This window comes from Gorilla gorilla, chromosome 21 (genome assembly GCF_029281585.2).
Source record: "Gorilla gorilla gorilla isolate KB3781 chromosome 21, NHGRI_mGorGor1-v2.1_pri, whole genome shotgun sequence".
NCBI lineage: Eukaryota > Metazoa > Chordata > Mammalia > Primates > Hominidae > Gorilla > Gorilla gorilla.
Genome location: NC_073245.2, coordinates 6769686 through 6841774, shown reverse-complemented (window position 1 = coordinate 6841774; position 72089 = coordinate 6769686).

Here is a 72089-nt window from a genome sequence, read left to right as displayed (position 1 = left end):
CTGTGTAGACATATCCATGTTCATACAGATGGCGGTGCAGATATTTCCATGTTCACACAGATGGCGGTGAAGATAATTCCATGTTCATACATCAAGCGGTGTAGATATTTCCACGTTCAAACACATAGCGGTGTAGATATTTCCATGTTCATACAGAGAGTGGTGTAGATATTTCCATGTTCATACAGATAGCGGTGTAGTTATTTCCATGTGTAAAGAGATAGCTGTGTAGATATTTCCATGTATATGCAGATAGCTGTGTAGATATTTCTATTTTCATGCAGATAGCGGTTTAGATATTTAGATGTTCAAACAGATAGCGGTGTAGATATTTCTATGTTCATACAGATAGCGGTGTAGATATTTCCATGTTTATACAGATAGCGGTGAAGATGTATGCATGTTTTCACAGATAGCGGTGTAGATATTTCCATGTTCATACAGATCGCGGTGTAGATATTTCCATGTTCATCCAGATGGCTGTGTAGACATATCCATGTTCAAACAGATGGCGGTGAAGATATTTCCATGTTAACACAGATAGCGGTGTAGATATTTCCATGTTCATACAGATAGCGGTGTAGATATTTCCATGTTCATACCGATAGCGGTGCTGATATTTCCATGTTTATACTGGTAGCGGTGTAGATATTTCCATGTTTATACAGATAGCGGTGTAGATGTTTCCATGTTTATACAGATAGCGGTGTAGATATTTCCATGTTTATACAGATAGCGTTGTAGATATCTCCTTCTTAATACAGATGGCGGTGTAGATGTTTATATGTTCATACAGATGGCGGTGCAGATATTTCCATGTTCACACAGATGGCGGTGTAGATATTTCCTTGTTTATATAGGGGTGTAGTTATTTCCATGTGTAAAGAGATAGCTGTGTAGATATTTCCATGTATATGCAGATAGCTGTGTAGATATTTCCATTTTCATGCAGACAGCGGTGTAGATATTTCCATGTTCAAACAGATATCTGTGTAGATATTTCCATGATCATACAGATGGCTGTGTAGATATATCCATGTTCATACTGATGGCGGTGAAGTTATTTCCATGTTCGTACAGATAGCGGTGTAGATATTTCCCTGTCCATACAGATAGCGGTGTAGATATTTCCAAGTTCATACAGATAGCGGTGTTGCTATTTCCATGTTCATACAGATAGCGGTGTATATATTTCCATGTTCATACAGATAGCGGTGTAGACGTTTCCATGTTCATGCAGATAGCGGTGTAGATATTTCCATGTTCATACAGATAGCGGAGTATATATTGCCATTGGTAAAGAGATAGCTGTGTAGATATTTCCATGTATATGCAGATAGCTCTGTAGATATTTCCATTTTCATGCAGATAGCGGTTTAGATATTTCCAAGTTCAAACAGAGGTGTAGATATTTCCATGTTCATACAGATAGCGTTGTAGGTATTTCCATGTTTATACAGATAGCGGTGAAGATGTATGCATGTTTATACAGATAGCGGTGAAGATATTTCCTTGTTCATGCAGATAGCGGTGTAGATATTTCCATGTCCATCCAGATGGCTGTGTAGATATATCCATGTTCACACAGATAGCGGTGTAGTTATTTCCATGTTCATACAGATAGTGGTGTAGATATTTCCATGTTCAGATAGCGGTGTAGCTATTTCCATGTTCATACAGACAGCAGTGTATATATTTCCATGTTCGTACAGATAGCGGTGTAGTTATTTCCATGTTCATACAGATAGCTGTGCTATTTCCATGTTTATACAGGTAGCGGTGTAGATATTTCCATGTTTATACAGATAGCGGGGTAGATATTTCCATGTTTATACAGATAGCGGTGTAGATATTTCCAGGTTTATACAGATAGCGGTGCAGATATCTCCTTCTTAATACAGATGGCGGTGTAGATATTTATATGTTCATAGAGATGGCGTTGCAGATATTTCCATGTTCATACAGATGGCGGTGTAGATATTTCCATGTTTTTAGAGATAGCGGTGTAGTTATTTCCATGTGTAAAGAGATAGCTGTGTAGATATTTCCATGTGTATACAGATTTCTGTGTAGATATTTACATTTTCATGCAGACAGCGGTGTAGATATTTCCATGTTCAAACAGATAGCGGTGTAGATATTTCCATGTTCATACATATAGCGGTGTAGATATTTCCATGTTCATACAGATAGCGGTGTAGATATTTCAATGTTCATACAGATAGCGGTGTAGATATTTCCATGTTCATACAGATAGCGGTGCTGTTATTTCCATGTTTATACAGGTAGCGGTGTAGATATTTCCATGTTTATACAGATAGCGGTGTAGACATTTCCATGTTTATACAGATAGAGGTGTAGATATTTCCATGTTTATACAGATAGCGGTGTAGATATCTCCATCTTAATACAGATGGCGGTGTAGATATTTATATGTTCATACAGATGGCGGTGCAGATATTTCCATGTTCATACAGATAGCGGAGTAGCTATTTCCATGTTCATACAGATAGCGGTGTAGATATTTCCATGTTCCTCCAGATGGCTGTGTAGACATATCCATGTTCACACAGATGGCGGTGAAGATAATTCCATGTTCATACATCTAGCGGTGTAGATATTTCCATGTTCATACAGATCGCGGTGTAGATATTTCCATGTTCATCCAGATGGCTGTGTAGACATATCCATGTTCAAACAGATGGCGGTGAAGATATTTCCATGTTTACACAGATAGCGGTGTAGATATTTCCATGTTCATACAGATAGCGGTGTAGATATTTCCATGTTCATACAGATAGCGGTGCTGATATTTCCATGTTTATACAGGTAGCGGTGTAGATATTTCCATGTTTATACAGATAGCGGTGTAGATGTTTCCATGTTTATACAGATAGCGGTGTAGATATTTCCATGTTTATACAGATAGCGTTGTAGATATCTCCTTCTTAATACAGATGGCGGTGTAGATGTTTATATGTTCATACAGATGGCGGTGCAGATATTTCCATGTTTATATAGGGGTGTAGTTATTTCCATGTGTAAACAGATAGCTGTGTAGATATTTCCATGTATATGCAGATAGCTGTGTAGATATTTCCATTTTCATGCAGACAGCGGCGTAGATATTTCCATGTTCAAACAGATAGCGGTGTAGATATTTCCATGATCATACAGATGGCTGTGTAGATATATCCATGTTCATACTGATGGCGGTGAAGTTATTTCCATGTTTGTACAGATAGCGGTGTAGATATTTCCATGTCCATACAGATAGCGGTGTAGATATTTCCATGTTCATACAGATAGCGGTGTAGATACTTCCATGTTCATACAGATAGCGGTGTAGATATTTCCATGTTCATCCAGATGGCTGTGTAGATATATCCATGTTCATACAGATGGCGGTGAAGAAATTTCCATGTGCATACAGATAGCGGTGTAGCTATTTCCATGTTCATACAGATAGCGGTGTATGTATTTCCATGTTCATACAGATAGCGGTGTAGATATTTCCATGTTCATACAGATGGCTGTGTAGATATATCCATGTTCACACAGATAGCGGTGTAGATATTTCCATGTTCATACAGATAGAAGTGTAGATATTTCCATGTTCGTACAGATAGCGGTGTAGCTATTTCCATGTTCATGCAGATAGCGGTGTAGATACTTCCATGTTCATAGAGATAGCGGTGTAGATATTTCCATGTTCATACAGATAGCGGTGCTGATATTTCCATATTTATACAGGTAGCGGTGTAGATATTTCCATGTTTATACAGATAGCGGTGTAGATATTTCCAGGTTTATAAAGATAGCGGTGTAGATATTTCCAAGTTTATACAGATAACGGTGAAGATATCTCCATCTTAATACAGATGGCGGTGTAGATAATTATATGTTCATACAGATGGCAGTGCAGATATTTCCATGTTCATACAGATGGCGGTGTAGATATTTCCATGTTCATACAGATGGCGGTGTAGATATTTCCATGTTTATATAGGGGTGTAGTTATTTCCATGTGTAAAGAGATAGCTGTGTAGATATTTCCATGTATATGCAGATAGCTGTGTAGATATTTCCATTTTCATGCAGACAGCGGTGTAGATATTTCCATGTTCAAACAGATATCGGTGTAGATATTTCCATGATCATACAGATGGCTGTGTAGATATATCCATGTTCATACTGATGGCGGTGAAGTTATTTCCATGTTCATACAGATAACGGTGTAGATATTTCCATGTCCATACAGATAGCGGTGTAGATATTTCCATGTTCATACAGATGGCTGTGTAGATATATCCATGTTCACACAGATGGCGGTAAAGAAATTTCCATGTGCATACAGATAGCGGTGTAGATATCTCCTTCTTAATACAGACGGCGGTGTAGATGTTTATATGTTCATACAGATGGCGGTGCAGATATTTCCATGTGCATACAAATGGCAGTGTAGATATTTCCAAGTTTATAGAGATAGCGGTGTAGTTATTTGCATGTGTAAATAGGTTGCTGTGTAGATATTTCCATGTATATGCAGATAGCTGTGTAGATATTTCCATTTTCATGCAGACAGCAGTGTAGATATTTCCATGTTCAAAGAGATAGCGGTGTAGATATTTCCACGTTCATACAGATAGCGATGTAGATATTTCCATGTTCATACAGATAGCGGTGTAGATATTTCCATATTCATACAGATAGCGGTGTAGATATTTCCATGTTCATACAGATAGCGGTGCTGATATTTCCATGTTTATACAGGTAGCGGTGTAGATATTTCCATGTTTATACAGATAGCGGTGTAGATATTTCCATGTTTATACAGATAGCGGTGTAGATATTTAAATGTTTATACAGATAGCGGTGTAGATATCTCCATGTTAATAAAGATGGCGGTGTAGATATTTATATGTCCATAAAGTTGGCGGTGCAGATATTTCCATGTTCATACAGATGGCGGTGTAGATATTTCCATGTTCATACAGATAGCGGTGTAGTTATTTCCATGTGTAAAGAGATAGATGAGTAGATATTTCCATGTATATGCAGATAGCAGTATAGATATTTCCATTTTCAAGCAGATAGCGGTGTAGATATTTCCATGTTCAAACAGATAGCAGTGTAGATATTTCCATGTTCATACAGATAGCGGTGTAGATATTTCCATGTTCAGATAGCGGTGGAGATATTTCCATGTTCAGATAGCGGTGGAGATACTTCCATGTTTATACAGATAGCGGTGAAGATGTATTCATGTTTACACAGATAGCGGTGTAGATATTTCCATGTTCATCGAGATGGCTGTGTAGATATATCCATGTTCCTACAGATAACGGTGTAGATATTTCCATGTTCATACAGATAGCGGTGTAGATATTTCCATGTTCATCCAGATGGTTGTGTAGATATATCCATGTTCATATAGATAGCGGTGTAGATATTTCCATGTTCATACAGATAGCAGTGTAGATATTTCCATGTTCATACAGATAGCGGTGTAGATATTTCCATGTTCATACAGATAGCTGTGTAGCTATTTCCATGTTCATACAGATAGCGGTGTAGATATTTCCATGTTCATCCACATGGCTGTGTAGATATATCCATGTTCATACAGATGGCGGTGAAGATAATTCCATGTTCATACAGATAGCGCTGTAGATATTTCCATGTTTATACAGATAGTGGTGTAGATATTTCCATGTTCATACAGATAGCGGTGCTGATATTTCCGTGTTTATATAGGTAGCGGGGTAGATATTTCCACGTTTATACAGATAGCGGTGTAGATATTTCCATGTTTATACAAATAGCGGTGAAGATATCTCCATCTTAATACAGATAGCCGTGTAGATATTTATATGTTCATACAGATGGCGGTGCAGATATTTCCATGTTCATTCAGATAGCGGTGTAGATATTTCCATGTTCATACAGATAGCGGTGTAGTTATTACCATGTGTAAAGAGATAGCTGTGTAGATATTTCTATGTATATGCAGATAGCTCTGTAGATATTTCCATTTTCATGCAGATACCGGTGTAGATAATTCCATGTTCAAACAGATAGCGGTGTAGATATTTCCATGTTCACACAGATAGCGGTGTAGATATTTCCATGTTTATAGAGATAGCGGTGAAGATGTATGCATATTTACACAGATAGCGGTGTAGATATTTCCATGTTCATACAGATAGCGGTGTAGATATTTCCATGTTCATCCAGATGGCTGTGTAGATATATCCATGTTCATACAGATAGCGGTGTAGATATTTCCATGTTCATACAGGTAGTGGTGTAGATATTTCCATGTTCATACAGATAGCGGTGTAGCTATTTCCATGTTCATACAGATAGTGGTGTAGATATTTCCATTTTCATAGAGATAGCGGTGTAGATATTTCCATGTTCATATAGATAGCGGTGCTGATATTTGGATGTTAATACAGGTAGCGGTGTAGATATTTCCATGTTTATACAGATAGCGGTGTAGATATTTCCATGTTTATACATATAGCTGTGTAGATATTTCCAAGTTTATACAGATAGCGGTGTAGATATCTCCATCTTAATATAGATGGGGGTGTAGATATTTATATCTTCATACAGATGGCGGTGCAGATATTTCCATGTTCATACAGATGGCGGTGTAGATATTTCCATGTTTATATAGGGGTGTAGATATTTCCATGTGTAAAGAGATAGCTGTGTAGATATTTCCATGTATATGCAGATAGCTGTGTAGATATTTCCATTTTCATGCAGACAGCGGTGTAGATATTTCCATGTTCAAACAGATAGCGGTGTAGATATTTCCATGTTCATACAGATAGCGGTGTAGATACTTCCATGTTCATACAGAAAGCGGTGTAGATATATCCATGTTCATACAGATAGCGGTGTAGATATATCCATGTTCATACATATAGCGGTGTTGATATTTCCATGTTTATACTGGTAGCGGTGTAGATATTTCCATGTTTATACAGATAGCGGTGTAGATATTTCCATATTTATACAGATAGCGGTGTAGATATTTCCATGTTTATACAGATAGAGGTGTAGATATCTCCATCTTAATACAGATGGCGGTGTAGATATTTATATGTTCATACAGTTGGCGGTGCAGATATTTCCATGTTCATACAGATAGCGGTGTAGTTATTTCCATGTGTAAAGGGATAGCTGTGTAGATATTTCCATGAATATGCAGATAGCAGTGTAGATATTTCCATTTTCATGCAGATAGCGGTGTAGATATTTCCACGTTCAGATAGCGGTGTAGATATTTCCATGTTCATACAGATAGCGTTGTAGATATTTCCATGTTCATACAGATAGCAGTGTAGATATTTCCATGTTTATACAGATAGCGGTGAAGATGTATGCATGTTTACACAGATAGCGGAGTAGATATTTCCATGTTCATACAGATAGCGGTGTAGATACTTCCATGTTCTTCCAGATGGCTGTGTAGATATATCCATGTTCATACAGATGGCGGTGAAGATATTTCCATGTTCATACAGATAGCGGTGTAGTTATTTCCATGTTTAAAGGGATAGCTGTGTAGATATTTCCATATATATGCAGATTGCTGTGTACATATTTCCATTTTCATGCAGATAGCGGTTTAGATATTTCCATATTCAAACAGATAGCGGTGTAGATATTTCCATGTTCATAGAGATAGCGGTGTAGATATTTCCATGTTCATACAGATAGCGGTGCTGATATTTCCATGTTTATACAGGTAGCGGTGTAGATATTTCCATGTTTATACAGGTAGCGGTGTAGATATTTCCATGTTTATACAGATAGCGGTGTAGATATTTCCAAGTTTATACAGAGAGCGGTGAAGGTATCTCCATCTTAAAGCAGATGGCGGTGTAGATATTTATATGTTCATACAGATGGCGGTGCAGATATTTCCATGTTCTTACAGATGGCGCTGTAGATATTTCCATGTTTATAGAGATAGCGGTGTAGTTATTTCCATGTGTATAGAGATAGCTTTGTAGATATTTCCATGTATATGCAGATAGCTGTGTAGATATTTCTATTTTCATGCAGATAGAGGTTTAGATATTTCCATGTTCAAACAGATAGCGGTGTAGATATTTCCATGTTCATACAGATAGCGGTGTAGATATATCCATGTTTATACAGATAGCGGTGAAGATGTATGCATGTTTACACAGATAGCGGTGTAGATATTTCCATGTTCATACAGATCGCGGTGTAGATATTTCCATGTTCATCCAGATGGCTGTGTAGACATATCCATGTTCATACAGATGGCGGTGAAGATATTTCCATGTTCATACAGACAGCGGTGTAGATATTTCCATGTTCATACAGATAGCTGTGTAGCTATTTCCATGTTCATACAGATAGCGGTGTAGATATTTCCATGTTCATCCAGATGGCTGTGTAGATATATCCATGTTCTTACAGATAACAGTGTAGATATTTCCATGTTCATACAGATAGCGGTGTAGATATTTCCATGTTCATCCAGATGGTTGTGTAGATATATCCATGTTCATGCAGATAGCGGTGTAGATATTTCAATGTTCATACAGATAGCAGTGTAGATATTTCCATGTTCATACAGATAGCGGTGTAGATATTTCCATGTTCATACAGATAGCTGTGTAGCTATTTCCATGTTCATACAGATAGCTTTGTAGATATTTCCATGTTCATCCAGATGGCTGTGTAGATATATCCATGTTCATACAGATGGCGGTGAAGATAATTCCATGTTCATACAGATAGCGGTGTAGATATTTCCATGTTCATACAGATAGTGGTGAAGATATTTCCATGTTCATACAGATAGCGGTGCTGATATTTCCATGTTTATACAGGTAGCGGGGTAGGTATTTCCATGTTTATACAGATAGCGGTGTAGATATTTCCATGTTTATACAAATAGCGGTGTAGATATCTCCATCTTAATACAGATGGCCGTGTAGATATTTATATGTTCATACAGATGGCGGTGCAGATATTTCCATGTTCATAAAGATGGCGGTGTAGATATTTCCATGTTCATACAGATAGTGGTGTAGTTATTTCCATGTGTAAAGAGATAGCTGTGTAGATATTTCTATGTATATGCAGATACCTCTGTTGATATTTCCATTTTCATGCAGATACCGGTGTAGATATTTCCATGTTCAAACAGATAGCAGTGTAGATAGTTCCATGTTCACACAGATAGCTGTGTAGATATTTCCATGTTTATACAGATTGCGGTGAAGATGTATGCATATTTACACAGATAGCGGTGTAGATATTTCCATGTTCATACAGATAGCGGTGTAGAAATTTCCATGTTCATCCAGATGGCTGTGTAGATATATCCATGTTCATACAGATAGCGGTGTAGATATTTCCATGTTCATACAGGTAGTGGTGTAGATATTTCCATGTTCATACAGATAGCGGTGTAGCTATTTCCATGTTCATACAGATAGTGGTGTAGATATTTCCATGTTCATAGAGATAGCGGTGTACATATTTCCATGTTCATACAGATAGCGGTGGTGATATTTCGATGTTAATACAGGTGGCGGTGTAGATATTTCCATGTTTATACAGATAGCGGTGTAGATATTTCCATGTTTATACATATAGCGGTGTAGATATTTCCAAGTTTATACAGATAGCGGTGTAGATATGTCCATCTTAATATAGATGGGGGTGTAGATATTTATATTTTTATACAGATGGCGGTGGAGATATTTCCATGTTCATACAGATGGCACTGTAGATATTTCCATGTTTATAGAGATAGCGGTGTAGTTATTTCCATGTGTATAGAGATAGCTTTGTAGATATTTCCATGTATATGCAGATAGCTGTGTAGATATTTCTATTTTCATGCAGATAGCGGTTTAGATATTTAGATGTTCAAACAGATAGCGGTGTAGATATTTCCATGTTCATACAGATAGCGGTGTAGATATTTCCATGTTTATACAGATAGCGGTGAAGATGTATGCATGTTTACACAGATAGCGGTGTAGATATTTCCATGTTCATACAGATCGTGGTGTAGATATTTCCATGTTCATCCAGATGGCTGTGCAGACATATCCATGTTCAAACAGATGGCGGTGAAGATATTTCCATGTTCATACAGATAGCGGTGTAGATATTTCCAGGTTCATATGGATAGCGGTGTAGATACTTCCATGTTCATACCGATAGCGGTGCTGATATTTCCATGTTTATACAGGTAGCGGTGTAGATATTTCTATGTTTATACAGAGAGCGGTGTAGATGTTTCCATGTTTATACAGATAGCGGTGTAGATATTTGCATGTTTAAACAGATATCGTTGTAGATATCTCCTTCTTAATACAGATGGCGGTGCAGATATTTCCATGTTCATACTGATGACGGTGTAGATATTTCCATGTTTATATAGCGGTGTAGTTATTTCCATGTGTAAAGAGATAGCTGTGTAGATATTTCCATGTATATGCAGATAGCTGTGTAGATATTTCCATTTTCATGCAGACAGCGGTGTAGATATTTCCATGTTCAAACAGATAGCGGTTTAGATATTTCCATGTTCATACAGATAGCGGTGTAGATATTTCCATGTTCATACAGATAGCGGTGTAGATATTTCCATGTTCATACAGATAGCGGTGTAGATATTTCCATGTTCATACAGATAGCGGTGTAGATATTTCCATGTTCATACAGGTAGCGGTGTAGGTATTTCCATGTTTATACAGATTGCGGTGAAGATGTATGCATATTTACACAGATAGCGGTGTAGATATTTCCATGTTCATACAGATAGCGGTGTAGATATTTCCATGTTCATACAGATAGCGGTGTAGATATTTCCATGTTCATACAGATAGCGGTGCTGATATTTCCATGTTTATACAGGTAGCGGTGTAGATATTTCCATGTTTATACAGATAGCGGTGTAGATATTTCCATGTTTATACAGATAGCGGTGTAGATATTTCCATGTTTATACAGATAGCGGTGTAGATATCTCCATCTTAATTAAGATGGCGGTGTAGATATTTATATGTTCATACAGTTGGCGGTGCAGATATTTCCATGTTCATACAGATGGCGGTGTAGTTATTTCCATGTTCATACAGATAGCGGTGTAGTTATTTCCATGTGTAAAGAGATAGCTGTGTAGATATTTCCATGTATATGCAGATAGCAGTGTAGATATTTGCATTTTCATGCAGATAGCGGTGTAGATATTTCCATGTTCAAACAGATAGTAGTGTAGATATTTCCATGTTCATACAGATAGTGATGTATATATTTCCATGTTCATACAGATAGCGGTGTAGATATTTCCATGTTTATACAGATAGCGGTGTAGATATTTCCATGTTCATCCAGATGGCTGTGTAGATATATCCATGTTCATACAGAAAACGGTGTAGATATTTCCATGTTCATACAGATAGCGGTGTAGATATTTCCATGTTCATCCACATGGCTGTGTAGATATATCCATGTTCACACAGATAGCGGTGTAGATATTTCCATGTTCATACAGATAGCTGTGTACATATTTCCATGTTCATACAGATAGCGGTGTAGATATTTCCATTTGCATACAGATAGCAGTGTAGATATTTCCATGTTTATACAGATAGCGGTGAAGTTGTATGCATGTTTACACAGATAGCGGTGTAGATATTTCCATGTTCAAACAGATAGCGGTGTAGATATTTCCATGTTCATACAGATAGCGGTGTAGATATTTCCATGTTCAAACAGATAGCGGTGTAGATATTTCCATGTTCATAGAGATAGCGGTGTAGATATTTCCATGTTCATACAGATAGCGGTGCTGATATTTCCATGTTTATACTGGTAGCGGTGTAGATATTTCCATGTTTATACAGATAGCGGTGTAGATATTTCCATGTTTATACATATAGCGGTGTAGATATTTCCAAGTTTATACAGATAGCGGTGTAGATATCTCCATCTTAATATAGATGGGGGTGTAGATATTTATATCTTCATAAAGATGGCGGTGCAGATATTTCCATGTTCATACAGATGGCGGTGTAGATATTTCCATGTTCATACAGATAGCGGTGTAGTTATTTCCATGTGTAAAGAGATAGCTGTGTAGATATTTCCATGTATATACAGATAGCAGTGTAGATATTTCCATTTTCATGCAGATAGCGGTGTAGATATTTCCATGTTCAAACAGATAGCGGTGTAGATATTCCCATGTTCATACAGATAGCGGTGTAGATATTTCCATGTTCATACAGATAGCAGTGTAGATATTTCCATGTTTATACAGACAGCGGTGAAGATGTATGCATGTTTACACAGATAGCGGTGTAGATATTTCCATGTTCAAACAGCGGTGTAGATATTTCCATGTTCATACAGATAGCGGTGTAGATATTTCCATGTTTATACAGATTGCGGTGAAGATGTATGCATATTTAAACAGATAGCGGTGTTGATATTTCCATGTTCATACAGATAGCGGTGTAGATATTTCCATCTTCATCCAGATGGCTGTGCAGATATATCCATGTTCATACAGATGGCGGTGAAGATATTTCCATGTTCATACAGATAGCGGTGTAGTTATTTCCATGTGTAAAGAGATAGCTGTGTAGATATTTCCATGTATATGCAGATAGCTGTGTAGATATTTCCATTTTCATGGAGATAGCGGTGTAGATATTTCCATGTTCATACAGATAGCGGTGCTGATATTTCCATGTTAATACAGGTAGCGGTGTAGATATTTCCAAGTTTATACAGAGAGCGGTGAAGATATCTCCATCTTAAAGCAGATGGCGGTGTAGATATTTATAGGTTGATACAGATGGCGGTGCAGATATTTCCATGTTCATACAGATGGCGCTGTAGATATTTCCATGTTTATAGAGATAGCGGTGCAGTTATTTCCATGTGTATAGAGATAGCTTTGTAGATATTTCCATGTATATGCAGATAGCTGTGTAGATATTACTATTTTCATGCAGATAGGGGTTTAGATATTTCCATGTTCATACAGATGTCTGTGTAGATATTTCCATGTTCATCCAGGTGGCTGTGTAGACATATCCATGTTCATACAGATGGCGGTGAAGATATTTCCATGTTCATACAGACAGCGGTATAGGTATTTCCATGTTCATACAGATAGCGGTGTAGATATTTCCATGTTCATACAGATGGCTGTGTAGATATATCCATGTTCATACAGATGACGGTGAAGATATTTCCATGTTCATACAGATAGTGGTGTAGATATTTCCATGTTCACAGATAGCGGTGTAGATATTTCCATGTTCATACCGATAGCGGTGCTGATATTTCCATGTTTATACAGGTAGCGGTGTAGACATTTCCATGTTTATACAGATAGCGGTGTAGATATCTCCTTCTTAATACAGATGGCGGTGTAGATGTTTATATATTCATACAGATGGCGGTGCAGATATTTCAATGTGCATACAGATGGCTGTGTAGATATTTCCAAGTTTATAGGGATAGCGGTGTATTTATTTCCATGTGTAAAGAGGTAGCTGTGTAGATATTTCCACGTATATGCAGATAGCTGTGTAGATATTTCCATTTTCATGCAGACAGTGGTGTAGATATTTCCATGTTCAAACAGATAGCGGTGTAGATATTTCCATGTTCATACACATAGCGGTGTAGATATTTCCATGTTCATACAGATAGCGGTGTAGATATTTCCATGTTCATACAGATAGCGGTGTAGATATGTCCATGTTCATACATATAGCGGTGCTGATATTTCCTTGTTTATACAGGTAGCGGTGTAGATATTTCCATGTTTATACAGATAGCGGTGTAGATATTTCCATGTTTATACAGATAGCGGTGTAGATATTTCCATGTTTATTCAGATAGCGGTGTAGATATCTCCATCTTAATACAGATGGCGGTGTAGTTATTTATATGTTCATACAGTTGGCGGTGCATATATTTCCATGTTCATACAGATGGCGGTGTAGATATTTCCATGTTCATACAGATAGCGGCGTAGTTATTTCCACGTGTAAAGAGATAGCTGTGTAGATATTTCCATGTATATGCAGATAGCAGTGTAGATATTTCCATTTTCATGCAGATTGCGGTGTAGATATTTCCATGTTCAAACAGATAGCGGTGTAGATATTTCCATGTTCAAACAGATAGCGGTGTAGATATTTCCATGTTCATACAGATAGCGGTGTAGATATTTCCATGTTCATACAGATAGCAGTGTAGATATTTCCGTGTTTATACAGATAGCGGTGAAGATGTATGCATGTTTACACAGATAGCGGTGTAGATATTTAAATGTTCATTCAGATAGCGGTGTAGATATTTCCATGTTCATCCAGATGGCTGTGTAGATATATCCATGTTCATACAGATAGCGGTGTAGATATTTCCATTTTCATACAGGTAGTGGTGTAGATATTTCCATGTTCATACAGATAGCGGTGTAGATATTTCCATGTTCAGATAGCGGTGGAGATACTTCCATGTTTATACAGATAGCGGTGAAGATGTATGCATGTTTACACAGATAGCGGTGTAGATATTTCCATGTTCATCCAGATGGCTGTGTAGATATATCCATGTTCTTACAGTTAACGGTGTAGATATTTCCATGTTCATACAGATAGCGGTGTAGATATTTCCATGTTCATACAGATGGTTGTGTAGGTATATCCATGTTCATATAGATAGCGGTGTAGATATTTCCATGTTCATACAGATAGCAGTGTAGATATTTCCATGTTCATACAGATAGCGGTGTAGATATTTCCATGTTCATACAGATAGCTGTGTAGCTATTTCCATGTTCATACAGATAGCGGTGTAGATATTTCCATGTTCATCCACATGGCTGTGTAGATATATCCATGTTCATACAGATGGCGGTGAAGATAATTCCATGTTCATACAGATAGCGCTGTAGATATTTCCATGTTCATACAGATAGTGGTGTAGATATTTCCATGTTCATACAGATAGCGGTGCTGATATTTCCATGTTTATATAGGTAGCGGGGTAGATATTTCCACGTTTATACAGATAGCGGTGTAGATATTTCCATGTTTATACAAATAGCGGTGTAGATATCTCCATCTTAATACAGATAGCCGTGTAGATATTTATATGTTCATACAGATGGCAGTGCAGATATTTCCATGTTCATTCAGATAGCGGTGTAGGTATTTCCATGTTCATACAGATAGCGGTGTAGTTATTACCATGTGTAAAGAGATAGCTGTGTAGATATTTCTATGTATATGCAGATAGCTCTGTAGATATTTCCATTTTCATGCAGATACCGGTGTAGATAATTCCATGTTCAAACAGATAGCGGTGTAGATATTTCCATGTTCACACAGATAGCGGTGTAGATATTTCCATGTTTATAGAGATAGTGGTGAAGATGTATGCATATTTACACAGATAGCGGTGTAGATATTTCCATGTTCATACAGATAGCGGTGTAGATATTTCCATGTTCATCCAGATGGCTGTGTAGATATATCCATGTTCATACAGATAGCGGTGTAGATATTTCCATGTTCATACAGGTAGTGGTGTAGATATTTCCATGTTCATACAGATAGCGGTGTAGCTATTTCCATGTTCATACAGATAGTGGTGTAGATATTTCCATTTTCATAGAGATAGCGGTGTAGATATTTCCATGTGCATACAGATAGCGGTGCTGATATTTCGATGTTAATACAGGTAGCGGTGTAGATATTTCCATGTTTATACAGATAGCGGTGTAGATATTTCCATGTTTATACATATAGCTGCGTAGATATTTCCAAGTTTATACAGATAGCGGTGTAGATATCTCCATCTTAATATAGAAGGGGGTGTAGATATTTATATCTTCATACAGATGGCGGTGCAGATATTTCCATGTTCATACAGATGGCGGTGTAGATATTTCCATGTTTATATAGGGGAGTAGATATTTCCATGTGTAAAGAGATAGCTGTGTAGATATTTCCATGTATATGCAGATAGCTGTGTAGATATTTCCATTTTCATGCAGACAGCGGTGTAGATATTTCCATGTTCAAACAGATAGCGGTGTAGATATTTCCATGTTCATACAGATAGCGGTGTAGATACTTCCATGTTCATACAGAAAGCGGTGTAGATATTTCCATGTTCATACAGATAGCGGTGTAGATATTTCCATGTTCATACATATAGCGGTGCTGATATTTCCATGTTTATACTGGTAGCGGTGTAGATATTTCCATGTTTATACAGATAGCGGTGTAGATATTTCCATATTTATACAGATAGCGGTGTAGATATTTCCATGTTTATACAGATAGAGGTGTAGATATCTCCATCTTAATACAGATGGCGGTGTAGATATTTATATGTTCATACAGTTGGCGGTGCAGATATTTCCATGTTCATACAGATAGCGGTGTAGTTATTTCCATGTGTAAAGGGATAGCTGTGTAGATATTTCCATGAATATGCAGATAGCAGTGTAGATATTTCCATTTTCATGCAGATAGCGGTGTAGATGTTTCCACGTTCAGATAGCGGTGTAGATATTTCCATGTTCATACAGATAGCGTTGTAGATATTTCCATGTTCATACAGATAGCAGTGTAGATATTTCCATGTTTATGCAGATAGCGGTGAAGATGTATGCATGTTTACACAGATAGCGGAGTAGATATTTCCATGTTCATACAGATAGCGGTGTAGATATTTCCATGTTCTTCCAGATGGCTGTGTAGATATATCCATGTTCATACAGATGGCGGTGAAGATATTTCCATGTTCATACAGATAGCGGTGTAGTTATTTCCATGTTTAAAGGGATAGCTGTTTAGATATTTCCATATGTATGCAGATAGCTGTGTACATATTTCCATTTTCATGCAGATAGCGGTTTAGATATTTCCATATTCAAACAGATAGCGGTGCTGATATTTCCATGTTTATACAGGTAGCGGTGTAGATATTTCCATGTTTATACAGGTAGCAGTGTAGATATTTCCATGTTTATACAGATAGCGGTGTAGATATTTCCAAGTTTATACAGAGAGCGGTGAAGATATCTCCATCTTAAAGCAGATGGCGGTGTAGATATTTATATGTTCATACAGATGGCGGTGCAGATATTTCCATGTTCATACAGATGGCGCTGTAGATATTTCCATGTTTATAGAGTTAGCGGTGTAGTTATTTCCATGTGTATAGAGATAGCTTTGTAGATATTTCCATGTATATGCAGATAGCTGTGTAGATATTTCTATTTTCATGCAGACAGGGGTTTAGATATTTCCATGTTCAAACAGATAGCGGTGTAGATATTTCCATGTTCATACAGATAGCGGTGTAGATATATCCATGTTTATACAGATAGCGGTGAAGATGTATGCATGTTTACACAGATAGCGGTGTAGATATTTCCATGTTCATACAGATCGCGGTGTAGATATTTCCATGTTCATCCAGATGGCTGTGTAGACATATCCATGTTCATACAGATGGCGGTGAAGATATTTCCATGTTCATACAGACAGCGGTGTAGATATTTCCATGTTCATACAGATAGCTGTGTAGCTATTTCCATGTTCATACAGATAGCGGTGTAGATATTTCCATGTTCATCCAGATGGCTGTGTAGATATATCCATGTTCTTACAGATAACAGTGTAGATATTTCCATGTTCATACAGATAGCGGTGTAGATATTTCCATGTTCATCCAGATGGTTGTGTAGATATATCCATGTTCATGCAGATAGCGGTGTAGATATTTCCATGTTCATACAGATAGCAGTGTAGATATTTCCATGTTCATACAGATAGCGGTGTAGATATTTCCATGTTCATACAGATAGCTGTGTAGCTATTTCCATGTTCATATAGATAGCGGTGTAGATATTTCCATGTTCATCCAGATGGCTGTGTAGATATATCCATGTTCATACAGATGGCGGTGAAGATAATTCCATGTTCATACAGATAGCGGTGTAGATATTTCCATGTTCATACAGATAGTGGTGAAGATATTTCCATGTTCATACAGATAGCGGTGCTGATATTTCCATGTTTATACAGGTAGCGGGGTAGGTATTTCCATGTTTATACAGATAGCGGTGTAGATATTTCCATGTTTATACAAATAGCGGTGTAGATATCTCCATCTTAATACAGATGGCCGTGTAGATATTTATATGTTCATACAGATGGCGGTGCAGATATTTCCATGTTCATAAAGATGGCGGTGTAGATATTTCCATGTTCATACAGATAGTGGTGTAGTTATTTCCATGAGTAAAGAGATAGCTGTGTAGATATTTCTATGTATATGCAGATACCTCTGTAGATATTTCCATTTTCATGCAGATACCGGTGTAGATATTTCCATGTTCAAACAGATAGCAGTGTAGATATTTCCATGTTCACACAGATAGCTGTGTAGATATTTCCATGTTTATACAGATTGCGGTGAAGATGTATGCATATTTACACAGATAGCGGTGTAGATATTTCCATGTTCATACAGATAGCGGTGTAGAAATTTCCATGTTCATCCAGATGGCTGTGTAGATATATCCATGTTCATACAGATAGCGGTGTAGATATTTCCATGTTCATACAGGTAGTGGTGTAGATATTTCCATGTTCATACAGATAGCGGTGTAGCTATTTCCATGTTCATACAGATAGTGGTGTAGATATTTCCATGTTCATAGAGATAGCGGTGTACATATTTCCATGTTCATACAGATAGCGGTGGTGATATTTCGATGTTAATACAGGTGGCGGTGTAGATATTTCCATGTTTATACAGATAGCGGTGTAGATATTTCCATGTTTATACATATAGCGGTGTAGATATTTCCAAGTTTATACAGATAGCGGTGTAGATATGTCCATCTTAATATAGATGGGGGTGTAGATATTTATATTTTCATACAGATGGCGGTGCAGATATTTCCAAGTTCATACAGATGGCACTGTAGATATTTCCATGTTTATAGAGATAGCGGTGTAGTTATTTCCATGTGTATAGAGATAGCTTTGTAGATATTTCCATGTATATGCAGATAGCTGTGTAGATATTTCTATTTTCATTCAGATAGCGGTTTAGATATTTAGATGTTCAAACAGATAGCGGTGTAGATATTTCCATGTTCATACAGATAGCGGTGTAGATATTTCCATGTTTATACAGATAGCGGTGAAGATGTATGCATGTTTACACAGATAGCGGTGTAGATATTTCCATGTTCATACAGATCGCGGTGTAGATATTTCCATGTTCATCCAGATGGCTGTGCAGACATATCCATGTTCAAACAGATGGCGGTGAAGATATTTCCATGTTCATACAGATAGCGGTGTAGATATTTCCAGGTTCATACGGATAGCGGTGTAGATACTTCCATGTTCATACCGATAGCGGTGCTGATATTTCCATGTTTATACAGGTAGCGGTGTAGATATTTCTATGTTTATACAGATAGCGGTGTAGATGTTTCCATGTTTATACAGATAGCGGTGTAGATATTTGCATGTTTAAACAGATATCGTTGTAGATATCTCCTTTTTAATACAGATGGCGGTGCAGATATTTCCATGTTCATACCGATGACGGTGTAGATATTTCCATGTTTATATAGCGGTGTAGTTATTTCCATGTGTAAAGAGATAGCTGTGTAGATATTTCCATGTATATGCAGATAGCTGTGTAGATATTTCTATTTTCATGCTGATAGCGGTTTAGATATTTCCATGTTCAAACAGATAGCGGTGTAGATATTTCCATGTTCATACAGATAGCGTTGTAGATATTTCCATGCTTATACAGATTGCAGTGAAGATGTATGCATGTTTACACAGATAGCGGTGTAGATATTTCCATGTTCATGCAGATAGCGGTGTAGATATTTTCATGTTCATCCAGATGGCTGTGTAGATATATCCATGTTCATACAGATAGCGGTGTAGATATTTCCATGTTCATACAGATAGAAGTGTAGATATTTCCATGTTCGTACAGATAGCGGTGTAGCTATTTCCATGTTCATGCAGATAGCGGTGTAGATACTTCCATGTTCATAGAGATAGCGGTGTAGATATTTCCATGTTCATACAGATAGCGGTGCTGATATTTCCATGTTTATACAGGTAGCGGTGTAGATATTTCCAAGTTTATACAGATAACGGTGAAGATATCTCCATCTTAATACAGATGGCGGTGTAGATATTTATATGTTCATACAGATGGCAGTGCAGATATTTCCATGTTCATACAGATGGCGGTGTAGATATTTCCATGTTTATAGAGATAGCGGTTTAGTTATTTCCATGTGTAAAGAGATAGGTTTGTAGATATTTTCATGTATATGCAGATAGCTGTGTAGATATTTCTATTTTCATGCAGATAGCGGTTTAGATATTTCCATGTTCAAACAGATAGCGGTGTAGATATTTCCATGTTCATACAGATAGCGGTGAAGATATTTCCATGTTTATACAGATAGCGGTGAAACGTATGCAAGTTTACACAGATAGCGGTGTAGATATTTCCATGTTCATACAGATCGCGGTGTAGATATTTCCATGTTCATCCAGATGGCTGTGTAGACATATCCATGTTCATACAGATGGCGGTGAAGATATTTCCAGGTTCATACAGATAGCGGTGTAGATATTTCCATGTTCATACAGATAGCGGTGAAGATATTTCCATGTTCATACAGTTGGCTGTGTAGATATATCCATGTTCATACAGATGGCGGTGAATATATTTCCATGTTCATACAGATAGCGGTGTAGATATTTCCATGTTCATACAGATAGCGGTGCAGATATTTCCATGTTCATACAGATAGCGGTGCTGATATTTCCATGTTTATACAGATAGCGTTGTAGATATTTCCATGTTTATACAGATAGCGGTGTAGATATCTCCTTCTTAACACAGATGGCGGTGTACATATTTATATGTTCATACAGATGGCTGTGAAGATATTTCCATGTTCATACAGATGGCGGTGTAGATATTTCCATGTTTATACAGATAGCGGTGTAGTTATTTCCATGTGTAAAGAGATAGCTTTGTAGATATTTCCATGTATATGCAGATAGCTGTGTAGATATTTCCATTTTCATGCAGACAGCGGTGTAGATATTTCCATGTTCAAACAGATAGCGGTGTAGATATTTCCATGTTCATACAGATAGCGGTGTATATATATCCATGTTCATACAGATAGCGGTGTAGATATTTCCATGTTAATACAGATTGCGGTGTAAATATTTCCATGTTCATACAGATAGCGGTGCTGATATTTCCAAGTTTGTACAGGTAGCGGTGTAGATATTTCCATGTTTATACAAATAGCGGTGTAGATATTTCCATGTTCATACAGATAGCGTTGTAGATATTTCCATGCTTATACAGATTGCAGTGAAGATGTATGCATGTTTACACAGATAGCGGTGTAGATATTTCCATGTTCATGCAGATAGCGGTGTAGATATTTTCATGTTCATCCAGATGGCTGTGTAGATATATCCATGTTCATACAGATAGCGGTGTAGATATTTCCATGTTCATACAGATAGAAGTGTAGATATTTCCATGTTCGTACAGATAGCGGTGTAGCTATTTCCATGTTCATGCAGATAGCGGTGTAGATACTTCCATGTTCATAGAGATAGCGGTGTAGATATTTCCATGTTCATACAGATAGCGGTGCTGATATTTCCATGTTTATACAGGTAGCGGTGTAGATATTTCCAAGTTTATACAGATAACGGTGAAGATATCTCCATCTTAATACAGATGGCGGTGTAGATATTTATATGTTCATACAGATGGCAGTGCAGATATTTCCATGTTCATACAGATGGCGGTGTAGATATTTCCATGTTTATAGAGATAGCGGTTTAGTTATTTCCATGTGTAAAGAGATAGGTTTGTAGATATTTTCATGTATATGCAGATAGCTGTGTAGATATTTCTATTTTCATGCAGATAGCGGTTTAGATATTTCCATGTTCAAACAGATAGCGGTGTAGATATTTCCATGTTCATACAGATAGCGGTGAAGATATTTCCATGTTTATACAGATAGCGGTGAAACGTATGCAAGTTTACACAGATAGCGGTGTAGATATTTCCATGTTCATACAGATCGCGGTGTAGATATTTCCATGTTCATCCAGATGGCTGTGTAGACATATCCATGTTCATACAGATGGCGGTGAAGATATTTCCAGGTTCATACAGATAGCGGTGTAGATATTTCCATGTTCATACAGATAGCGGTGAAGATATTTCCATGTTCATACAGTTGGCTGTGTAGATATATCCATGTTCATACAGATGGCGGTGAATATATTTCCATGTTCATACAGATAGCGGTGTAGATATTTCCATGTTCATACAGATAGCGGTGCAGATATTTCCATGTTCATACAGATAGCGGTGCTGATATTTCCATGTTTATACAGATAGCGTTGTAGATATTTCCATGTTTATACAGATAGCGGTGTAGATATCTCCTTCTTAACACAGATGGCGGTGTACATATTTATATGTTCATACAGATGGCTGTGAAGATATTTCCATGTTCATACAGATGGCGGTGTAGATATTTCCATGTTTATACAGATAGCGGTGTAGTTATTTCCATGTGTAAAGAGATAGCTTTGTAGATATTTCCATGTATATGCAGATAGCTGTGTAGATATTTCCATTTTCATGCAGACAGCGGTGTAGATATTTCCATGTTCAAACAGATAGCGGTGTAGATATTTCCATGTTCATACAGATAGCGGTGTATATATATCCATGTTCATACAGATAGCGGTGTAGATATTTCCATGTTAATACAGATTGCGGTGTAAATATTTCCATGTTCATACAGATAGCGGTGCTGATATTTCCAAGTTTGTACAGGTAGCGGTGTAGATATTTCCATGTTTATACAAATAGCGGTGTAGATATTTCCATGTTCATACAGATAGCGTTGTAGATATTTCCATGCTTATACAGATTGCAGTGAAGATGTATGCATGTTTACACAGATAGCGGTGTAGATATTTCCATGTTCATGCAGATAGCGGTGTAGATATTTTCATGTTCATCCAGATGGCTGTGTAGATATATCCATGTTCATACAGATAGCGGTGTAGATATTTCCATGTTCATACAGATAGAAGTGTAGATATTTCCATGTTCGTACAGATAGCGGTGTAGCTATTTCCATGTTCATGCAGATAGCGGTGTAGATACTTCCATGTTCATAGAGATAGCGGTGTAGATATTTCCATGTTCATACAGATAGCGGTGCTGATATTTCCATGTTTATACAGGTAGCGGTGTAGATATTTCCAAGTTTATACAGATAACGGTGAAGATATCTCCATCTTAATACAGATGGCGGTGTAGATATTTATATGTTCATACAGATGGCAGTGCAGATATTTCCATGTTCATACAGATGGCGGTGTAGATATTTCCATGTTTATAGAGATAGCGGTTTAGTTATTTCCATGTGTAAAGAGATAGGTTTGTAGATATTTTCATGTATATGCAGATAGCTGTGTAGATATTTCTATTTTCATGCAGATAGCGGTTTAGATATTTCCATGTTCAAACAGATAGCGGTGTAGATATTTCCATGTTCATACAGATAGCGGTGAAGATATTTCCATGTTTATACAGATAGCGGTGAAACGTATGCAAGTTTACACAGATAGCGGTGTAGATATTTCCATGTTCATACAGATCGCGGTGTAGATATTTCCATGTTCATCCAGATGGCTGTGTAGACATATCCATGTTCATACAGATGGCGGTGAAGATATTTCCAGGTTCATACAGATAGCGGTGTAGATATTTCCATGTTCATACAGATAGCGGTGTAGATATTTCCATGTTCATACAGTTGGCTGTGTAGATATATCCATGTTCATACAGATGGCGGTGAATATATTTCCATGTTCATACAGATAGCGGTGTAGATATTTCCATGTTCATACAGATAGCGGTGCAGATATTTCCATGTTCATACAGATAGCGGTGCTGATATTTCCATGTTTATACAGATAGCGTTGTAGATATTTCCATGTTTATACAGATAGCGGTGTAGATATCTCCTTCTTAACACAGATGGCGGTGTACATATTTATATGTTCATACAGATGGCTGTGAAGATATTTCCATGTTCATACAGATGGCGGTGTAGATATTTCCATGTTTATACAGATAGCGGTGTAGTTATTTCCATGTGTAAAGAGATAGCTTTGTAGATATTTCCATGTATATGCAGATAGCTGTGTAGATATTTCCATTTTCATGCAGACAGCGGTGTAGATATTTCCATGTTCAAACAGATAGCGGTGTAGATATTTCCATGTTCATACAGATAGCGGTGTATATATATCCATGTTCATACAGATAGCGGTGTAGATATTTCCATGTTAATACAGATTGCGGTCTAAATATTTCCATGTTCATACAGATAGCGGTGCTGATATTTCCAAGTTTGTACAGGTAGCGGTGTAGATATTTCCATGTTTATACAAATAGCGGTGTAGATATTTCCATGTTATACAGATAGCGGTGTAGATATCTCCATCTTAATACAGATGGCGGAGTAGATATTTCTATGTACATGCAGATGGCGGTGAAGATATTTCCATGTTCATACAGATAGCGGTGTAGTTATTTCCATGTGTAAAGAGATAGCTGTGTAGATATTTCCATGTATATGCAGATAGCTGTGTAGATATTTCCATTTTCATGCAGATAGCGGTTTACATATTTCCATGTTCAAACAGATATCGGTGTAGATATTTCCATGTTCATACAGATAGCGGTGTAGATATTTCCATGTTTATACAGGTAGCGCTGAAGATGTATGCATGTTTACACAGATAGCGGTGTAGATATATCCATGTTCATACAGATAGCGGTGTAGGTATTTCCATGTTCATCCAGATGTCTGTGTAGATATATCCATGTTCATACAGATAGCGGTGTAGTTATTTCCATATTCATACAGATAGTGGTGTAGATATTTCCATGTTCATACAGATAGCGGTGTAGCTATTTCCATGTTCATACAGATAGCGGTGTAGATATTTCTATGTTCGTACAGATAGCGGTGTAGATATTTCCATGTTCATACAGATAGCTGTGCTGATATTTCCATGTTTATACAGGTAGCAGTGTAGATATTTCCATGTTTATACAGATAGCGGTGTAGATATTTCCATGTTTATACAGATAGCGGTGTAGATATTTCCAGGTTTATACAGATAGAGGTGTAGATATCGGCTTCTTAATACAGATGGCGGTGAAGATATTTATATGTTCATACAGATGGCGGTGCAGATATTTCCATGTTCATACAGATAGCAGTGTAGATATTTCCATGTTTATAGAGATAGCGGTGTAGTTATATCCATGTGTAGAGAGATAGCTGTGTAGATATTTCCATGTATATGCAGATAGCTGTGTAGATATTTCCATTTTCATGCAGACAGCGGTGTAGATATTTCCATGTTCAAACAGATAGCGGTGTAGATATTTCCATGTTCATACATATAGCGGTGTAGATATTTCCATGTTCATACAGATAGCGGTGTAGATATTTCCATGTTCATACAGATAGCGGTGTAGATATTTCCGTGTTCATACAGATAGCGGTGCTGTTATTTCCATGTTTATACAGGTAGCGGTGTAGATATTTCCATGTTTATACAGATAGCGGTGTAGATATTTCCATGTTTATACAGATAGTGGTGTAGATATTTCCATGTTTATACAGATAGCGGTGTACATATCTCCATGTTAATACAGATGGCGGTGTAGATTTTTATATGTTCATACAGATGGCGGTGCAGATATTTCCATATTCATACAGATAGCGGTGTAGCTATTTCCATCTTCATACAGATAGTGGTGTAGATATTTTCATGTTCATCCAGATGGCTGTGTAGACATATCCATGTTCATACAGATGGCAGCGATGATAATTCCATGTTTATACATCTAGCTGTGTAGATATTTCCATGTTCATACAGATAGCGGTGTAGGTATTTCCATGTTCATACAGATAGAGGGGCTGATATTTCCATGTTCATACAGATAGCGGTGCTGATATTTCCATGTTTATACAGATAGCGGTGTAGATATTTCCATGTTTATACTGATAGCGGTGTAGATATCTCCATCTTAATACAGATGGCCGTGTAGATATTTATATGTTCATACAGATGGCGGTGTAGATATTTCCATGTTTTTACAGATGGCGGTGTAGATATTTCCATGTTCATACATATAGCGGTGTAGTTATTTCCATGTGTAAGGAGATAGCTGTGTAGATATTTCCATGTATATGCAGATAGCTCTGTAGATATTTCCATTTTCATGCAGATAGCGGTGTAGATATTTCCATGTTCAAACAGATAGCGGTGTAGACATTTCCATGTTCATTCAGATAGCGGTGAAGATATTTCCATGTTTATACAGATTGCGGTGAAGATGTATGCATATTTACACAGATAGCGGTGTAGATATTTCCATGTTCATACAGATAGCGGTGTAGATATTTCCATGTTCATCCAGATGGCTGTGTAGATATATCCATGTTCATACAGATAGCGGTGTAGATATTTCCATGTTCATACAGGTAGTGGTGTAGATATTTCCATGTTCATACAGATAGCGGTGTAGCTATTTCCATGTTCATACAGATAGCTCTGTAGATATTTCCATGTTCATAGAGATAGCGGTGCAGATATTTCCGTGTTCATACAGATAGCGGTGCTGATATTTCCATGTTTATACAGGTAGCGGTGTAGATTTTTCCATGTTTACACAGAGAGCGGTGTAGAAATTTCCATGTTTATACAGATAGCCGTGTAGATATTTCCATGTTTATACATATAGCGGTGTAGATATCTCCATCTTAATATAGATTGGGGTGTAGATATTTATATCTTCATACAGATGTCGGTGCAGATATTTCCATGTTCATACAGATGGCAGTGTAGATATTTCATGTATATAGAGACAGCGCTGTAGTTATTTCCATGTGTAAAGAGATAGCTTTGTAGATATTTCCATGTATATGCAGATCGCTGTGTAGATATTTCCATTTTCATGCAGATAGCGGTGTAGATATTTCCATGTTCAGATAGCGGTGTAGATATTTCCATGTTCATGCAGATAGCTGTGTAGATATTTCCATGTTTATACAGATAGCGGTGAAGATGTATGCATGTTTATACCGATAGCGGTGTAGATATTTCCATGTTCATCCAGATGGCTGTGTTGATATATCCATGTTCATACAGATGGCGGTGAAGATATTTCCATGTTCATACAGATAGCGATGTAGTTATTTCCGTGTGTAAAGAGATAGCTGTGTAGATATTTCCATGTATATGCAGATAGCTGTGTAGATATTTCCATTTTCATGCAGATAGCGTTTTAGATATTTCCATGTTCAAACAGATAGTGGTGTAGATATTTCCATGTTCATAGAGAGAGCGGTGTAGATATTTCCATGTTCATACAGATAGCGGTGTAGATATTTCCATGTTCATACAGATAGCGGTGTAGATATTTCCATGTTCATCCAGATGGCTGTGTAGTTATATCCATGTTCATACAGATAGCGGTGTAGATATTTCCATGTTCATACAGATATCGGTGTAGATATTTCCATGTTCATACAGATAGCGGTGTAGATATTTCCATGTTCATACAGATAGCGGTGTAGATATTTCCATGTTCATACAGATAGCGGTGTAGATATTTCCCTGTTCATACAGATAGCGGTGCTGATATTTCCATGTTTATACAGGTAGCGGTGTAGATATTTCCATGTTTATACAGATAGCTGTGTAGATATTTCCATGTTTATACAGATAGCGGTGTAGATATCTCCATCTTAATAAAGATGGCAGTGTAGATATTTATATGTTCATACAGTTGGCGGTGCAGATATTTCCATGTTCTTACAGATGGCGGTGTAGATATTTCCATGTTCATACAGATAGCGGTGTAGTTATTTCCATGTGTAAAGAGATAGCTGTGTAGATATTTCCATGTATATGTAGATAGCTGTGCAGATATTTCCATTTTCATGCAGATAGCGGTGTAGATGTTTTCATGTTCAAACAGATAGCAGTGTAGATATTTCCATATTCATACAGATAGCGGTGTAGATATTTCCATGTTTATACAGATAGCGGTGAAGATGTATGCATGTTTACACAGATAGCGGTGTATATATTTCCATATTCATACAGATAGCTGTGTAGATATTTCCATGTTCATCCAGATGGCTGTGTAGATATATCCATGTTCATTCGGATGGCGGTGAAGATATTTCCATGTTCATACAGATAGCGCTGTAGCTATTTCCATGTTCATACAGATAGCAGTGTAGATATTTCCATGTTCATACAGACAGCGGTGTAGATATTTCCATGTTTATACAGATAGCGGTGATGATGTATGCATGTTTACACAGATAGTGGTGTAGATATTTCCATGTTCGTACAGATCTCGTTGTAGATATTTCCATGTTCATCTAGATGGCTGTGTAGACATACCCATGTTCATACAGATGGCGGTGAAGGTATTTCCATGTTCATACAGATAGCGGTGTAGATATTTCCATGTTCAAACCGATTGCGGTGTAGATATTTCCATGTTCATACAGATAGCGGTGTAGATATTTCCATGTTCATAGAGATAGCGGTGCTGATATTTCCATGTTTATATAGGCAGCGGTGTAGATATTTCCATGTTTATACAGATAGCGGTTTAGATATTTCCTTCTTAATCCAGATGGCGGTGTAGATATTTATATGTTCATACAGATGGCGGTGCAGATACTTCCATGTTCATACAGATGGCGGTGTAGATATTTCCATGTTTATAGATATAGCGGTGTAGTTATTTCCATGTGTAAGGAGATAGCTTTGTAGATATTTCCACGTATATGCAGATAGCTTTGTAGATATTTCCACTTTCATGCATATAGCGGTGTAGATATTTACATGTTCAAACAGATAGCGGTGTAGATATTTCCATGTTCATCCAGATGGCTGTGTAGATATATCCAAGTTTATAGAGATAGAGGTGTAGATATTTCCATGTTCATACAGGTAGTGGTGTAGATGTTCCCATGTTCATACAGATAGCGGTGTAGCTATTTCCATGTTCATACTGATATTGGTGTTGATATTTCCATGTTCATAGAGATAGCGGTGTAGATATTTCCATGTTCATACAGATAGCGGTGCTGATATTTAAATGTTTATACAGATAGCGGTGTAGATATTTCCATGTTCATACAGATAGCGGTGTAGATATTTCCATGTTCATCCAGATGGCTGTGTAGATATATCCATGTTCATACAGATGGCGGTGAAGATATTTCCATGTTCATACAGATAGCGGTGTAGTTATTTCCATTTGTAAAGAGATAGCTGTGTAGATATTTCCATGTATATGCAGATAACTGTGTAGATATTTCCATTTTCATGCAGATAGCGGTTTAGATATTTCCATGTTCAAACAGATAGCTGTGTAGATATTTCCATGTTCATAGAGATACCGGTGTAGATATTTCCATGTTCATACAGATAGAGGGGCTGATATTTCCATGTTCTTACAGATGTCGGTGCTGATATTTCCATGTTTATACAGGTAGCGGTGTAGATATTTCCATGTTTATACAGATAGCAGTGTAGATATTTCCATGTTTATACAGATAGCGGTGTAGATATTTCCATGTTTTTACAGATAGCGGTGTAGATATCTCCATCTTAATACAGATGGCGGTGAAGATATTTATATGTTCATACAGATGGCGGTGCAGATATTTCCATGTTCATACAGATGGCGGTGTAGATATTTCCATGTTCATACATATAGCAGTGTAGTTATTTCCATGTGTAAAGAGATAGCTCTGTAGATATTTCCATGTATATGCAGATAGCTGTGTAGATATTTCCATTTTCATGCTGATTGCGGTATAGATATTTAAATGTTCAAACAGATAGCGGTGTAGATATTTCCATGTTCATACAGATAGCGGTGTAGATATTGCCATGCTTATACAGATAGCGGTGAAGATATATGCATGTTTACACAGATAGAGGTGTAGATATTTCCATGTTCATGCAGATAGCGGTGTAGATATTTCCGTGTTCATCCAGATGGCTGTGTAGATATTTCTATGTTCATACAGATGGCGGTGTAGATATTTCCATGTTCATACAGATAGTGGTGTAGATATTTCCATGTTCATACAGATAGCGTTGTAGCTATTTCCATGTTCATACAGTTAGCAGTGAAGATATTTCCATGTTCATAGAGATAGCGGTGTAGATGTTTCCATGTGCATACAGATAGCGGTGCTGATATTTCCGTGTTTATACAGGTTGCGGTGTAGATATTTCCATGTTTATACAGATAGCGGTGTAGATATTTCCATGTTCATACAGATAGCGGTGTAGATATTTCCACGTTTATACAGATAGCGGTGAAGATATCTCCATCTTAATACAGATGGCGGTGTAGATATTTATATGTTCATACAGATGTCGGTGTAGATATTTCCATGTTCATTCAGATGGCGGTGTAGATATTTCCATGTTTATAGAGATAGCGGTGTAGTTATTTCCATGTGTAAAGAGATAGCTTTGTAGATATTTTCATGTATATGCAGATAGCTGCGTAGATATTTCTATTTTTATGCAGATAGCAGTTTAGATATTTCCATGTTCAAGCAGATAGCAGTGTAGGTATTTCCATGTTCATACAGATAGCGGTGTAGATATTTCCATGTTTATACAGATAGCGGTGAAGATGTATGCATGTTTACACAGATAGCGGTGAAGATATTTCCATGTACATACAGATCGGGGTGTAGATATTTCCATGTTCATCTAGATGGCTGTGTAGACATATCCATGTTCATACAGATGGCGGTGAAGATATTTCCATGTTCATAGAGATAGCGGTGTAGATATTTCCATGTTCAAACAGATAGCGGTGTAGATATTTCCATGTTCATAGAGATAGCGGTGTAGATATTTCCATTTTCATGCAGATAGCGGTTTAGATATTTCCATGTTCAAACAGATAGCGGTGTAGCTATTTCCATGTTCATACAGATAGCGGTGTAGATATTTCCATGTTTATACAGACTGCGGTGAAGATGTATGCATGTTTACACAGATAGCGGTGTAGATATTTCCATGTTCATCCAATTGGCTGTGTAGATATCTCCATGTTCATACAGATAGCTGTGTAGATATTTCCATGTTCATACAGATAGCGGTTTACATATTTCCATGTTCATCCAGATGGCTGTGTAGATATATCCATGTTCATACAGATAGCGGTGTAGATATTTCCATGTTCATACAGATAGCGGTGTAGATATTTCCATGTTCATACAGGTAGCGGTGTAGATATTTCCATGTTCATACAGATAGCGGTGCTGATATTTCCATGTTTATACAGGCAGCGGTGTAGATATTTCCGTGTTTATACAGATAGCAGTGTAGATATCTCCATCTTAATACAGATGGCGGTGTAGATATTTATACGTTCATACAGATGGCGTTGGGCATATTTCCATGTTCATACAGATGTCAGTGAAGATATTTCCATGTTTATAGATATAGCGGTGTAGTTATTTCCATGTGTAAAGAGATGGCTGTGTAGATATTTCCATGTATATGCAGATAGCTTTTTAGATATTTCCATTTTCATGCAGATAGCGGTGTAGATATTTACATGTTCAAACAGATAGCGGTGTAGAAATTTCCATGTTCATTCAGATAGCATTGTAGATATTTCCATGTTCATACAGATAGCGGTGTAGATATTTCCATGTTCATACAGATAGCGGTGTAGATATTTCCATGTTCATACAGATAGCGGTGCTGATATTTCCAAGTTTATACAGGTAGCTGTGTAGATATTTCCATGTTTATACAGATAGTGGTGTAGATATTTCCATGTTTTTTCAGATAGCGGTGTAGATATCTCCATCTTAATACAGATGGCGGTGTAGATATTTACATGTTCATACCGATGGCTGTGCAGATATTTTCATGTTCATACAGATGGCGGTGTAGATATTTCCATGTTCATACAGTTAGCGGTGTAGTTATTTCCATGAGTAAAGAGATAGCTGTGTAGACATTTCCATGTGTTTGCAGATAGCTGTGTAGATATTTCCATTTTCATGCAGATAGCGGTGTATATATTTCTATATTCAAACAGATAGCGGTGTAGATATTTCCATGTTCATACAGATAGCGGTGTAGATATTTCCATGTTTATACAGATCGCGGTGAAGATGTATGCATGTTTACACAGATAGCGGTGTGGATATTTCCAAGTTCATCCAGAGGGCTGTGTAGATATATCCATGTTCATACAGATAGCGGTGTAGATATTTCCATGTTCATACAGATAGCGGTGTAGATATTTCCATGTTCATCCAGATTGCTGTGTAGATATATCCATGTTCATACAGATGGCGGTGAAGAAATTTCCATGTTCATAGAGATAGCGGTGTAGATATTTCCATGTTCATACAGATAGCGGTGTAGTTATTTCCATGTGTAAAGAGATAGCTGTGTAGATATTTCCATGTATATGCAGATAGCTGTGTAGATATTTCTATTTTCATGCTGATAGCGGTTTAGATATTTCCATGTTCAAACATATAGCGGTGTAGATATTTCCATGTTCATACAGATAGCGTTGTAGATATTTCCATGCTTATACATATTGCAGTGAAGATGTATGCATGTTTACACAGATAGCGGTGTAGATATTTCCATGTTCATGCAGATAGCGGTGTAGATATTTTCATGTTCATCCAGATGGCTGTGTAGATATATCCATGTTCATACAGATAGCGGTGTAGATATTTCCATGTTCATACAGATAGAAGTGTAGATATTTCCATGTTCGTACTGATAGCGGTGTAGCTATTTCCATGTTCATGCAGATAGCGGTGTAGATACTTCCATGTTCATAGAGATAGCGGTGTAGATATTTCCATGTTCATACAGATAGCGGTGCTGATATTTCCATGTTTATGCAGGTAGCGGTGTAGATATTTCCAAGTTTATACAGATAACGGTGAAGATATCTCCATCTTAATACAGATGGCGGTGTAGATATTTATATGTTCATACAGATGGCAGTGCAGATATTTCCATGTTCATACAGATGGCGGTGTAGATATTTCCATGTTTATAGAGATAGCGGTTTAGTTATTTCCATGTGTAAAGAGATAGGTTTGTAGTTATTTTCATGTATATGCAGATAGCTGTGTAGATATTTCTATTTTCGTGCAGATAGCGGTTTAGATATTTCCATGTTCAAACAGATAGCGGTGTAGATATTTCCATGTTCATACAGATAGCGCTGTAGATATTTCCATGTTTATACAGATAGCGGTGAAACGTATGCAAGTTTACACAGATAGCGGTGTAGATATTTCCATGTTCATACAGATCGCGTTGTAGATATTTCCATGTTCATCCAGATGGCTGTGTAGATATATCCATGTTCACACAGATGGCGGTGAAGATATTTCCATGTTCATACAGATAGCGGTGTAGATATTTCCATGTTCATACAGATAGCGGTGTAGATATTTCCATGTTCATACAGTTGGCTGTGTAGATATATCCATGTTCATACAGATGGCGGTGAATATATTTCCATGTTCATACAGATAGCGGTGTAGATATTTCCTTGTTCATACAGATAGCGGTGCAGATATTTCCATGTTCATACAGATAGCGGTGCTGATATTTCCATGTTTATACAGATAGCGTTGTAGATATTTCCATGTTTATACAGATAGCGGTGTAGATATCTCCTTCTTAACACAGATGGCGCTTTACGTATTTATATATTCATACAGATGGCTGTGAAGATATTTCCATGTTCATACAGATGGCGGTGTAGATATTTCCATTTTCATGCAGACAGCGGTGTAGTTATTTCCATGTTCAAACAGATAGCGGTGTAGATATTTCCATGTTCATACAGATAGCGGTGTATATATATCCATGTTCATACAGATAGCGGTGTAGATATTTCCATGTTAATACAGATTGCGGTGTAAATATTTCCATGTTCATACAGATAGCGGTGCTGATATTTCCAAGTTTATACAGGTAGCGGTGTAGATATTTCCATGTTTATACAAATAGCGGTGTAGATATTTCCATGTTATACAGATAGCGGTGTAGATATCTCCATCTTAATACAGATGGCGGAGTAGATATTTCTATGTACATGCAGATGGCGGTGCAGATATTTCCATGTTCATACAGATAGCGGTGTAGTTATTTCCATGTGTAAAGAGATAGCTGTGTAGATATTTCCATGTATATGCAGATAGCTGTGTAGATATTTCCATTTTCATGCAGATAGCGGTTTACATATTTCCATGTTCAAACAGATATCGGTGTAGATATTTCCATGTTCATACAGATAGCGGTGTAGATATTTCCATGTTTATACAGGTAGCGCTGAAGATGTATGCATGTTTACACAGATAGCGGTGTAGATATATCCATGTTCATACAGATAGCGGTGTAGGTATTTCCATGTTCATCCAGATGTCTGTGTAGATATATCCATGTTCATACAGATAGCGGTGTAGTTATTTCCATATTCATACAGATAGTGGTGTAGATATTTCCATGTTCATACAGATAGCGGTGTAGCTATTTCCATGTTCATACAGATAGCGGTGTAGATATTTCTATGTTCGTACAGATAGCGGTGTAGATATTTCCATGTTCATACAGATAGCTGTGCTGATATTTCCATGTTTATACAGGTAGCGGTGTAGATATTTCCATGTTTATACAGATAGCGGTGTAGATATTTCCATGTTTATACAGATAGCGGTGTAGATATTTCCAGGTTTATACAGATAGAGGTGTAGATATCTGCTTCTTAATACAGATGGCGGTGAAGATATTTATATGTTCATACAGATGGCGGTGCAGATATTTCCATGTTCATACAGATAGCGGTGTAGATATTTCCATGTTTATAGAGATAGCGGTGTAGTTATATCCATGTGTAAAGAGATAGCTGTGTAGATATTTCCATGTATATGCAGATAGCTGTGTAGATATTTCCATTTTCATGCAGACAGCGGTGTAGATATTTCCATGTTCAAACAGATAGCGGTGTAGATATTTCCATGTTCATACATATAGCGGTGTAGATATTTCCATGTTCATACAGATAGCGGTGTAGATATTTCCATGTTTATACAGATAGTGGTGTAGATATTTCCATGTTTATACAGATAGCGGTGTACATATCTCCATGTTAATACAGATGGCGGTGTAGATATTTATATGTTCATACAGATGGCGGTGCAGATATTTCCATATTCATACAGATAGCGGTGTAGCTATTTCCATCTTCATACAGATAGCGGTGTAGATATTTTCATGTTCATCCAGGTGGCTGTGTAGACATATCCATGTTCATACAGATGGCAGCGAAGATAATTCCATGTTTATACATCTAGCTGTGTAGATATTTCCATGTTCATACAGATAGCGGTGTCGGTATTTCCATGTTCATACAGATAGAGGGGCTGATATTTCCATGTTCATACAGATAGCGGTGCTGATATTTCCATGTTTATACAGATAGCGGTGTAGATATTTCCATGTTTATACTGATAGCGGTGTAGATATCTCCATCTTAATACAGATGGCCGTTTAGATATTTATATGTTCATACAGATGGCGGTGCAGATATTTCCATGTTTTTACAGATGGCGGTGTAGATATTTCCATGTTCATACATATAGCGGTGTAGTTATTTCCATGTGTAAGGAGATAGCTGTGTAGATATTTCCATGTATATGCAGATAGCTCTGTAGATATTTCCATTTTCATGCAGATAGCGGTGTAGATATTTCCATTTTCAAACAGATAGCGGTGTAGACATTTCCATGTTCATTCAGATAGCGGTGAAGATATTTCCATGTTTATACAATTTGCGGTGAAGATGTATGCATATTTACACAGATAGCGGTGTAGATATTTCCATGTTCATACAGATAGCGGTGTAGATATTTCCATGTTCATCCAGATGGCTGTGTAGATATATCCATGTTCATACAGATAGCGGTGTAGATATTTCCATGTTCATACAGGTAGTGGTGTAGATATTTCCATGTTCATACAGATAGCGGTGTAGCTATTTCCATGTTCATACAGATAGCTCTGCAGATATTTCCATGTTCATAGAGATAGCGGTGCAGATATTTCCGTGTTCATACAGATAGCGGTGCTGATATTTCCATGTTTATACAGGTAGCGGTGTAGATTTTTCCATGTTTACACAGAGAGCGGTGTAGAAATTTCCATGTTTATACAGATAGCCGTGTAGATATTTCCATGTTTATACATATAGCGGTGTAGATATCTCCATCTTAATATAGATTGGGGTGTAGATATTTATATCTTCATACAGATGTCGGTGCAGATATTTCCATGTTCATACAGATGGCAGTGTAGATATTTGCATGTATATAGAGATAGCGCTGTAGTTATTTCCATGTGTAAAGAGATAGCTTTGTAGATATTTCCATGTATATGCAGATCGCTGTGTAGATATTTCCATTTTCATGCAGATAGCGGTGTAGATATTTCCATGTTCAGATAGCGGTGTAGATATTTCCATGTTCATGCAGATAGCAGTGTAGATATTTCCATGTTTATACAGATAGCGGTGAAGATGTATGCATGTTTATACAGATAGCGGTGTAGATATTTCCATGTTCATCCAGATGGCTGTGTTGATATATCCATGTTCATACAGACGGCGGTGAAGATATTTCCATGTTCATACAGATAGCGGTGTAGTTATTTCCGTGTGTAAAGAGATAGCTGTGTAGATATTTCCATGTATATGCAGATAGCTGTGTAGATATTTCCATTTTCATGCAGATAGCGTTTTAGATATTTCCATGTTCAAAAAGATAGCGGTGTAGATATTTCCATGTTCATAGAGAGAGCGGTGTAGATATTTCCATGTTCATACAGATAGCGGTGTAGATATTTCCATGTTTATACAGATAGTGGTGGAGATGTATGCATGTTTACACAGATAGCGGTGTAGATATTTCCACGTTCATACAGATGGCTGTGTAGACATATCCATGTTCATACAGATGGCGGTGAAGATATTTCCATGTTCATACAGATAGCGGTGTAGATATTTCCATGTTCATCCAGATGGCTGTGTAGTTATATCCATGTTCATACAGATAGCGGTGTAGATATTTCCATGTTTATACAGATAGCGGTGTAGATATTTCCATGTTTATACAGATAGCGGTGTGGATATTTCCATGTTTATACAGATAGCGGTGTAGATATCTCCATCTTAATACAGATGGCGGGGTAGATATTTATATGTTTATTCAGATGGCGGTGCAGATATTTCCATGTTCATACAGATGGCGGTGTAGATATTTCCATGTTCATACAGATAGCGGTGTAGTTATTTCCATGTGTAAAGAGATAGCTGTGTAGATATTTCCATGTATATGCAGATAGCTGTGTAGATATTTCTATTTTCATGCTGATAGCGGTTTAGATATTTCCATGTTCAAACAGATAGCGGTGTAGATATTTCCATGTTCATACAGATAGCGTTGTAGATATTTCCATGCTTATACAGATTGCAGTGAAGATGTATGCATGTTTACACAGATAGCGGTGTAGATATTTCCATGTTCATGCAGATAGCGGTGTAGATATTTTCATGTTCATCCAGATGGCTGTGTAGATATATCCATGTTCATACAGATAGCGGTGTAGATATTTCCATGTTCATTGATATAGCGGTGTAGATATTTCCAGGTTCATACAGATAGCAGTGCTGATATTTCCATGTTTATACAGGTAGCGGTGTAGGTATTTCCATGTTTATACAGAAAGCGGTGTAGATATTTCCAAGTTTATAGAGATAGCGGTGAAGATATCTCCATCTTAATACAGATGGCCGTGTAGATATTTATATGTTCATACAGATTGCAGTGCAGATATTTCCATATTCATGCAGATCGCGGTGTAGATATTTCCATGTTCATCCAGATGGCTGTGTAGACATATCGATGTTCATACAGATGGCGGTGAAGATATTTCCATGTTCATACAGATAGCGGTGTATATATTTCCATGTTCATACATATAGCGGTGTAGATATTTCCATGATCATACAGATGGCTGTGTAGATATATCAATGTTCATACTTTTGGCGGTGAAGTTATTTCCATGTTCATACAGATAGCGGTGTAGATATTTCCATGTTCATACAGATAGCGGTGTAGATATTTCCATGTTCATACTGATAGCGGTGCTGATATTTCCACGTTTATACACGTAGCGGTGTAGATATTTCCATGTTTATACAGATAGCGGTGTAGATATTTCCATGTTTATACAGATAGCAGTGTAGATATTTCGATGTTTATACAGATAGCGGTGTAGATATCTCCTTCTTAATACAGATGGCGGTGCAGATATTTATATGTTCATACACATGGCGGTGCAGATATTTCCATGTTCATACAGATGGCGGTGTAGATATTTCCATGTTCATACAGATAGCGGTGCTGATATTTCCATTTTTATACAGATAGCGGTGTAGATATTTCCATGTTTATACAGATAGCGGTGTAGATATTTCCATGTTTATACAGATAGCGGTGTAGATATCTCCTTAATACAGATGGCGGTGTAGATATTTATATGTTCATACAGATGGCAGTGAAGATATTTCCATGTTCATACAGATGGCGGTGTAGATATTTCCATGTTTTTAGAGATAGCGGTGTAGTTTTTTCCATGTGTAAAGAGATAGCTGTGTAGATATTTCCATGTATATGCAGATAGCTGTGTAGATATTTCCATTTTCATGCAGACAGCGGTGTAGATATTTCCATGTTCAAACAGATAGCGGTGTAGATATTTCCATGTTCATACAGATAGCGGTGTATATATTTCCATGTTCATACAGATAGCGGTGTAGATGTTTCCATGTTCATACAGATAGCTTTGTAGATATTTCCATGTTCATACAGATAGCGGTGTATATATTTCCATGTTCATACAGATAGCGGTGTAGATATTTCCATGTTCATCCAGATGGCTGTGTAGACATATCCATGTTCATACAGATAGCGGTGTAGATATCTCCATCTTAATACAGATGGCGGTGTAGATATTTATATGTTCATACAGATGGCGGTGCAGATATTTCCATGTTTATACAGATAGCGGTGTAGATATTTCCATGTTTATACAGATAGCGGTGTAGATATCTCCATCTTAATACAGATGGCGGTGTAGATATTTATAAGTTCATACAGATGGCGGTGCAGATATTTCCATGTTCATACAGATAGCGGAGTAGCTATTTCCATGTTCATACAGATAGCGGTGTAGATATTTCCATGTTCCTCCAGATGGCTGTGTAGACATATCCATGTTCACACAGATGGCGGTGAAGATAATTCCATGTTCATACATCTAGCGGTGTAGATATTTCCATGTTCATACAGATAGCGGTGTAGATATTTACATGTTCATACAGATAGAGGGGCTGATATTTCCATGTTCATACAGATAGCGGTGCTGATATTTCCATGTTTATACAGATAGCGGTGTAGACATTTCCATGTTTATACAGATAGCGGTGTAGATATCTCCATCTTAATACAGATGGCGGTGTAGATGTTTATATGTTCATACAGATGGCTGTGCAGATATTTCCATGTTCATACAGATAGCGGTGTAGTTATTTCCATGTGTAAAGAGATAGCTGTGCAGATATTTCCAGGAATATGCAGATAGCTGTGTAGATATTTCCATTTTCATGCAGATAGCGGTTTAGATATTTCCATGTTCAAACAGATAGCGGTGTAGCTATTTCCACGTTCATACAGATAGCGGTGTAGATATTTCCATGTTCATCCAGATGGTTGTGTAGATATATCCATGTTCATACAGATAGCGGTGTAGATATTTCCATGTTTATACAGATAGCGGTGTAGATATATCCATGTTTATACATATAGCGGTGTAGATATTTCCAAGTTTATACAGATAGCGGTGTAGATATCTCCATCTTAATATAGATGGGGTTGTAGATATTTATATCTTCATACAGATGGCGGTGCAGATATTTCCATGTTCATACAGATGGCACTGTAGATATTTCCATGTTTATAGAGATAGCGGTGTAGTTATTTCCATGTGTATGGAGATAGCTTTGTAGATATTTCCATGTATATGCAGATAGCTGTGTAGATATTTCTATTTTCATGCAGATAGCGGTTTAGATATTTAGATGTTCAAACAGATAGCGGTGTAGATATTTCTATGTTCATACAGATAGCGGTGTAGATATTTCCATGTTTATACAGATAGCGGTGAAGATGTATGCATGTTTTCACAGATAGCGGTGTAGATATTTCCATGTTCATACAGATCGCGGTGTAGATATTTCCATGTTCATCCAGATGGCTGTGTAGACATATCCATGTTCAAACAGATGGCGGTGAAGATATTTCCATGTTAACACAGATAGCGGTGTAGATATTTCCATGTTCATACAGATAGCGGTGTAGATATTTCCATGTTCATACCGATAGCGGTGCTGATATTTCCATGTTTATACAGGTAGCGGTGTAGATATTTCCATGTTTATACAGATAGCGGTGTAGATGTTTCCATGTTTATACAGATAGCGGTGTAGATATTTCCATGTTTATACAGATAGCGTTGTAGATATCTCCTTCTTAATACAGATGGCGGTGTAGATGTTTATATGTTCATACAGATGGCGGTGCAGATATTTCCATGTTCACACAGATGGCGGTGTAGATATTTCCTTGTTTATATAGGGGTGTAGTTATTTCCATGTGTAAAGAGATAGCTGTGTAGATATTTCCATGTATATGCAGATAGCTGTGTAGATATTTCCATTTTCATGCAGACAGCGGTGTAGATATTTCCATGTTCAAACAGATATCGGTGTAGATATTTCCATGATCATACAGATGGCTGTGTAGATATATCCATGTTCATACTGATGGCGGTGAAGTTATTTCCATGTTCGTACAGATAGCGGTGTAGATATTTCCCTGTCCATACAGATAGCGGTGTAGATATTTCCAAGTTCATACAGATAGCGGTGTTGCTATTTCCATGTTCATACAGATAGCGGTGTATATATTTCCATGTTCATACAGATAGCAGTGTAGAGGTTTCCATGTTCATACAGATAGCGGTGTAGATATTTCCATGTTCATACAGATAGCGGAGTATATATTGCCATTGGTAAAGAGATAGCTGTGTAGATATTTCCATGTATATGCAGATAGCTCTGTAGATATTTCCATTTTCATGCAGATAGCGGTTTAGATATTTCCAAGTTCAAACAGAGGTGTAGATATTTCCATGTTCATACAGATAGCGTTGTAGGTATTTCCATGTTTATACAGATAGCGGTGAAGATGTATGCATGTTTACACAGATAGCGGTGTAGATATTTCCTTGTTCATACAGATAGCGGTGTAGATATTTCCATGTCCATCCAGATGGCTGTGTAGATATATCCATGTTCATACAGATAGCGGTGTAGTTATTTCCATGTTCATACAGATAGTGGTGTAGATATTTCCATGTTCAGATAGCGGTGTAGCTATTTCCATGTTCATACAGACAGCAGTGTATATATTTCCATCTTCGTACAGATAGCGGTGTAGTTATTTCCATGTTCATACAGATAGCTGTGCTATTTCCATGTTTATACAGGTAGCGGTGTAGATATTTCCATGTTTATACAGATAGCGGGGTAGATATTTCCATGTTTATACAGATAGCGGTGTAGATATTTCCAGGTTTATACAGATAGCGGTGCAGATATCTCCTTCTTAATACAGATGGCGGTGTAGATATTTATATGTTCATACAGATGGCGTTGCAGATATTTCCATGTTCATACAGATGGCGGTGTAGATATTTCCATGTTTTTAGAGATAGCGGTGTAGTTATTTCCATGTGTAAAGAGATAGCTGTGTAGATATTTCCATGTGTATACAGATTTCTGTGTAGATATTTACATTTTCATGCAGACAGCGGTGTAGATATTTCCATGTTCAAACAGATAGCGGTGTAGATATTTCCATGTTCATACATATAGCGGTGTAGATATTTCCATGTTCATACAGATAGCGGTGTAGATATTTCAATGTTCATACAGATAGCGGTGTAGATATTTCCATGTTCATACAGATAGCGGTGCTGTTATTTCCATGTTTATACAGGTAGCGGTGTAGATATTTCCATGTTTATACAGATAGCGGTGTAGACATTTCCATGTTTATACAGATAGAGGTGTAGATATTTCCATGTTTATACAGATAGCGGTGTAGATATCTCCATCTTAATACAGATGGCGGTGTAGATATTTATATGTTCATACAGATGGCGGTGCAGATATTTCCATGTTCGTACAGATAGCGGAGTAGCTATTTCCATGTTCATACAGATAGCGGTGTAGATATTTCCATGTTCCTCCAGATGGCTGTGTAGACATATCCATGTTCACACAGATGGCGGTGAAGATAATTCCATGTTCATACATCTAGCGGTGTAGATATTTCCATGTTCATACAGATAGCGGTGTAGATATTTCCATGTTCATACATATAGAGGGGCTGATATTTCCATGTTCATACAGATAGCGGTGCTGATATTTCCATGTTTATACAGATAGCGGTGTAGACATTTCCATGTTTATACAGATAGCGGTGTAGATATCTCCATCTTAATACAGATGGCGGTGTAGATGTTTATATGTTCATACAGATGGCTGTGCAGATATTTCCATGTTCATTCAGATAGCGGTGTAGTTATTTCCATGTGTAAAGAGATAGCTGTGCAGATATTTCCAGGTATATGCAGATAGCTGTGTAGATATTTCCATTTTCATGCAGATAGCGGTTTAGATGTCTCCATGTTCAAACAGATAGCGGTGTAGCTATTTCCACGTTCATACAGATAGCGGTGTAGATATTTCCATGTTCATCCAGATGGTTGTGTAGATATATCCATGTTCATACAGATAGCGGTGTAGATATTTCCATGTTCATACAGATAGCAGTTTAGATATTTCCATGTTCATACAGATAGCGGTGTAGATATTTCCGTGTTCATACAGATAGCTGTGTAGCTATTTCCATGTTCATACAGATAGCGGTGTAGATATTTCCATGTTCATCCAGATGGCTGTGTAGATATATCCAGGTTCATACAGATGGCGGTGAAGATAATTCCATGTTCATACAGATAGCGGTGTAGATATTTCCATGTTCATACAGATAGAGGTGTAGATATTTCCATGTTCATACAGATAGCGGTGCTGATATTTCCATGTTTATACAGGTAGCGGGGTAGATATTTCCATGTTTATACAGATAGCGGTGTAGATATTTCCAGGTTTATACAAGTAGCGGTGTAGATATCTCCATCTTAATACAGATGGCCGAGTAGATATTTATATGTTCATACAGATGGCGGTGCAGATATTTCCATGTTCATACAGATGGCGGTGTAGATATTTCCATGTTCATACAGATAGCGGTGTAGTTATTTCCATGTGTAAAGAGATAGCTGTGTAGATATTTCTATGTATATGCTGATAGCTCTGTAGATATTTCCACTTTCATGCAGATACCGGTGTAGTTGTTTCCATGTTCAAACAGATAGCGGTGTAGATATTTCCATGTTTATACAGATTGCGGTGAAGATGTATGCATATTTACACAGATAGCGGTGTAGATATTTCCATGTTCATACAGATAGCGGTGTAGATATTTCCATGTTCATCCAGATGGCTGTGTAGATATATCCATGTTCATACAGATAGCGGTGTAGATATTTCCATGTTTATACAGATAGCGGTGTAGATATTTCCATGTTTATACATATAGCGGTGTAGATATTTCCAAGTTTATACAGATAGCGGTGTAGATATCTCCATCTTAATATAGATGGGGGTGTAGATACTTATATCTTCATACAGATGGCGGTGCAGATATTTCCATGTTCATACAGATGGCACTGTAGATATTTCCATGTTTATAGAGATAGCGGTGTAGTTTTTTCCATGTGTATAGAGATAGCTTTGTAGATATTTCATGTATATGCAGATAGCTGTGTAGATATTTCTATTTTCATGCAGATAGCGGTTTAGATATTTAGATGTTCAAACAGATAGTGGTGTAGATATTTCCATGTTCATACAGATAGCGGTGTAGATATTTCCATGTTTATACAGATAGCGGTGAAGATGTATGCATGTTTACACAGATAGCGGTGTAGATATTTCCATGTTCATACAGATCGCGGTGTAGATATTTCCATGTTCATCCAGATGGCTGTGTAGACATATCCATGTTCAAACAGATGGCGGTGAAGATATTTCCATGTTTACACAGATAGCGGTGTAGATATTTCCATGTTCATACAGATAGCGGTGTAGATATTTCCATGTTCATACAGATAGCGGTGCTGATATTTCCATGTTTATACAGGTAGCGGTGTAGATATTTCCATGTTTATACAGATAGCGGTGTAGATGTTTACATGTTTATACAGATAGCGGTGTAGATATTTCCATGTTTATACAGATAGCGTTGTAGATATCTCCTTCTTAATACAGATGGCGGTGTAGATGTTTATATGTTCATACAGATGGCGGTGCAGATATTTCCATGTTTATATAGGGGTGTAGTTATTTCCATGTGTAAACAGATAGCTGTGTAGATATTTCCATGTATATGCAGATAGCTGTGTAGATATTTCCATTTTCATGCAGACAGCGGCGTAGATATTTCCATGTTCAAACAGATAGCGGTGTAGATATTTCCATGATCATACAGATGGCTGTGTAGATATATCCATGTTCATACTGATGGCGGTGAAGTTATTTCCATGTTCGTACAGATAGCGGTGTAGATATTTCCATGTCCATACAGATAGCGGTGTAGATATTTCCATGTTCATACAGATAGCGGTGTAGATACTTCCATGTTCATACAGATAGCGGTGTAGATATTTCCATGTTCATCCAGATGGCTGTGTAGATATATCCATGTTCATACAGATGGCGGTGAAGAAATTTCCATGTGCATACAGATAGCGGTGTAGCTATTTCCATGTTCATACCGATAGCGGTGTATGTATTTCCATGTTCATACAGATAGCGGTGTAGATATTTCCATGTTCATACAGATGGCTGTGTAGATATATCCATGTTCACACAGATAGCGGTGTAGATATTTCCATGTTCATACAGATAGAAGTGTAGATATTTCCATGTTCGTACAGATAGCGGTGTAGCTATTTCCATGTTCATGCAGATAGCGGTGTAGATACTTCCATGTTCATAGAGATAGCGGTGTAGATATTTCCATGTTCATACAGATAGCGGTGCTGATATTTCCATATTTATACAGGTAGCGGTGTAGATATTTCCATGTTTATACAGATAGCGGTGTAGATATTTCCAGGTTTATAAAGATAGCGGTGTAGATATTTCCAAGTTTATACAGATAACGGTGAAGATATCTCCATCTTAATACAGATGGCGGTGTAGATAATTATATGTTCATACAGATGGCAGTGCAGATATTTCCATGTTCATACAGATGGCGGTGTAGATATTTCCATGTTCATACAGATGGCGGTGTAGATATTTCCATGTTTATATAGGGGTGTAGTTATTTCCATGTGTAAAGAGATAGCTGTGTAGATATTTCCATGTATATGCAGATAGCTGTGTAGATATTTCCATTTTCATGCAGACAGCGGTGTAGATATTTCCATGTTCAAACAGATATCGGTGTAGATATTTCCATGATCATACAGATGGCTGTGTAGATATATCCATGTTCATACTGATGGCGGTGAAGTTATTTCCATGTTCATACAGATAACGGTGTAGATATTTCCATGTCCATACAGATAGCGGTGTAGATATTTCCATGTTCATACAGATGGCTGTGTAGATATATCCATGTTCATACAGATGGCGGTAAAGAAATTTCCATGTGCATACAGATAGCGGTGTAGATATCTCCTTCTTAATACAGACGGCGGTGTAGATGTTTATATGTTCATACAGATGGCGGTGCAGATATTTCCATGTGCATACAAATGGCAGTGTAGATATTTCCAAGTTTATAGAGATAGCGGTGTAGTTATTTGCATGTGTAAATAGGTTGCTGTGTAGATATTTCCATGTATATGCAGATAGCTGTGTAGATATTTCCATTTTCATGCAGACAGCGGTGTAGATATTTCCATGTTCAAACAGATAGCGGTGTAGATATTTCCACGTTCATACAGATAGCGATGTAGATATTTCCATGTTCATACAGATAGCGGTGTAGATATTTCCATATTCATACAGATAGCGGTGTAGATATTTCCATGTTCATACAGATAGCGGTGCTGATATTTCCATGTTTATACAGGTAGCGGTGTAGATATTTCCATGTTTATACAGATAGCGGTGTAGATATTTCCATGTTTATACAGATAGCGGTGTAGATATTTAAATGTTTATACAGATAGCGGTGTAGATATCTCCATGTTAATAAAGATGGCGGTGTAGATATTTATATGTCCATAAAGTTGGCGGTGCAGATATTTCCATGTTCATACAGATGGCGGTGTAGATATTTCCATGTTCATACAGATAGCGGTGTAGTTATTTCCATGTGTAAAGAGATAGCTGTGTAGATATTTCCATGTATATACAGATAGCAGTGTAGATATTTCCATTTTCATGCAGACAGCGGTGTAGATATTTCCATGTTCAAACAGATAGCGGTGTAGATATTTCCACGTTCATACAGATAGCGATGTAGATATTTCCATGTTCATACAGATAGCGGTGTAGATATTTCCATGTTCACACAGATAGCGGTGTAGATATTTCCATGTTCATACAGATAGCGGTGTAGATATTTCCATGTTCATACAGATAGCGGTGTAGATATTTCCATGTTCATACAGATAGCGGTGCTGATATTTCCATGTTTATACTGGTAGCGGTGTAGATATTTCCATGTTTATACAGATAGCGGTGTAGATATTTCCATGTTTATACATATAGCGGTGTAGATATTTCCAAGTTTATGCAGATAGCGGTGTAGATATCTCCATCTTAATATAGATGGGGGTGTAGATATTTATATCTTCATAAAGATGGCGGTGCAGATATTTCCATGTTCATACAGATGGCGGTGTAGATATTTCCATGTTCATACAGATAGCGGTGTAGTTATTTCCATGTGTAAAGAGATAGCTGTGTAGATATTTCCATGTATATACAGATAGCAGTGTAGATATTTCCATTTTCATGCAGATAGCGGTGTAGATATTTCCATGTTCAAACAGATAGCGGTGTAGATATTTCCATGTTCATACAGATAGCGGTGTAGATATTTCCATGTTCATACACATAGCAGTGTAGATATTTCCATGTTTATACAGACAGCGGTGAAGATGTATGCATGTTTACACAGATAGCGGTGTAGATATTTCCATGTTCAAACAGCGGTGTAGATATTTCCATGTTCATACAGATAGCGGTGTAGATATTTCCATGTTTATACAGATTGCGGTGAAGATGTATGCATATTTAAACAGATAGCGGTGTTGATATTTCCATGTTCATACAGATAGCGGTGTAGATATTTCCATCTTCATCCAGATGGCTGTGCAGATATATCCATGTTCATACAGATGGCGGTGAAGATATTTCCATGTTCATACAGATAGCGGTGTAGTTATTTCCATGTGTAAAGAGATAGCTGTGTAGATATTTCCATGTATATGCAGATAGCTGTGTAGATATTTCCATTTTCATGGAGATAGCGGTGTAGATATTTCCATGTTCATACAGATAGCGGTGCTGATATTTCCATGTTAATACAGGTAGCGGTGTAGATATTTCCAAGTTTATACAGAGAGCGGTGAAGATATCTCCATCTTAAAGCAGATGGCGGTGTAGATATTTATAGGTTGATACAGATGGCGGTGCAGATATTTCCATGTTCATACAGATGGCGCTGTAGATATTTCCATGTTTATAGAGATAGCGGTGCAGTTATTTCCATGTGTATAGAGATAGCTTTGTAGATATTTCCATGTATATGCAGATAGCTGTGTAGATATTACTATTTTCATGCAGATAGGGGTTTAGATATTTCCATGTTCATACAGATGTCTGTGTAGATATTTCCATGTTCATCCAGATGGCTGTGTAGACATATCCATGTTCATACAGATGGCGGTGAAGATAATTCCATGTTCATACAGACAGCGGTATAGGTATTTCCATGTTCATACAGATAGCGGTGTAGATATTTCCATGTTCATACAGATGGCTGTGTAGATATATCCATGTTCATACAGATGACGGTGAAGATATTTCCATGTTCATACAGATAGCTGTGTAGATATTTCCATGTTCACAGATAGCGGTGTAGATATTTCCATGTTCATACCGATAGCGGTGCTGATATTTCCATGTTTATACAGGTAGCGGTGTAGACATTTCCATGTTTATACAGATAGCGGTGTAGATATCTCCTTCTTAATACAGATGGCGGTGTAGATGTTTATATATTCATACAGATGGCGGTGCAGATATTTCCATGTGCATACAGATGGCTGTGTAGATATTTCCAAGTTTATAGGGATAGCGGTGTATTTATTTCCATGTGTAAAGAGGTAGCTGTGTAGATATTTCCACGTATATGCAGATAGCTGTGTAGATATTTCCATTTTCATGCAGACAGTGGTGTAGATATTTCCATGTTCAAACAGATAGCGGTGTAGATATTTCCATGTTCATACACATAGCGGTGTAGATATTTCCATGTTCATACAGATAGCGGTGTAGATATTTCCATGTTCATACAGATAGCGGTGTAGATATGTCCATGTTCATACATATAGCGGTGCTGATATTTCCTTGTTTATACAGGTAGCGGTGTAGATATTTCCATGTTTATACAGATAGCGGTGTAGATATTTCCATGTTTATACAGATAGCGGTGTAGATATTTCCATGTTTATACAGATAGCGGTGTAGATATTTCCATGTTTATGCAGATAGCGGTGTAGATATTTCCATGTTTATACAGATAGCCGTGTAGGTATCTCCATCTTAATACAGATGGCGGTGTAGATATTTATATGTTCATACAGATGGCGGTGCAGATATTTCCATGTTCATAAAGATGGCGGTGTAGATATTTCCATGTTCATACAGATAGCGGTGTAGATATGTCCATGTTCATACATATAGCGGTGCTGATATTTCCTTGTTTATACAGGTAGCGGTGTAGATATTTCCATGTTTATACAGATAGCGGTGTAGATATTTCCATGTTTATACAAATAGCGGTGTAGATATCTCCATCTTAATACAGATGGCCGTGTAGATATTTATATGTTCATACAGATGGCGGTGCAGATATTTCCATGTTCATAAAGATGGCGGTGTAGATATTTCCATGTTCATACAGATAGTGGTGTAGTTATTTCCATGTGTAAAGAGATAGCTGTGTAGATATTTCTATGTATATGCAGATACCTCTGTAGATATTTCCATTTTCATGCAGATACCGGTGTAGATATTTCCATGTTCAAACAGATAGCAGTGTAGATATTTCCATGTTCACACAGATAGCTGTGTAGATATTTCCATGTTTATACAGATTGCGGTGAAGATGTATGCATATTTACACAGATAGCGGTGTAGATATTTCCATGTTCATACAGATAGCGGTGTAGAAATTTCCATGTTCATCCAGATGGCTGTGTAGATATATCCATGTTCATACAGATAGCAGTGTAGATATTTCCATGTTCATACAGGTAGTGGTGTAGATATTTCCATGTTCATACAGATAGCGGTGTAGCTATTTCCATGTTCATACAGATAGTGGTGTAGATATTTCCATGTTCATAGAGATAGCGGTGTACATATTTCCATGTTCATACAGATAGCGGTGGTGATATTTCGATGTTAATACAGGTGGCGGTGTAGATATTTCCATGTTTATACAGATAGCGGTGTAGATATTTCCATGTTTATACATATAGCGGTGTAGATATTTCCAAGTTTATACAGATAGCGGTGTAGATATGTCCATCTTAATATAGATGGGGGTGTAGATATTTATATTTTCATACAGATGGCGGTGCAGATATTTCCATGTTCATACAGATGGCACTGTAGATATTTCCATGTTTATAGAGATAGCGGTGTAGTTATTTCCATGTGTATAGAGATAGCTTTGTAGATATTTCCATGTATATGCAGATAGCTGTGTAGATATTTCTATTTTCATGCAGATAGCGGTTTAGATATTTAGATGTTCAAACAGATAGCGGTGTAGATATTTCCATGTTCATACAGATAGCGGTGTAGATATTTCCATGTTTATACAGATAGCGGTGAAGATGTATGCATGTTTACACAGATAGCGGTGTAGATATTTCCACGTTCATACAGATCGCGGTGTAGATATTTCCATGTTCATCCAGATGGCTGTGCAGACATATCCATGTTCAAACAGATGGCGGTGAACATATTTCCATGTTCATACAGATAGCGGTGTAGATATTTCCAGGTTCATACGGATAGCGGTGTAGATACTTCCATGTTCATACCGATAGCGGTGCTGATATTTCCATGTTTATACAGGTAGCGGTGTAGATATTTCTATGTTTATACAGATAGCGGTGTAGATGTTTCCATGTTTATACAGATAGCGGTGTAGATATTTGCATGTTTAAACAGATATCGTTGTAGATATCTCCTTCTTAATACAGATGGCGGTGCAGATATTTCCATGTTCATACCGATGACGGTGTAGATATTTCCATGTTTATATAGCGGTGTAGTTATTTCCATGTGTAAAGAGATAGCTGTGTAGATATTTCCATGTATATGCAGATAGCTGTGTAGATATTTCCATTTTCATGCAGACAGCGGTGTAGATATTTCCATGTTCAAACAGATAGCGGTTTAGATATTTCCATGTTCATACAGATAGCGGTGTAGATATTTCCATGTTCATACAGATAGCGGTGTAGATATTTCCATGTTCATACAGATAGCGGTGTAGATATTTCCATGTTCATACAGATAGCGGTGTAGATATTTCCATGTTCATACAGATAGCGGTGCTGATATTTCCATGTTTATACTGGTAGCGGTGTAGATATTTCCATGTTTATACAGATAGCGGTGTAGATATTTCCATGTTTATACATATAGCGGTGTAGATATTTCCAAGTTTATGCAGATAGCGGTGTAGATATCTCCATCTTAATATAGATGGGGGTGTAGATATTTATATCTTCATAAAGATGGCGGTGCAGATATTTCCATGTTCATACAGATGGCGGTGTAGATATTTCCATGTTCATACAGATAGCGGTGTAGTTATTTCCATGTGTAAAGAGATAGCTGTGTAGATATTTCCATGTATATACAGATAGCAGTGTAGATATTTCCATTTTCATGCAGATAGCGGTGTAGATATTTCCATGTTCAAACAGATAGCGGTTTAGATATTTCCATGTTCATACAGATAGCGGTGTAGATATTTCCATGTTCATACAGATAGCAGTGTAGATATTTCCATGTTTATACAGACAGCGGTGAAGATGTATGCATGTTTACACAGATAGCGGTGTAGATATTTCCATGTTCAAACAGCGGTGTAGATATTTCCATGTTCATACAGATAGCGGTGTAGATATTTCCATGTTTATACAGATTGCGGTGAAGATGTATGCATATTTAAACAGATAGCGGTGTTGATATTTCCATGTTCATACAGATAGCGGTGTAGATATTTCCATCTTCATCCAGATGGCTGTGCAGATATATCCATGTTCATACAGATGGCGGTGAAGATATTTCCATGTTCATACAGATAGCGGTGTAGTTATTTCCATGTGTAAAGAGATAGCTGTGTAGATATTTCCATGTATATGCAGATAGCTGTGTAGATATTTCCATTTTCATGGAGATAGCGGTGTAGATATTTCCATGTTCATACAGATATCGGTGCTGATATTTCCATGTTAATACAGGTAGCGGTGTAGATATTTCCAAGTTTATACAGAGAGCGGTGAAGATATCTCCATCTTAAAGCAGATGGCGGTGTAGATATTTATAGGTTGATACAGATGGCGGTGCAGATATTTCCATGTTCATACAGATGGCGCTGTAGATATTTCCATGTTTATAGAGATAGCGGTGCAGTTATTTCCATGTGTATAGAGATAGCTTTGTAGATATTTCCATGTATATGCAGATAGCTGTGTAGATATTACTATTTTCATGCAGATAGGGGTTTAGATATTTCCATGTTCATACAGATATCTGTGTAGATATTTCCATGTTCATCCAGATGGCTGTGTAGACATATCCATGTTCATACAGATGGCGGTGAAGATATTTCCATGTTCATACAGACAGCGGTATAGGTATTTCCATGTTCATACAGATAGCGGTGTAGATATTTCCATGTTCATACAGATGGCTGTGTAGATATATCCATGTTCATACAGATGACGGTGAAGATATTTCCATGTTCATCCAGATGGCAGTGTAGATATTTCCATGTTCATACCGATAGCGGTGCTGATATTTCCATGTTTATACAGGTAGCGGTGTAGACATTTCCATGTTTATACAGATAGCGGTGTAGATATCTCCTTCTTAATACAGATGGCGGTGTAGATGTTTATATATTCATACAGATGGCGGTGCAGATATTTCCATGTGCATACAGATGGCTGTGTAGATATTTCCAAGTTTATAGGGATAGCGGTGTATTTATTTCCATGTGTAAAGAGGTAGCTGTGTAGATATTTCCACGTATATGCAGATAGCTGTGTAGATATTTCCATTTTCATGCAGACAGTGGTGTAGATATTTCCATGTTCAAACAGATAGCGGTGTAGATATTTCCATGTTCATACACATAGCGGTGTAGATATTTCCATGTTCATACAGATAGCGGTGTAGATATTTCCATGTTCATACAGATAGCGGTGTAGATATGTCCATGTTCATACATATAGCGGTGCTGATATTTCCTTGTTTATACAGGTAGCGGTGTAGATATTTCCATGTTTATACAGATAGCGGTGTAGATATTTCCATGTTTATACAGATAGCGGTGTAGATATTTCCATGTTTATACAGATAGCGGTGTAGATATTTCCATGTTTATGCAGATAGCGGTGTAGATATTTCCATGTTTATACAGATAGCCGTGTAGGTATCTCCATCTTAATACAGATGGCGGTGTAGATATTTATATGTTCATACAGATGGCGGTGCAGATATTTCCATGTTCATAAAGATGGCGGTGTAGATATTTCCATGTTCATACAGATAGCGGTGTAGATATGTCCATGTTCATACATATAGCGGTGCTGATATTTCCTTGTTTATACAGGTAGCGGTGTAGATATTTCCATGTTTATACAGATAGCGGTGTAGATATTTCCATGTTTATACAAATAGCGGTGTAGATATCTCCATCTTAATACAGATGGCCGTGTAGATATTTATATGTTCATACAGATGGCGGTGCAGATATTTCCATGTTCATAAAGATGGCGGTGTAGATATTTCCATGTTCATACAGATAGTGGTGTAGTTATTTCCATGTGTAAAGAGATAGCTGTGTAGATATTTCTATGTATATGCAGATACCTCTGTAGATATTTCCATTTTCATGCAGATACCGGTGTAGATATTTCCATGTTCAAACAGATAGCAGTGTAGATATTTCCATGTTCACACAGATAGCTGTGTAGATATTTCCATGTTTATACAGATTGCGGTGAAGATGTATGCATATTTACACAGATAGCGGTGTAGATATTTCCATGTTCATACAGATAGCGGTGTAGAAATTTCCATGTTCATCCAGATGGCTGTGTAGATATATCCATGTTCATACAGATAGCGGTGTAGATATTTCCATGTTCATACAGGTAGTGGTGTAGATATTTCCATGTTCATACAGATAGCGGTGTAGCTATTTCCATGTTCATACAGATAGTGGTGTAGATATTTCCATGTTCATAGAGATAGCGGTGTACATATTTCCATGTTCATACAGATAGCGGTGGTGATATTTCGATGTTAATACAGGTGGCGGTGTAGATATTTCCATGTTTATACAGATAGCGGTGTAGATATTTCCATGTTTATACATATAGCGGTGTAGATATTTCCAAGTTTATACAGATAGCGGTGTAGATATGTCCATCTTAATATAGATGGGGGTGTAGATATTTATATTTTCATACAGATGGCGGTGCAGATATTTCCATGTTCATACAGATGGCACTGTAGATATTTCCATGTTTATAGAGATAGCGGTGTAGTTATTTCCATGTGTATAGAGATAGCTTTGTAGATATTTCCATGTATATGCAGATAGCTGTGTAGATATTTCTATTTTCATGCAGATAGCGGTTTAGATATTTAGATGTTCAAACAGATAGCGGTGTAGATATTTCCATGTTCATACAGATAGCGGTGTAGATATTTCCATGTTTATACAGATAGCGGTGAAGATGTATGCATGTTTACACAGATAGCGGTGTAGATATTTCCATGTTCATACAGATCGCGGTGTAGATATTTCCATGCTCATCCAGATGGCTGTGCAGACATATCCATGTTCAAACAGATGGCGGTGAAGATATTTCCATGTTCATACAGATAGCGGTGTAGATATTTCCAGGTTCATACGGATAGCGGTGTAGATACTTCCATGTTCATACCGATAGCGGTGCTGATATTTCCATGTTTATACAGGTAGCGGTGTAGATATTTCTATGTTTATACAGATAGCGGTGTAGATGTTTCCATGTTTATACAGATAGCGGTGTAGATATTTGCATGTTTAAACAGATATCGTTGTAGATATCTCCTTCTTAATACAGATGGCGGTGCAGATATTTCCATGTTCATACCGATGACGGTGTAGATATTTCCATGTTTATATAGCGGTGTAGTTATTTCCATGTGTAAAGAGATAGCTGTGTAGATATTTCCATGTATATGCAGATAGCTGTGTAGATATTTCCATTTTCATGCAGACAGCGGTGTAGATATTTCCATGTTCAAACAGATAGCGGTTTAGATATTTCCATGTTCATACAGATAGCGGTGTAGATATTTCCATGTTCATACAGATAGCGGTGTAGATATTTCCATGTTCATACAGATAGCGGTGTAGATATTTCCATGTTCATACAGATAGCGGTGTAGATATTTCCATGTTCATACAGGTAGCGGTGTAGGTATTTCCATGTTTATACAGATTGCGGTGAAGATGTATGCATATTTACACAGATAGCGGTGTAGTTATTTCCATGTTCATACAGATAGCGGTGTAGATATTTCCATGTTCATACAGATAGCGGTGTAGATATTTCCATGTTCATACAGATAGCGGTGCTGATATTTCCATGTTTATACAGGTAGCGGTGTAGATATTTCCATGTTTATACAGATAGCGGTGTAGATATTTCCATGTTTATACAGATAGCGGTGTAGATATTTCCATGTTTATACAGATAGCGGTGTAGATATCTCCATCTTAATTAAGATGGCGGTGTAGATATTTATATGTTCATACAGTTGGCGGTGCAGATATTTCCATGTTCATACAGATGGCGGTGTAGATATATCCATGTTCATACAGAAAACGGTGTAGATATTTCCATGTTCATACAGATAGCGGTGTAGATATTTCCATGTTCATCCACATGGCTGTGTAGATATATCCAAGTTCACACAGATAGCGGTGTAGATATTTCCATGTTCAACAGATAGCGGTGTAGATATTTCCATTTGCATACAGATAGCAGTGTAGATATTTCCATGTTTATACAGATAGCGGTGAAGTTGTATGCATGTTTACACAGATAGCGGTGTAGATATTTCCATGTTCAAACAGATAGCGGTGTAGATATTTCCATGTTCATACAGATAGCGGTGTAGATATTTCCATGTTTATACAGATTGCGTTGAAGATGTATGCATATTTACACAGATAGCGGTGTAGATATTTCCATGTTCATACAGATGGCTGTGTAGATATATCCATGTTCATACAGATAGCGGTGTAGATACTTCCATTTTCATACAGGTAGTGGTGTAGATATTTCCATGTTCATACAGATAGCGGTGTAGCTATTTCCATGTTCATACAGATAGCGGTGTAGATATTTCCATGTTCATAGAGATAGCGGTGTAGATATTTCCATGTTCATACAGATAGCGGTGCTGATATTTCCATGTTTATACTGGTAGCGGTGTAGATATTTCCATGTTTATACAGATAGCGGTGTAGATATTTCCATGTTTATACATATAGCGGTGTAGATATTTCCAAGTTTATACAGATAGCGGTGTAGATATCTCCATCTTAATATAGATGGGGGTGTAGATATTTATATCTTCATAAAGATGACGGTGCAGATATTTCCATGTTCATACAGATGGCGGTGTAGATATTTCCATGTTCATACAGATAGCGGTGTAGTTATTTCCATGTGTAAAGAGATAGCTGTGTAGATATTTCCATGTATATACAGATAGCAGTGTAGATATTTCCATTTTCATGCAGATAGCGGTGTAGATATTTCCATGTTCAAACAGATAGCGGTGTAGATATTTCCATGTTCATACAGATAGCGGTGTAGATATTTCCATGTTCATGCAGATAGCAGTGTAGATATTTCCATGTTTATACAGATAGCGGTGAAGATGTATGCATGTTTACACAGATAGCGGTGTAGATATTTCCATGTTCAAACAGATAGTGGTGTAGATATTTCCATGTTCATACAGATAGAGGTGTAGATATTTCCATGTTTATACAGATTGCGGTGAAGATGTATGCATATTTACACAGATAGCGGTGTAGATATTTCCATGTTCATACAGATAGCGGTGTAGATGTTTCCATGTTCATCCAGATGGCTGTGTAGATATATCCATGTTCATACAGATAGCGGTGTAGATATTTCCATTTTCATACAGGTAGTGGTGTAGATATTTCCATGTTCATACAGATAGCGGTGTAGCTATTTCCATGTTCATACAGATAGCGGTGTAGATATTTCCATGTTCATAGAGATAGCGGTGTAGATATTCCCATGTTCAAACAGATAGCGGTGCTGATATTTCCATGTTTATACAGGTAGCGGTGAAGATATTTCCATGTTTATACAGATAGCGGTGTAGATATTTCCATGTTTATACATATAGCGGTGTAGATATTTCCAAGTTTATACAGATAGCGGTGTAGATATCTACATCTTAATATAGATGGGGGTGTAGATATTTTATCTTCATACAGATGGCGGTGCAGATATTTACATGTTCATACAGGTGGTGGTGTAGATATTTGCATGTTTATAGAGATAGCGCTGTAGTTATTTCCATGTGTAAAGAGATTGCTGTGTAGATATTTCCATGTATGTTCAGATCGTTGTGTAGATATTTCCATTTTCATGCAGATAGCGTTGTAGATATTTCCATGTTCAAACCGATTGCGGTGTAGATATTTCCATGTTCATGCAGATAGCAGTGTAGATATTTCCATGTTTATACAGATGGCGGTGAAGTTGTATGCATGTTTACACAGATAGCGGAGTAGATATTTCCATGTTCATACAGATAGCGGTGTAGATATTTCCATGTTCATCCAGATAGCTGTGTAGATATATCCATGTTCATACAGATGGCGGTGAAGATATTTCCATGTTCATACAGATAGCGGTGTAGTTATTTCCATGTGTAAAGAGATAGCTGTGTAGATATTTCCATATATATGCAGATAGCTGTGTACATATTTCCATTTTCATGCAGATAGCGGTTTAGATATTTCCATGTTCAAACAGATAGCGGTGTAGATATTTCCATGTTCATAGAGATAGCGGTGTAGATATTTCCATGTTCATACAGATAGGCTTGCTGATATTTCCATGTTTATACAGGTAGCGGTGTAGATATTTCCATGTTTATACAGGTAGCGGTGTAGATATTTCCATGTTTATACAGATAGCGGTGTAGATATTTCCAAGTTTATACAGAGAGCGGTGAAGATATCTCCATCTTAAAGCTGATGGCGGTGTAGATATTTATGTGTTCATACAGATGGCGGTGCAGATATTTCCAGGTTCATACAGATGGCCCTGTAGATATTTCCATGTTTATAGAGATAGCGGTGTAGTTATTTCCATGTGTATAGAGATAGCTTTGTAGATATTTCCATGTATATGCAGATAGCTTTGTAGATATTTCTATTTTCATGCAGATAGGGGTTTAGATATTTCCATGTTCAAACAGATAGCGGTGTAGATATTTCCATGTTCATACAGATAGCGGTGTAGATATTTCCATGTTTATACAGATAGCGGTGAAGATGTATGCATGTTTACACAGATAGCAGTGTAGATATTTCCATGTTCATTCAGATCGCGGTGTAGATATTTCCATGTTCATCCAGATGGCTGTGTAGACATATCCATGTTCATACAGATGGCGGTGAAGATATTTCCATGTTCATACAGACAGCGGTGTAGATATTTCCATGTTCATACAGATAGCGGTGTAGATATTTCCATGTTCATACAGATGGCTGTGTAGATATATCCATGTTCATACAGATGACGTTGAATATATTTCCATGTTCATACAGATAGCGGTGTAGATATTTCCATGTTTATACAGGTAGCGGTGTAGATATTTCCATGTTTATACAGATAGCGGTGTACATATTTCCATGTTTATACAGATAGCGGTGTAGATATTTCCATGTTCATACACACAGCGGTGTAGATATTTCCATGTTCATACAGATAGCTGTGTAGATATTTCCATGTTCATACAGATGGCTGTGTAGATATATCCATGTTCATACAGATGACGGTGAATATATTTCCATGTTCATACAGATAGCGGTGCTGATATTTCCATGTTTATACAGGTAGCGGTGTAGATATTTCCATGTTTATACAGATAGCGGTGTAGATATTTCCATGTTTATACAGATGGCGGTGTAGATATTTCCATGTTTATACAGATAGCGGTGTAGATATCTCCTTCTTAATACAGATGACTGTGTAGATGTTTATATGTTCATACAGATGGCGGTGCAGATATTTCCATGTGCATACAGATGGCAGTGTAGATATTTCCAAGTTTATAGAGATAACGGTGTAGTTATTTGCATGTGTAAAGAGGTACCTGTGTAGATATTTCCATGTATATGCAGATAGCTGTGTAGATATTTCCATGTTCATACAGATCGCGGTGTAGATATTTCCATGTTCATCCAGATGGCTGTGTAGACATATCCATGTTCATACAGATGGCGGTGAAGATATTTCCATGTTCATACAGACAGCGGTGTAGATATTTCCATGTTCATACAGATAGCTGTGTAGCTATTTCCATGTTCATACAGATAGCGGTGTAGATATTTCCATGTTCATCCAGATGGCTGTGTAGATATATCCATGTTCTTACAGATAACAGTGTAGATATTTCCATGTTCATACAGATAGCGGTGTAGATATTTCCATGTTCATCCAGATGGTTGTGTAGATATATCCATGTTCATGCAGATAGCGGTGTAGATATTTCCATGTTCATACAGATAGCAGTGTAGATATTTCCATGTTCATACAGATAGCGGTGTAGATATTTCCATGTTCATACAGATAGCTGTGTAGCTATTTCCATGTTCATACAGATAGCGGTGTAGATATTTCCATGTTCATCCAGATGGCTGTGTAGATATATCCATGTTCATACAGATGGCGGTGAAGATAATTCCATGTTCATACAGATAGCGGTGTAGATATTTCCATGTTCATACAGATAGTGGTGAAGATATTTCCATGTTCATACAGATAGCGGTGCTGATATTTCCATGTTTATACAGGTAGCGGGGTAGGTATTTCCATGTTTATACAGATAGCGGTGTAGATATTTCCATGTTTATACAAATAGCGGTGTAGATATCTCCATCTTAATACAGATGGCCGTGTAGATATTTATATGTTCATACAGATGGCGGTGCAGATATTTCCATGTTCATAAAGATGGCGGTGTAGATATTTCCATGTTCATACAGATAGTGGTGTAGTTATTTCCATGTGTAAAGAGATAGCTGTGTAGATATTTCTATGTATATGCAGATACCTCTGTTGATATTTCCATTTTCATGCAGATACCGGTGTAGATATTTCCATGTTCAAACAGATAGCAGTGTAGATAGTTCCATGTTCACACAGATAGCTGTGTAGATATTTCCATGTTTATACAGATTGCGGTGAAGATGTATGCATATTTACACAGATAGCGGTGTAGATATTTCCATGTTCATACAGATAGCGGTGTAGAAATTTCCATGTTCATCCAGATGGCTGTGTAGATATATCCATGTTCATACAGATAGCGGTGTAGATATTTCCATGTTCATACAGGTAGTGGTGTAAATATTTCCATGTTCATACAGATAGCGGTGTAGCTATTTCCATGTTCATACAGATAGTGGTGTAGATATTTCCATGTTCATAGAGATAGCGGTGTACATATTTCCATGTTCATACAGATAGCGGTGGTGATATTTCGATGTTAATACAGGTGGCGGTGTAGATATTTCCATGTTTATACAGATAGCGGTGTAGATATTTCCATGTTTATACATATAGCGGTGTAGATATTTCCAAGTTTATACAGATAGCGGTGTAGATATGTCCATCTTAATATAGATGGGTGTGTAGATATTTATATTTTCATACAGATGGCGGTGGAGATATTTCCATGTTCATACAGATGGCACTGTAGATATTTCCATGTTTATAGAGATAGCGGTGTAGTTATTTCCATGTGTATAGAGATAGCTTTGTAGATATTTCCATGTATATGCAGATAGCTGTGTAGATATTTCTATTTTCATGCAGATAGCGGTTTAGATATTTAGATGTTCAAACAGATAGCGGTGTAGATATTTCCATGTTCATACAGATAGCGGTGTAGATATTTCCATGTTTATACAGATAGCGGTGAAGATGTATGCATGTTTACACAGATAGCGGTGTAGATATTTCCATGTTCATACAGATCGCGGTGTAGATATTTCCATGTTCATCCAGATGGCTGTGCAGACATATCCATGTTCAAACAGATGGCGGTGAAGATATTTCCATGTTCATACAGATGGCGGTGAAGATACTTCCATGTTCATACCGATAGCGGTGCTGATATTTCCATGTTTATACAGGTAGCGGTGTAGATATTTCTATGTTTATACAGAGAGCGGTGTAGATGTTTCCATGTTTATACAGATAGCGGTGTAGATATTTGCATGTTTAAACAGATATCGTTGTAGATATCTCCTTCTTAATACAGATGGCGGTGCAGATATTTCCATGTTCATACCGATGACGGTGTAGATATTTCCATGTTTATATAGCGGTGTAGTTATTTCCATGTGTAAAGAGATAGCTGTGTAGATATTTCCATGTATATGCAGATAGCTGTGTAGATATTTGCATTTTCATGCAGACAGCGGTGTAGATATTTCCATGTTCAAACAGATAGCGGTTTAGATATTTCCATGTTCATACAGATAGCGGTGTAGATATTTCCATGTTCATACAGATAGCGGTGTAGATATTTCCATGTTCATACAGATAGCGGTGTAGATATTTCCATGTTCATACAGATAGCGGTGTAGATATTTCCATGTTCATACAGGTAGCGGTGTAGGTATTTCCATGTTTATACAGATTGCGGTGAAGATGTATGCATATTTACACAGATAGCGGTGTAGATATTTCCATGTTCATACAGATAGCGGTGTAGATATTTCCATGTTCATACAGATAGCGGTGTAGATATTTCCATGTTCATACAGATAGCGGTGCTGATATTTCCATGTTTATACAGGTAGCGGTGTAGATATTTCCATGTTTATACAGATAGCGGTGTAGATATTTCCATGTTTATACAGATAGCGGTGTAGATATTTCCATGTTTATACAGATAGCGGTGTAGATATCTCCATCTTAATTAAGATGGCGGTGTAGATATTTATATGTTCATACAGTTGGCGGTGCAGATATTTCCATGTTCATACAGATGGCGGTGTAGTTATTTCCATGTTCATACAGATAGCGGTGTAGTTATTTCCATGTGTAAAAAGATAGCTGTGTAGATATTTCCATGTATATGCAGATAGCAGTGTAGATATTTGCATTTTCATGCAGATAGCGGTGTAGATATTTCCATGTTCAAACAGATAGTAGTGTAGATATTTCCATGTTCATACAGATAGTGATGTATATATTTCCATGTTCATACAGATAGCGGTGTAGATATTTCCATGTTTATACAGATAGCGGTGTAGATATTTCCATGTTCATCCAGATGGCTGTGTAGATATATCCATGTTCATACAGAAAACGGTGTAGATATTTCCATGTTCATACAGATAGCGGTGTAGATATTTCCATGTTCATCCACATGGCTGTGTAGATATATCCATGTTCACACAGATAGCGGTGTAGATATTTCCATGTTCATACAGATAGCTGTGTACATATTTCCATGTTCATACAGATAGCGGTGTAGATATTTCCATTTGCATAAAGATAGCAGTGTAGATATTTCAATGTTTATACAGATAGCGGTGAAGTTGTATGCATGTTTACACAGATAGCGGTGTAGATATTTCCATGTTCAAACAGATAGCGGTGTAGATATTTCCATGTTCATACAGATAGCGGTGTAGATATTTCCATGTTCAAACAGATAGCGGTGTAGATATTTCCATGTTCATAGAGATAGCGGTGTAGATATTTCCATGTTCATACAGATAGCGGTGCTGATATTTCCATGTTTATACTGGTAGCGGTGTAGATATTTCCATGTTTATACAGATAGCGGTGTAGATATTTCCATGTTTATACATATAGCGGTGTAGATATTTCCAAGTTTATACAGATAGCGGTGTAGATATCTCCATCTTAATATAGATGGGGGTGTAGATATTTATATCTTCATAAAGATGGCGGTGCAGATATTTCCATGTTCATACAGATGGCGGTGTAGATATTTCCATGTTCATACAGATAGCGGTGTAGTTATTTCCATGTGTAAAGAGATAGCTGTGTAGATATTTCCATGTATATACAGATAGCAGTGTAGATATTTCCATTTTCATGCAGATAGCGGTGTAGATATTTCCATGTTCAAACAGATAGCGGTGTAGATATTTCCATGTTCATACAGATAGCGGTGTAGATATTTCCATGTTCATACAGATAGCAGTGTAGATATTTCCATGTTTATACAGACAGCGGTGAAGATGTATGCATGTTTACACAGATAGCGGTGTAGATATTTCCATGTTCAAACAGCGGTGTAGATATTTCCATGTTCATACAGATAGCGGTGTAGATATTTCCATGTTTATACAGATTGCGGTGAAGATGTATGCATATTTAAACAGATAGCGGTGTTGATATTTCCATGTTCATACAGATAGCGGTGTAGATATTTCCATCTTCATCCAGATGGCTGTGCAGATATATCCATGTTCATACAGATGGCGGTGAAGATATTTACATGTTCATACAGATAGCGGTGTAGTTATTTCCATGTGTAAAGAGATAGCTGTGTAGATATTTCCATGTATATGCAGATAGCTGTGTAGATATTTCCATTTTCATGGAGATAGCGGTTTAGATATTTCCATGTTTAAACAGATAGCGGTGTAGATATTTCCATGTTCATAGAGATAGCGGTGTAGATATTTCCATGTTCATACAGATAGCGGTGCTGATATTTCCATGTTAATACAGGTAGCGGTGTAGATATTTCCAAGTTTATACAGAGAGCGGTGAAGATATCTCCATCTTAAAGCAGATGGCGGTGTAGATATTTATAGGTTGATACAGATGGCGGTGCAGATATTTCCATGTTCATACAGATGGCGCTGTAGATATTTCCATGTTTATAGAGATAGCGGTGCAGTTATTTCCATGTGTATAGAGATAGCTTTGTAGATATTTCCATGTATATGCAGATAGCTGTGTAGATATTACTATTTTCATGCAGATAGGGGTTTAGATATTTCCATGTTCATACAGATGTCTGTTTAGATATTTCCATGTTCATCCAGATGGCTGTGTAGACATATCCATGTTCATACAGATGGCGGTGAAGATATTTCCATGTTCATACAGACAGCGGTATAGGTATTTCCATGTTCATACAGATAGCGGTGTAGATATTTCCATGTTCATACAGATGGCTGTGTAGATATATCCATGTTCATACAGATGACGGTGAAGATATTTCCATGTTCATACAGATAGCGGTGTAGATATTTCCATGTTCACAGATAGCGGTGTAGATATTTCCATGTTCATACCGATAGCGGTGCTGATATTTCCATGTTTATACAGGTAGCGGTGTAGACATTTCCATGTTTATACAGATAGCGGTGTAGATATCTCCTTCTTAATACAGATGGCGGTGTAGATGTTTATATATTCATACAGATGGCGGTGCAGATATTTCCATGTGCATACAGATGGCTGTGTAGATATTTCCAAGTTTATAGGGATAGCGGTGTATTTATTTCCATGTGTAAAGAGGTAGCTGTGTAGATATTTCCACGTATATGCAGATAGCTGTGTAGATATTTCCATTTTCATGCAGACAGTGGTGTAGATATTTCCATGTTCAAACAGATAGCGGTGTAGATATTTCCATGTTCATACACATAGCGGTGTAGATATTTCCATGTTCATACAGATAGCGGTGTAGATATTTCCATGTTCATACAGATAGCGGTGTAGATATGTCCATGTTCATACATATAGCGGTGCTGATATTTCCTTGTTTATACAGGTAGCGGTGTAGATATTTCCATGTTTATACAGATAGTGGTGTAGATATTTCCATGTTTATACAGATAGCGGTGTAGATATTTCCATGTTTATTCAGATAGCGGTGTAGATATCTCCATCTTAATACAGATGGCGGTGTAGTTATTTATATGTTCATACAGTTGGCGGTGCATATATTTCCATGTTCATACAGATGGCGGTGTAGATATTTCCATGTTCATACAGATAGCGGCGTAGTTATTTCCAGGGGGAAAGAGATAGCTGTGTAGATATTTCCATGTATATGCAGATAGCAGTGTAGATATTTCCATTTTCATGCAGATTGCGGTGTAGATATTTCCATGTTCAAACAGATAGCGGTGTAGATATTTCCATGTTCAAACAGATAGCCGTGTAGATATTTCCATGTTCATACAGATAGCGGTGTAGATATTTCCATGTTCATACAGATAGCAGTGTAGATATTTCCGTGTTTATACAGATAGCGGTGAAGATGTATGCATGTTTACACAGATAGCGGTGTAGATATTTCCATGTTCAAACAGATAGCGGTGTAGATATTTCCATGTTCATACAGATAGACGTGTAGATATTTCCATGTTTATACAGATTGCGGTGAAGATGTATGCATATTTACACAGATAGCGGTGTAGATATTTAAATGTTCATTCAGATAGCGGTGTAGATATTTCCATGTTCATCCAGATGGCTGTGTAGATATATCCATGTTCATACAGATAGCGGTGTAGATATTTCCATTTTCATACAGGTAGTGGTGTAGATATTTCCATGTTCATACAGATAGCGGTGTAGATATTTCCATGTTCAGATAGCGGTGGAGATACTTCCATGTTTATACAGATAGCGGTGAAGATGTATGCATGTTTACACAGATAGCGGTGTAGATATTTCCATGTTCATCCAGATGGCTGTGTAGATATATCCATGTTCTTACAGATAACGGTGTAGATATTTCTATGTTCATACAGATAGCGGTGTAGATATTTCCATGTTCATACAGATGGTTGTGTAGGTATATCCATGTTCATAGAGATAGCGGTGTAGATATTTCCATGTTCATACAGATAGCAGTGTAGATATTTCCATGTTCATACAGATAGCGGTGTAGATATTTCCATGTTCATACAGATAGCTGTGTAGCTATTTCCATGTTCATACAGATAGCGGTGTAGATATTTCCATGTTCATCCACATGGCTGTGTAGATATATCCATGTTCATACAGATGGCGGTGAAGATAATTCCATGTTCATACAGATAGCGCTGTAGATATTTCCATGTTCATACAGATAGTGGTGTAGATATTACCATGTTCATACAGATAGCGGTGCTGATATTTCCATGTTTATATAGGTAGCGGGGTAGATATTTCCACGTTTATACAGATAGCGGTGTAGATATTTCCATGTTTATACAACTAGCGGTGTAGATATCTCCATCTTAATACAGATAGCCGTGTAGATATTTATATGTTCATACAGATGGCGGTGCAGATATTTCCATGTTCATTCAGATAGCGGTGTAGATATTTCCATGTTCATACAGATAGCGGTGTAGTTATTACCATGTGTAAAGAGATAGCTGTGTAGATATTTCTATGTATATGCAGATTGCTCTGTAGATATTTCCGTTTTCATGCAGATACCGGTGTAGATAATTCCATGTTCAAACAGATAGCGGTGTAGATATTTCCATGTTCACACAGATAGCGGTGTAGATATTTCCATGTTTATAGAGATAGCGGTGAAGATGTATGCATGTTTACACAGATAGCGGTGTAGATATTTCCATGTTCATACAGATCGCGGTGTAGATATTTCCATGTTCATCCAGATGGCTGTGCAGACATATCCATGTTCAAACAGATGGCGGTGAAGTTATTTCCATGTTCATACAGATAGCGGTGTAGATATTTCCAGGTTCATATGGATAGCGGTGTAGATACTTCCATGTTCATACCGATAGCGGTGCTGATATTTCCATGTTTATACAGGTAGCGGTGTAGATATTTCTATGTTTATACAGAGAGCGGTGTAGATGTTTCCATGTTTATACAGATAGCGGTGTAGATATTTGCATGTTTAAACAGATATCGTTGTAGATATCTCCTTCTTAATACAGATGGCGGTGCAGATATTTCCATGTTCATACCGATGACGGTGTAGATATTTCCATGTTTATATAGCGGTGTAGTTATTTCCATGTGTAAAGAGATAGCTGTGTAGATATTTCCATGTATATGCAGATAGCTGTGTAGATATTTGCATTTTCATGCAGACAGCGGTGTAGATATTTCCATGTTCAAACAGATAGCGGTTTAGATATTTCCATGTTCATACAGATAGCGGTGTAGATATTTCCATGTTCATACAGATAGCGGTGTAGATATTTCCATGTTCATACAGATAGCGGTGTAGATATTTCCATGTTCATACAGATAGCGGTGTAGATATTTCCATGTTCATACAGGTAGCGGTGTAGGTATTTCCATGTTTATACAGATTGCGGTGAAGATGTATGCATATTTACACAGATAGCGGTGTAGATATTTCCATGTTCATACAGATAGCGGTGTAGATATTTCCATGTTCATACAGATAGCGGTGTAGATATTTCCATGTTCATACAGATAGCGGTGCTGATATTTCCATGTTTATACAGGTAGCGGTGTAGATATTTCCATGTTTATACAGATAGCGGTGTAGATATTTCCATGTTTATACAGATAGCGGTGTAGATATTTCCATGTTTATACAGATAGCGGTGTAGATATCTCCATCTTAATTAAGATGGCGGTGTAGATATTTATATGTTCATACAGTTGGCGGTGCAGATATTTCCATGTTCATACAGATGGCGGTGTAGTTATTTCCATGTTCATACAGATAGCGGTGTAGTTATTTCCATGTGTAAAGAGATAGCTGTGTAGATATTTCCATGTATATGCAGATAGCAGTGTAGATCTTTGCATTTTCATGCAGATAGCGGTGTAGATATTTCCATGTTCAAACAGATAGTAGTGTAGATATTTCCATGTTCATACAGATAGTGATGTATATATATCCATGTTCAAACAGATAGTAGTGTAGATATTTCCATGTTCATACAGATAGTGATGTATATATTTCCATGTTCATACAGATAGCGGTGTAGATATTTCCATGTTTATACAGATAGCGGTGTAGATATTTCCATGTTCATCCAGATGGCTGTGTAGATATATCCATGTTCATACAGAAAACGGTGTAGATATTTCCATGTTCATACAGATAGCGGTGTAGATATTTCCATGTTCATCCACATGGCTGTGTAGATATATCCATGTTCACACAGATAGCGGTGTAGATATTTCCATGTTCATACAGATAGCTGTGTACATATTTCCATGTTCATACAGATAGCGGTGTAGATATTTCCATTTGCATACAGATAGCAGTGTAGATATTTCCATGTTTATACAGATAGCGGTGAAGTTGTATGCATGTTTACACAGATAGCGGTGTAGATATTTCCATGTTCAAACAGATAGCGGTGTAGATATTTCCATGTTCATACAGATAGCGGTGTAGATATTTCCATGTTCAAACAGATAGCGGTGTAGATATTTCCATGTTCATAGAGATAGCGGTGTAGATATTTCCATGTTCATACAGATAGCGGTGCTGATATTTCCATGTTTATACTGGTAGCGGTGTAGATATTTCCATGTTTATACAGATAGCGGTGTAGATATTTCCATGTTTATACATATAGCGGTGTAGATATTTCCAAGTTTATACAGATAGCGGTGTAGATATCTCCATCTTAATATAGATGGGGGTGTAGATATTTATATCTTCATAAAGATGGCGGTGCAGATATTTCCATGTTCATACAGATGGCGGTGTAGATATTTCCATGTTCATACAGATAGCGGTGTAGTTATTTCCATGTGTAAAGAGATAGCTGTGTAGATATTTCCATGTATATACAGATAGCAGTGTAGATATTTCCATTTTCATGCAGATAGCGGTGTAGATATTTCCATGTTCAAACAGATAGCGGTGTAGATATTTCCATGTTCATACAGATAGCGGTGTAGATATTTCCATGTTCATACAGATAGCAGTGTAGATATTTCCATGTTTATACAGACAGCGGTGAAGATGTATGCATGTTTACACAGATAGCGGTGTAGATATTTCCATGTTCAAACAGCGGTGTAGATATTTCCATGTTCATACAGATAGCGGTGTAGATATTTCCATGTTTATACAGATTGCGGTGAAGATGTATGCATATTTAAACAGATAGCGGTGTTGATATTTCCATGTTCATACAGATAGCGGTGTAGATATTTCCATCTTCATCCAGATGGCTGTGCAGATATATCCATGTTCATACAGATGGCGGTGAAGATATTTCCATGTTCATACAGATAGCGGTGTAGTTATTTCCATGTGTAAAGAGATAGCTGTGTAGATATTTCCATGTATATGCAGATAGCTGTGTAGATATTTCCATTTTCATGGAGATAGCGGTTTAGATATTTCCATGTTTAAACAGATAGCGGTGTAGATATTTCCATGTTCATAGAGATAGCGGTGTAGATATTTCCATGTTCATACAGATAGCGGTGCTGATATTTCCATGTTAATACAGGTAGCGGTGTAGATATTTCCAAGTTTATACAGAGAGCGGTGAAGATATCTCCATCTTAAAGCAGATGGCGGTGTAGATATTTATAGGTTGATACAGATGGCGGTGCAGATATTTCCATGTTCATACAGATGGCGCTGTAGATATTTCCATGTTTATAGAGATAGCGGTGCAGTTATTTCCTTGTGTATAGAGATAGCTTTGTAGATATTTCCATGTATATGCAGATAGCTGTGTAGATATTACTATTTTCATGCAGATAGGGGTTTAGATATTTCCATGTTCATACAGATGTCTGTGTAGATATTTCCATGTTCATCCAGATGGCTGTGTAGACATATCCATGTTCATACAGATGGCGGTGAAGATATTTCCATGTTCATACAGACAGCGGTATAGGTATTTCCATGTTCATACAGATAGCGGTGTAGATATTTCCATGTTCATACAGATGGCTGTGTAGATATATCCATGTTCATACAGATGACGGTGAAGATATTTCCATGTTCATACAGATAGCGGTGTAGATATTTCCATGTTCACAGATAGCGGTGTAGATATTTCCATGTTCATACCGATAGCGGTGCTGATATTTCCATGTTTATACAGGTAGCGGTGTAGACATTTCCATGTTTATACAGATAGCGGTGTAGATATCTCCTTCTTAATACAGATGGCGGTGTAGATGTTTATATATTCATACAGATGGCGGTGCAGATATTTCCATGTGCATACAGATGGCTGTGTAGATATTTCCAAGTTTATAGGGATAGCGGTGTATTTATTTCCATGTGTAAAGAGGTAGCTGTGTAGATATTTCCACGTATATGCAGATAGCTGTGTAGATATTTCCATTTTCATGCAGACAGTGGTGTAGATATTTCCATGTTCAAACAGATAGCGGTGTAGATATTTCCATGTTCATACACATAGCGGTGTAGATATTTCCATGTTCATACAGATAGCGGTGTAGATATTTCCATGTTCATACAGATAGCGGTGTAGATATGTCCATGTTCATACATATAGCGGTGCTGATATTTCCTTGTTTATACAGGTAGCGGTGTAGATATTTCCATGTTTATACAGATAGCGGTGTAGATATTTCCATGTTTATACAGATAGCGGTGTAGATATTTCCATGTTTATTCAGATAGCGGTGTAGATATCTCCATCTTAATACAGATGGCGGTGTAGTTATTTATATGTTCATACAGTTGGCGGTGCATATATTTCCATGTTCATACAGATAGCGGTGTAGATATTTCCATGTTCATACAGATAGCGGCGTAGTTATTTCCACGTGTAAAGAGATAGCTGTGTAGATATTTCCATGTATATGCAGATAGCAGTGTAGATATTTCCATTTTCATGCAGATTGCGGTGTAGATATTTCCATGTTCAAACAGATAGCGGTGTAGATATTTCCATGTTCAAACAGATAGCGGTGTAGATATTTCCATGTTCATACAGATAGCGGTGTAGATATTTCCATGTTCATACAGATAGCAGTGTAGGTATTTCCGTGTTTATACAGATAGCCGTGAAGATGTATGCATGTTTACACAGATAGCGGTGTAGATATTTCCATGTTCAAACAGATAGCGGTGTAGATATTTCCATGTTCATACAGATAGAGGTGTAGATATTTCCATGTTTATACAGATTGCGGTGAAGATGTATGCATATTTACACAGATAGCGGTGTAGATATTTCCATGTTCATCCAGATGGCTGTGTAGATATATCCATGTTCATACAGATGGCGGTGAAGATAATTCCATGTTCATACAGATAGCGCTGTAGATATTTCCATGTTCATACAGATAGTGGTGTAGATATTTCCATGTTCATACAGATAGCGGTGCTGATATTTCCTTGTTTATATAGGTAGCGGGGTAGATATTTCCACGTTTATACAGATAGCGGTGTAGATATTTCCATGTTTATACAACTAGCGGTGTAGATATCTCCATCTTAATACAGATAGCCGTGTAGATATTTATATGTTCATACAGATGGCGGTGCAGATATTTCCATGTTCATTCAGATAGCGGTGTAGATATTTCCATGTTCATACAGATAGCGGTGTAGTTATTACCATGTGTAAAGAGATAGCTGTGTAGATATTTCTATGTATATGCAGATAGCTCTGTAGATATTTCCGTTTTCATGCAGATACCGGTGTAGATAATTCC